Raw genomic sequence first — 72,089 nt, 5'->3', positions numbered from 1 at the left:
CCTGACCCGTGAACAACCCTACTTACGAAAATCGAGATTTAAAATATCTTTTGTGGTATTCGGATTCAAAACCATGGCATGCAGTAATAGTAAGGGTGTCAATGGACTGGTTTTGGATTGGACCCCGTTCAATCTAAAATCAATTTGAAAGGATTGGATGAACCGAGGACTAATCTGGTCCTAAAGATTATATTGGAAGTGTCTATAATAAATTTATATTGGATTAGCTTGGATTAAGCCCATATCTAATCCATTGATATAAGATAAAAATATAAGTATTAATGGACTAGATTTGGGTTGAAACCATTCTAGATCAAAATGAATTAGAGCAGATTGGACTGTCCAAACATTGAATTTGATCAGTCCAAAATGATCTAAAATATTTATTGGATTGGATTGACCTGGTCCATTTATAATGGATTCACATTAAACTGGATCCGATGGGACCAAATCCAGTCTAATTGACACCCGTAATTAATAGAAAGTACAATGATCCAGCTCATCTGATGGCCAATATGGCTAAAACTTTATACCAAGATTTTTGTTATTTCCCAAATTACCTCTGGGCATACCCGACTATGATATTACTTTTCCTTTTAAAAGAAAAATGGAAATCCATTGACTGTCCTAGTGTAATATAATTATTTGTCTTTGTCCTAAAATGCAGAATTTAATGGCTAAAAATTCGAATTATATAAAATACTAAAACATGTTCAACAAATGCCATTTTAAAGTGAAAGTGAAACTTAAATCTCTAATTAAGGCATTTGAAGCTTATCATAAGCTCCATTGGATGAATTTCACAAACAATAAGTCAATAACCATATGAATTACATATTATTTTCCGTTCATTTTGGCTACGGATTGGTAGCTTCTCAAGTGTTAAGAGATATTAAAACTTCACTTAACAAAGGTGTGGATAGTTTTGATTGGTCAAATGTACAGTGGGCTAACCTAAACTCCACTTGATCATTTAGAGGCTGTTGTCCAATGTGTATGATTCTGTCTTCGGGACAAAATAATAAAACATGTTCTTGTTTTGAAAAGCAAAAATTGAAAATTATGTTGGATCTGTTTCAAGAAGCAATACTTGTTTCTGAAAGCATCAAATTTATGGTTTTTAAAACAAAAAAGTTTTTTGGAAATTATGTAATTAATCAAATATGACACTAAATAACCAAATTCCAGTTTTGAAAACAAAAAACACATATATATATAATCAAAAACATGTTTTCTATGTTTTTGTTTTAGGAACCAATTTGATTTCAAACCAGCCAGTTTATGGAAAATACACCCCGTAAATCTGCTATGCTCTTTTGAAGTTTGAACCTACTACTACTACCCAGTCTCAGAGAATAGATTATAACCTTAGGCTACAATTTTTTTTTCTCTATAAATGTTATATAATATAAGATTAAAAAAAAACTCATTTCTATCAGAGCCATTAAGTGTGCTCTTTTTTGTTGTTTATTTAATTGTGAATATTAACAAAAAGAAAAGGAAAATTCCTAGTGGCCCATCACATTGCCCCATTAGATTCAAACCCTATATCTAGGGAGTGCAACTTGGGCAGGCCCAACCCGAGCCTGGACTGACTCAGCCCACAATTTTACATGAATTGGGCTTAAACTTTTGATCTTTGGGCAGGGCCTGGGCCCAAAAGTTTGGGCTGGGCTTGGGCCTATCTCTTAGGAGTCTGAATTTGGCCCGATTATGTACATGTATACATGCATATATACACACATGTATATCAATTTTTGGTGTGGACTAATTGACCAATCGGAATATGACCCAGGCCGGAGGCATCAAATTTTAGTGTGTGCTGGGCTCAGATTGGATAATCGAGCTTGACCTCAGGCTTGGATTGGACTCAAGCTTTAAGCCAAATTCTTAAGATTGGGCTTGGGTTGAGCTAAAACCCAGCCCAGCCTGCCCGACTTGCACCCTTGCCGATATCCAGCCTTGTTACCCTATTAATTAGATGTGAATGTAGCCGTTTGTCTTAATCACTCTAGATCTGCCCAATTGCTTGCGGCATGTGGATCCAGCCCATTTAGTGCTATGTGCTATGCCTGTTTGTATTTACAAACTCTCATTTCAAGGGAATCAACAAAACGCAAACTTCCCTCATGTTATTTTAATTTTTGAAAATTTGGCCATTTTAACTAACTGGGAATTGAATCCAATTCTAGGATCTGCATATTTAAATCTAATTCCTTTTTAAGATTTAAATTCTTTAGTTTTTCTTCATATAAATCAATCTTCAACACTAGATCTACGCTGACCTAAGTTTTTGCTAGAATTTAATGCCCAATCCTTTCCAGTTTGTTTGAACTCTCCATTCTCTAAATTTTGTCAAATATAGTCAACGATAGATTGGACACACTATTGTTGGAAGAACTGAACCTTTGATTGAGCCACTATTACAGAGCTATTTTTCACCAAACATATTGTTTATCTGCTGTCTGGGTGAAGCACACTTCACAAAGTCAAAAGCTAGCACGGGAAAGCCCATTGTGTTTTGGGGCTTAAGAGTTTAATTATTAGCTTTAAAAGCATGTCTTTCCGGCAGGATAAATGTTTCCTTAGCTTTAAATTACTGTATTTGTAGTAAAACAACTTTTGTTAATCGCCTAAACACTTTCTAGCTCTATTTTATTTCCCATGGCGATGGCGGGCCAAAGATAAAAAACAATAAGCTTATCCAAAGGAAGCCTAGTTTACATTTTACAATTGTAGGCTTAGCAAACAGCTTTTGAGTTTGTGAAATTTTTAAAGCGAAGGCTTTTTTTTTTTTATGTCGAAAAGTGAAGGCATTCAATGGAATGAAATCACTACCAAGCAAACATATTTTATAATTAAGCCAGAAAAAAAAACACAGCTCTTTATATCCAAAATAAAGACAGAAATGCATAACAGCATAAAACCATACATTTTGAAAGCCCCATTAAGATGCAAACACATACTACTAACTAATATTTCAAAACATCAAAACAAAAGGCGATCAACCGTTCAGGGGTCATGGGCCAAAAAGAAATCACCATTCAACAACTTCACAGCTGCATCTTTCCAAGAAAAATGTCAGTGAGAACAGTAGTTGACTGTAGGGAAGCTTTCACAAGTGCCACACCCTGTCAAACAAGAAATTGATAGCATGTTTCAAAGAAGATAAAAGAAAAGGGAATTATGTCATCTGCTCATCTAAAACTGTGGTCTTCTGGTATAAAAAATTCATGCTGATTGCTGAACATCCACCCCAAATCCTTCTTAAGTTTTAAACAACGTAATGTTTTCATTAATTGAATTGATCAGTATTGAATCTGTGCTAGACTACATGTCTTTCACCATTCATCAATTCAATCAGCAACACCAGCTGTGCTAGATAATGATGAAATCATGAAATGAAAGCATTAGTGAAAGCTTGGTGACAGAAAGAGAAACAAAGACGAGCTAAAATCTACTTTTCTTTACCTCATTGAAGCCCACATCAACAACTCGTTCCTCAAGGTTACCAACTTCCTTGACATTGAACTTGTTGAGGAGAGTAATGCTTGAGATGGTGGACATGGGCATGACTGCCAAATCGTCCATCACCATATAAGTCACCACTCCTTTCACATATCCTCCTTTCTCTCCAGTTGTGTTATCTTCGGTCATCCTTTGGGATTCAACGTACTGCATTTTTCTTGACATTTGGCACCCACAACTAGGACAAGAAACACCAGGAGTGTTCGTTACGTAATAATGCTGATAACTATTGCCGCACATATAGTAATCTTTGGTGTCGTCTGGGACATCGTTTGGCAACAGCAGAGGAACCTGGGCCACACATGTTAGTGCTCTGGGATTCAAGAGGTACTCCTTTTTCTGGTCCGGTTGAATGTAACTTTGGCTAAGGTTTTTTACGCTCTCATACAAGTTTCCCACAGAGCCCACCATGTTTTTCTTCGTGAGAAGCTTGACAATGGTTCCGAGGGGCGTGGCCAAGAGGTTGAAGAGGAAATCTACGAAGTCCTTCCCTACTTCAGCAAAGAGGACTTTGTTGGCACTCTTGTCTACAAGCAACTTAATGCTCAGCTTTGTTTCAGCCATGGCGCGCGGGGGGTGAGGGGCTACTGGGGCGATGTAACTGAACATATTCCATAAATTAAATGGTTGCTTAAAGAGTTTTGAAGGTGGGTAATTATTACGAACAGATGGTGTGGGAGGCGGGAGCAGCTTTCCCCAGGCCCAAATGTTTCCGTTTTAGTGAATCATCATTCATCAGCAGAAGAGGTGTAAAAAGCAACTCATAAACTTGCAGGATATGGAGATTGAAAGAAACAAGGAGGATAGAAAGGTACAAATAAATCTTGCATTTGGATCAGTGAAGAGGAGTTGGAACGGGTTATTCCTCAAATGGAAAGATCGAAAAGTGAAGTCCATCGGTCGCTGCGGATGGCTTGACGCCAAATAACATAGAAATGGAAGGAAGTAATATATCGAACATGAAAAGCAGATCTCTAGGAAAAAGAGTAAGACCAATGTTGGAGTGAGAAGCGCTCTCTTTGAAGCAAATCTGATTTCAAGAGTTATCACGTTCACGTCTAATCTAATGGCTGAGCGGGACCGGATAGGAGCCCAAGACCGGTCGTTTGAAATGAACGTGGAGGGAGGAACTAGTTTACAGGTGTAAATTGGGCCGTGCCGCCGCGGCCTGGCACGAACTTGGACCAGCCCGGCATGATGGCCGGCGGGCCATGCTGGGCCTGGGGTTTTAGGTCCATAGGCCGGCATGGCCTAGCTCGCAGCCCGTGGCACGGTCCGACAGGACCCATATATATTATTTATATATATTTTATACATATTTATATAATATTATATAAATTATAATTATATAATAATATATAGTATATAATATATTAATAAAATAAATATTTTTAATTTTATTACACTGATTTATTTAATTATTTGTATATATAAGTAATTGTATATACAAAATTCATATGAAATTAATATTTTAAGTTTTTTGTCATTTTTTTTTTTAAATAAATAGCTTTGGCCCGATGCACGGCCCGACTTGGCACAAGGCTCGGCTCACAGCATGATCTCGCATGGGTCTGGGTCGTGCTGGGCCAACCCCCAAATTTTTCACCGGGGAGGGCGACACGGCCCGTAACGGCCCGCGGGCCAACACGGCATGGCCCGCACTTTGTGTGGGCCGCCTGTGGGCTGTGCCATGCTGGCCCGACATGGCCCACTTTACACCTCTAAACTAGTTCAGGGTAACTCGGTTTAGCCAAAAACAATGATGACCCAAGGGATGAAGGTAATAAGTGAACAGGAAAAAGCTCGGCCAATTCATATATCATTTTTATGGTTGAACCATCCATTTTACGTCTGTTTGGCATCGTTGTCATTGTTCCAGAAAATGGTGCTCCAGGAAAGGGGCATTTGTTTGGAATCATTTTTTCATTAAAAATGGTGCTCCAAGCCACACCTTGGAAATTGAGAAGGCATGGCTTGGAGCAATGCCGAACTTGGTGTTTCCTAGAGCAGCTACTCGTTGCTGCCAATAAGGATGTGAGGTGGCAGTTATGTGGCACTGGATAATGGGTACTAGTGTTGACAACGTTTCCTAGAGCATTGGTACCAAACAAAAAAAGTTGATGTTGCTCCAGGAAATGTCCTACTTGGCAGCAAAGATTCCAAACAAAAAAAAAAGACATCGTTTTCTCAGAAAAACAGTGCTTCCAACCTACACATCAACATCACTTTTTCTGATGATGATGAAGCATCATCGGGAGATGTTCTCAATACAAGGTTGGGATGTGTTGTGGGGCATTGTGGGGCGCAGATGTTATTATTTATATAAATGAAAATTATATAAAAACTGAATGTTTTATTTTACAAATAAATCATATGTTAAAAATGAAAATATATTTATTATTTAAAAAATAGTTATTATTTATATAAAAATGCTAAATAAATAAAATTTCCCAAAAAATTAATACAAATTAAAAATTATAAAAATAATTTACAATTATATATAAATTGTAGAATAAAACAATTATATGTTAAAAATGAAAACACATTTATTATTTGAAAAAATAGTTATTATTTATATAAAAATAATAAATAAATAAATTTCCCAAAATTTTAATAAAAATTGAAATAGAGTGATAATTATTGTATGATGTATACATGTTCTAGAGTCCTAGTAGTGTTGATTATAATGTTTCTCTTCAAGTGGGTCCAACCCAACCCAAAACAGAATTTTGCATAGGTTGAGCTTATACTTTCAAGCACTGAGTGAGGCCAGGGCTTGAAAACTTAGAGTAGACCTAAACTTGGGTTAAGCATTGGTTGAAACCTCAGGTAATCTAGGCCTGAACCAACCTAACTTCAGCTTGCTCAACTTTCCATAATTTATTTATCCCATGTATGTGTGTCCCATAATTACACTATGATGTGCACCTTTAATTTTGTTATAGAAAGTTAAGAGGGATTTAGAGAGAGTTAAGAAGAGACAAGGATAAAGATATAAGGAAGGGGACATTTCTAACCATAAATTATTGGATTGGAGAGAGAGAGAGAGGACCCATTGCTTCCCATGTCTCCTTTCTATTATAATATAGATAGAAATGGTAAAACCACTTTTGTTTTAGTACTAGTGAATGACCCCGTACTAAGTATGAGGAAGTTAATGTAATACATACATACATATGTGCATATATATATATATATACATACATACATATATATATATATATATATATTAAATAATATTAAATTATATGAATACCATAATAAATAATGTTAATTAATATAATTTGATACATTTTGTCAATAAATATTACTATTAATTATTGTTATTGGTAATTATTAGAACATTTTTGAAACATTGGAAATAAAAACTACAAACACATGTCCTTATATACTGTTAATAGATACCAATAATAAAACTATTTATAAGGTAAAGTTTTAAAATATAAACTGCTATATTAAATACTGTTAATTAATATTGCTAACATTTAAAGAATGTATTACACATGGGATGCATGGAGTGTTGGATTTGATTTTTGATATTTAATCATATTTAATTATGTAACCATTTTCCTTTTATCAATTTTTTAATTTTTAAACATTTTATTAATTGCTCAATTATTTTCTTATTGAATTAGTCAATATTAATTGCTTGATCAATTTTTTATTTGAATAAATTAAATTATTCAATATTTTTCATGTTAATTTTATTCTTAATTAGTAAATTGCATAATCATTTTATTATTTAACTATCCATTCTATAGTGAATAATCAATTATGTTTGTTTAATCATATTATAGTACTTTTCTCAATTTATTGATTATTTAATAATGTTTTGTTTAAGTAAATGTTTTGAATTGTTTAATCATTTTATTCATAATTGAATAATTTTTTTATTTCTCTTATCAATTTGTTACTTATGTAAATGAATTAATTAATTTAGTTAAATTAATTGGATTAAGGTAATTATTGATTTGCAGAGAAAGAAACATGTGCTTACTTTTTTGTTTTCCTAAAACGTGTGCTTACCCATGAATGAATTGAATTACTATTTCCGGAAAATGTGGGTAGTTGAATTTGAATTCTATTTTCTATAAAAATGGGAAAGCGGGTAGTTTAATTGAAATTCTATTTCCTATAAAAATGGGAAAGCGGGTGGTTTAATTGAAATTCTATTTCCTATAAAAATGGGAAAGCGGGTAGTTTAATTGAAATTCTATTTCCTATTAAAATGGGATGACACTAGGGGTGATCATGGGCCAGTCCCGGGCCAGGCTTTGCACTTATGATAAGGGATATAGCTTAGGCCTGGCCCCGGCCCGATCAGGGGTTTCGGGCCTGAAACATAAGCCCTAGCCTAGGTCTACATGGGGCCGGGCTGGGCCAGGCTTGAAAAAAATTACGTAAGACCAAAAGAGAAAAAAAGCTAGCTAATCTACATCATAATATAGGTATAATTAGTACTTTTTTTCTTTGTTTTCTTGCACACCAGTATTGCACAATTTGATTTTAGTTAATTAGAAGCATGTTTAATGCATACAAGGTACCCTAGTCAAATCGGAACCATACCAAGTAGGTTGATTTGTTAGACCGATGTCTGTGAGAGTTGAAACAAATTGAGATTTGAGCTCCACATCTATTCAAGTCTCCTCAATTATCACAAGTTAGGGTGTCAATGGACCGGTCCAAAATTAATTTGGACGGATTTGACAGACCAAAAAGACATAGTTAGATTGGACCTGTTCGTTCTAAAATATTTCTTAGATTGGACTGGACCTGGTATGTTTTTAATAAATTTATATTGGATTTGATTGGATTAAGCCAATATTAAATCATTGATATAAGATAAGAATATAAATGTCAATGGATCAGGTTTGGGTTGAAACCAGTTTAAATTAAAACAAATTTAAACAAATTAGACAGTCCAAACATTAAATTGGGCCAATCCAAAATGATCCAAATTATTTATTGGATTGAATTAGACCTGATCCATTTGTAATGAATTCACACTAGACTGGATCGGGTTAGACCAAATCATCCAATCGAAACCCCTGGCTACGAACACCTCTACCTCTACTTCCTGCCTACCCTTGAAAGCTCTACTATCAATCCTATATAGTGGATGAAATAAACCTAACATCCCCCTAAACAATTCTAGCTTACAGCAATGTTTAAGGGTTGAAATATACGAATCACCCAAAATAGGGCCTGATGCAGTGCGCTTCGGACACTCCTACCTGGCGGAAACCTGGCTCCTAATTGGCGACGGACGGTACCTGAGAAGAAGAGGGAGGTGAAGAATTCCCGAGGAGCTTGCCCGACGGGAACACTCCGATGCTTAAGTTAGAACTCTAAGAGAACTGTAGAGAATGCAAAGAGAGAGCTAAGAGTGCAGATGGCGCAAGTTCAGTACCTTTGTTCCTTGGGGATCGGGGTCCTTTTATATTAGAGTTCTGTCAAATCAGGCGTAACCACCTCTGCCGCAGTCGTTACTGCCAGAGCTGAGGTGGTAGGTGCAGGTAGCCGTTGCAGGGTACGGACTTGTCAGGTGTGCCACATCTTTCACAAATGGCAGGCACGACGCCGTCTAACGAGGGACGTGGGCACAACCTCCAGATTCGGCAGGTACTGTTGTCAAGCAGATCTTTCCTGCAGGTTGCCGAGCTACTTTGCACCGAACTACCCTGGGCCGAGCTACCTTACACCGAGGTGCTGGGGGTGTGCTGAGGTGCTTATGCTTGAGGCGAGCCTTAGGCGAGTATGGACAGAAGTGTTAATGGTGCTGACCCGAAGTGTTTCCACTTCAGGATACTTAGCCGTAGGTCGGGGTGTTCCCTTCTCAGGAAGGAAGAGCTCGAGGCTCATTGGGAGGAGCTCGGGTCTTAAGAGGGGCTCGGGACTCCTTGCTTGGAGGGAGCTCGGGGCGTTCCACCCTCGGAGAGAATTCGGGGTAAGCTGGGTGTTACTTCCTGGCGAGTTGCCACATCCACCGAGTTGTCTGGCCGGGCTCCGACGAGTTCGTTATGCCAAGTCATGGCCAGGCTGTCATGCTGAGTTGTCACTTATGCCAGGTCATGTCCACGTGTCCCCAGGCTACTTGGTCGGGCCAAATCACCCTCCATCAATTGCCCCCCACTCCCTGTGCTGGGGGTCCGCGGTGTGCCGGGTGGATTTGGCTCGGAGCTCAGGCCTTCTTGTCAAGTAGCTCATTGATCAGACCAGTTCACTGCTCGGCTCAATCAAGAGCAACTCGGGTCACGTACAGTTCACGCGCGGATGTCACATGATCTATGAACTCCGCGGATGTCAAAAAATGCGCTAAACCGATTTTGCCTCGGGGGTCGCGTAGTCGGTTTTCTCGAGAGCCGTCAGATTGTCTTGATCTTGATCGTTGATGCCCAAGTATAGCGGCTATAAATAGTGGGGGTCCTGGTCATTTTTCCCTTGCCATAATTTCTCAGCATTCGTTTTGAATTTGCGTCTAAGGTCTCCAACTCGGGTCAATTCTCCCCAGTTCGGTTGCTTTTCCATGGTGAGTCCCCTTAGCTTTTCTTTCAGTTTCCTTATTTCTTCCAGTTCATTTCTCTCCATCACCATGTCTAGTTTTGATAGTCAACTGGATGAGCCCAGGGTGGGTACCTCGGCTCAGGGTGGCCCTACCGAAGTCCAGTCTCACGAGGCGCGGGAGGCCTCGGGTAATCTAGTGTCCACCTTTCACCGAGGTTGGATGCCGGATAAGTTCGGTCCTTCCACCATAACCTTGGAGAGGCTCCGGTATCTTATCCAACAGTACAATCTCCCCAGGGAGTATACTTACAGCTTTCCCACGGGTAACTTCCCTTGGGAGCACGGTCCTGATGAGATCATGATCTTTAGGGAGCAGCTCATAGCCGGGCTCCGCCTTTCTCTTCACCCTCTCATTGTGGAGGTTCTGAATCACTTTAACGTCACAATAGACCAGCTTCATCCGAACTCCATTCGTAATGTGGTCGGAGCCATTTCCCTCTGCTTTGATTACGTCCTCCCTTTAGAGTTAGATATTTTTTGTTCAACTCTGTCAATAAAGAAGAGCGTTTCAAGCGTTCTCCCCGAGCACAGGTGGGCCTACTACCTGTCTCCTCGCCCGGGCTACAAGTTACTGCATAAGCTTCCTAGCAAAGTGCTAGCTTGGAAACAGGACTACTTTGTAGTCCGGAACACCGCGGGGTGGCCCTTCCCCACTCATTGGAGGGCGGTTATTCAAGACCCTGACATTATACTGGACAAGGAGACAAGGGAGACGCTCTAGTCATGGGCTGAGCTCGGGTTTGATTACAAGGATTATATCACCGAGAGCAAGCTCATACAGGCCGGCTTGAGTCCGGGTAGGTCATCTTACCTAGAGTTAAACATTTTACCTTAGTAGCTTGTACCTTTGAGTTGTTGACGCCGAGCTTTGTTGCAGGACCCATGGAGGAAGAGAAGCTTAAGGGGGAGAGGCTTTTTAGCCATATGAAGGGGAGAAAGAAGCGAGTTGCCAAGAGAGCTCGCGTCGAGTCTCCGCAGGTCCCTACCTCTGAGCCCGAGCTTCTTGATGCCTTTCTGGTCATTGACTTGGAGGAGGATTTACCACCTCGGGAGCCCGAGATGGCGGCAGAGCCTGTTTCTAAGGCAGCTATGGAGCCCGAGGTCGCTGCTGAAGCCACTGATCCAGCCGCTGAAGCCTCTGGGGAGCCCATTCGCGCAGCTGAGACGGCAATTTCCAGCTCGGGGAGCCAGGAGGGAGCCCGGAGTATCTTGATCCCACAGTGTAGCCTTCGGAAGAGTAAGGGGGCTGTCTACGCCGAAGAGGTTACCGAATGGGCCGACCTCACTCCTGCTCAGCTCGGGGCCCGAGCAGCCACCCACACTATGGTGGTAAGTTCTAAAAACTTCTTTCCTCCTCTTTTTTTTTGTCATTACCTCTTCGGTGCTAACCGACCTTCTCTTGTATGGTGAACTCTGCCATGTACGCCTTGACCCTTCAGTTCGAGAGGCACCTGAAGCAAGCTCTGGCTGTCGAGGACTCGGCTCGCGCAGTCCATACCAATCTGAGGGCAGCTCACGGCCAAATCCATCGGCTGGAGAGCGATGCTTCAGCTCAGAAAAACGTCATCGAATCACAGATGGCGGAGAAAGAAGAGTTGGCACGCGAGAGGGACGGGCTGAGGAGCGAGGTGAACACCCTCAAGGCAGACAAGGGGGCCTTAGAGCTTGAGGTGAAAGGCCTTAAGGAGGATAAGGGAGCCCTGGAGCACGAGGTGGAGTTCCTCAGGGCTGATATTGAGGAGAAAACCGAGATCTTCACCCAGGCCATAGAGGAGACTAAGGTCAAGGCCGATACAGACTATGTCAAGTCAGACAGGTTCAATGCCATGCTGGGGGAGGCCTATCGTAAGGGCTTCAAGCTTAGCAAGTGTTGATAAGGCACACATACCCCGAGCTCGACACAAGTACCATCACCACTTCATGGATCACGAATGACATAGCCCGTCAAGCTATAGAGGATCCGGATTCCGAAGAGGAGGGTGGCGACGAAGAAGAGGTAGAGGTCACCAACCTGGCTGAAGCTCCCGAGGACCCGGGTAGAAACGACGAGCCCTAAAAATAGTTGTCCTTGTACTATGAGCCTGCGAGCTCAACTTTAGTTTCCTCCTTTTTTTTTTTATATGTCGAGCTCATTGTATAGAACTCTTCATCAATGAGATTTGTTTTTTGCTAGGTGTTGTCACTTTATTCTTTTGTCGAAATGATTGCTTTCTCCGATCTATTAGAGTTAAGTGCCTGAAGTAGGGTTTCTCAACTATCGTCACCCCGAACTGTCTCCTAGTACTTTGTAGGGGTCATTTTTATAACGTACCCCGAGGTGAGCGACATAGTAAGGCATATTTCCGACCTGTCTACTCCCAGGTTACTTGGATTGATAGTTGTCCCTAGTGGGTCCAACCTGTTGTATACCGAGGTGGGCTATGCACCTAGGGTTCACACCCGAGCTGCCTGCATCCTTGGCATACTAAGCCTACGCCGATGAGGTGGCTAGGTCATGTATATTGCCGAGGCCCTTAGTTAGCTCGGCGTTTTAGCCCTTAGGCTGTGGGAGTGACTTATAGTCACACTCTCCTGGAGTTTGCCCATGCCGAAGAGGCGACTAGGTCTTATAGTGCCGAGGTCTTTTTGTTAGCTCGGCATTTTGGCCCTTAGGCTTAGAGAGCGACTTGTAGTCCACTCAGTTCGGTAATTTATAGGTAATATTGTCTTAAGTTGACAATATTCCATGCCCGAGGTACTTGTTTCCCTTCTAGGGTTTCGAGCTCGTATGTACCTTCCCCGAGCACCCACTTTACTCGGTAGGGTCCTTCCCAATTTGACCCGAGCTTACCAACACCGGGCTCAGGCACCATAACTTTTCGAAGGACTAGGTCTCTGACGCGAAAGTTCCGCTTTTTGACACTGGCATTATAGTACCGAGCTACTCTCTAATGGTAGGCTGCGGTCCTAATGTACACGAGGTCCTGTACCTCATCAAGTAGGTCGAGATTGGTGCGTAGCTCGTCTTCGTTTGCTTTGTCATCGTGCGCTTCTAGACGTAGCATGGGAACCTCGATTTCTGCTGGGATAACTGCCTTGGTGCCATAGGTGAGGTTGAAGGGAGTCTCTCCTGTGGTAGTCTTCACCGTGGTCCGATAAGCCCATAGAACACTGGGTAGCTCGTCCGCCCATAGTTCTTTAGCTCGGTCCAGTCTTGCCTTCAGTCCGCGGAGAATGACTCTGTTTGTGACTTCCGCTTGGCCGTTTTCTTGAGGGTGCGCTACCAAGGTAAAGTTTTGTTGTATACCCATGTCCTTGCACCAGGTCTGGAATTTGATGTCCTCGAACTGTTTACCATTATCGGAGATTAGTACTTGAGGTAGTCCAAAGCGACATACTATACTCTTCTAGAAGAAGTTCTGCACATTCCGAGTTGTGATCGTTGTGAGGGGTTCAGCCTCAACCCACTTATAAAATAATCGACTGCCACCGCTAGGAACCTTCTTTGCCCTGTTGATGGTGGCAATGGGCCAAGTATGTCGATCCCCCACTGTGCGAATGGCCACGGGCTGGTAAGATATTTTAGGTCGGCGGCAGGCTGGTGGTGAATGTTGGCGTGTTTCTGACACTTGTCACATTTTTTGACGAGTTCGGTCACGTTTGCCTTCATCGTTGGTCAGTAATACCCCTGTCATAGTGCTTTCTGGGCGAGAGCCTTGCACCCCGTGTCCGCCGCATAGGCTCTCCTGAGTATCGCGGAAGATGAGCTCAGCCTCAGAGGGTCGCAAGCAGCGCAGATAGGGGAGCGTGTAGGATCTTCGGTACAGCCGTCCGTCTATCATGACGCTCTACCCTTCTGGCAGCATTACGATCTGCAGGGAGGGTTCCGTGTAGCAGGAAGCTCGCGAGCGGATCGATCCAGCTCGGCTCTGCTTGAACGATGGGAGCGACCTCCTCTACCTCCCCGAGAATGCTAGGCCGAGGTAAGTTCTCTATATACATGGTTTTCATGGTGTTATCATTGGAGCTGGTTAACCGGGATAGGGCATCGGCCTCAGCGTTCTCTGATCTCGGGATCTGCCGGATGAAGTGTGACTGGAAGTTGATTAGAGCCTCTCTTACTTTGGCTAAGTAAGTGGCCATTGTTGGCTCGCGAGCTTCGTACTCACCCATAACCTGGTTGACCACGAGCTGAGAATCACTACAGACGACAATGTGTTTGGCTTTCACTTCGTTTGCTAGAGACAACCCGACTAGTAATGCTTCATACTCTGCTTCATTGTTGGATGTCGCAAACCTGAAGCGTAGTGCATACTCCAGTTTCACGCCGCTTGGTCCGTACAAAACGATCCCAGCTCCGCTGCCCTACTGGTTTGATGTGCCATCTACGTGAAGGGTCCATGGCTCCTCATCCCAGTTCACGCTTGGTCTCACTAGGAGAGATGCCGTGCTGTTTGCTACTTCACGGTGCTCAAGCTCAACCGGCCTGGGAACCTTAGGCTCGCCCGAGCTGGGGGCCTCGTGTTCGACCAGCCTGGGGACTTCGGAGCTAAAGGTGCATTCTGCGACAAAATCTGCTAAGGCTTGAGCCTTGATAGAAGTTCGCGGCTTGTACTGGAGATCGTACTCGCTGAGCTCGATGTCCCACTTCATCAACCTACCAGAGACCTCGGGCTTGAGCAAAACTTGCCTCAGAGGCTTGTTGGTGAGGATGACAATAGTATGAGCTTGGAAGTATGGACGAAGCTTCCGAGCTGCAATGACTAGCGCGTACGCCAATTTTTCAATCTTCGGGTACCTCATCTCAGCTCCCTACAACACTTTGCTAACATAGTAGATAGGTCGCTAGACCCGATCTACCTCTTTTATCAGTACCGAGCTGACCACCTCGTCACTTGCCGAGAGGTACAACTCCAAAACATCGCCCTCCTCGGGTCGGGTTAAGACCGATATACTGGTGAGGTACCTCTTGAGCTCGTCGAACGCGAGCTGGCACTCTTCGGTCCAGTTGAAGCCTTTGCTTTTAATTGCCTTAAAGAAAGGTAGGCAGCGATCTGCCGATTTGGACATGAAGCGGCTCAGAGCAGCTATACTGCCGTTCAACCTCTGAACCTCCTTCAATTTCTAGGGTGGTCTCATATCTAGGATAGCCTTAATATTATCCGGGTTAGCCTCAATGCCGCGCCGGTTAACGATGTACCCTAGGAATTTACCCGAGGTGACACCGAAGACACACTTACGCGGAATTTCAAAAACTGAATGCAAATCTTGTATTAAATCATGTGAACATTGGGTTTTGACGACCATGTCGTCTACATAACATTCTATTTTTCTGCCAATCAATGGCTCAAATAATTTACTTACAAGTCTCTGAAAGGTTACCCCGACATTTTTTAACCCAAAGGGCATGACCTTATAACAGTACAGGCCGAGCTCGATTATGAAGGCAGTCTTTTCTTCGTCTGTTGGGTCCATCCTGATCTGGTTGTAGCCCGAATAGACGTCTAAGAAACTTAGCAACTCATGCCCTGAGGTCGCGTCCACCAGGCAGTCGATCATGGGGAGTGGGAAGCAATCCTTTGGGCAAGCTCGGTTCTGGTCGGTATAATTGACGCACATGCGCCATTTACCGTTAGCCTTTTTTACTAGAACGGGGTTGGCCACCCAGCTCGAGTAATGAACTTCTCTTATAAAGTCGGTTGCGAGGAGCTTTCCGACCTCCTCGTCAACTGCTCTCCATCGTTCTGGGGCTAAGTTGCGTTTCTTTTGTCTGATAGGCCTAACTACAGGATCAATATTAAGCTTGTGAGTTATGATGCTAGGGTCTATGCCGCGGACCATGCAAAAACATCTAAATTTCAAGTAAGAAACTTACCAGTTGGGATCGCAGAGGCTCCTCAATAGAAGTGCTGATATGAAGTGTCCGAGCTGGATCCTCTGTTGATGCCGGGATGGGGACAGTCTCTTCCGTGGGTGCAGCTCGCTCCTCCCACTGCTCCGCAGGTCGCTCCAGCTCGATATCGTCTACCACCTTGGCTTTTCCTTTGAGGGCGGCGATGTAGCACTTGCGGGACTTCATTGCCAGATAGTAGGTAGAGACCACCGCATGTAAGGCATGGGTGATGGGCCGACCTACTATGGCATTGTACGGGGAGCGAGTCGCGACCACCAAGAAATCATGGTTGAGCCTTACCATGCTAGGCCAGGTGCCGACCTCCACAGGTACGGTGACTCTTCCTAGGGGCCTGACTTCCTTTCCACTGAAACCTACCAAGGGAGTGTTTGCAGGCTCGAGATCGCTCTCCTGGAGCTGAAGTTTGTCGAATGCTGCTTTGAAAAGGATATCTGCCGAGATTCCAAAGTCAACGAGGACACGCCTGACTTCAAAGTCATTAATCTTTATCTTTATGATGAGCACGTCATCGTGGGGGTAGTGGATCCCGCGCGCATCATCCTCTGTGAAGAAGATTAGGTCTTCTATCGTTGGCCGCTTCGGGGGATTCTACTCTTCTCTGGCGGCCTCGCGAGCTGATGTCCGAGCTGCAGCCCACGACGATCGAACCTCCGACGATCACATGAATAGTTCCCCGAACTGGTCTTTCTTCAGGGGGCTGCCTCTGCAGCTGCTCTGCTTGCCTGCTGGATTCGGGAGCATCTCTACTCTGCTCCCCCTACCGACCTGCTTTATTATTATTATTATTATTATTTTGTACAAAATTTCTTAAGTATCCACGACGGGTGAGCTCCTCTATCCCGTCGCGGAGGTTTTTACAATTTTCGGTGCTATGATTGTGGTCTTTATGGAAATTACAATACAAATTCTTATTTCTTACACTAGGATCCGCCTTCAGCCGAGGTGGCCACTTCACATACGGGGCGTCCTTGATTGCCATAAGGATCTTGGCCCGCTTCGCGTTCAGGGGCGTGTAGTCCGCCCTCTCTGCTATAGGAGCTTGGAAAGGCTGACATGGCCTTGCCCCCGAGCTTGGTCCTTCTTCTTGCTATCACCCTGAGTTGATGACTCTGTTTCCCTTTTTCTTTTCTCAAGGGCCTGTTCACCTTTCTGGTTGATCTCCTTCTCCGTCCTTATAAACTGATCCGCAAGCTTGAGAAACTTGGTCACAGTCTTGGGCTGATTAACAACCACATGCCACTTGAATTCTTTGTGCGTGATGCCCCTCTTGGCCACAGTGAGCTGAACTGCGGGGTCCAAGTCAGGTATCTGCAGACAAGCGTCATTGAACCGCTTGATATAACTTCGGATGGACTCTCCTTCCCTCTGGACTATGCCAAGGAGGCTCTCTTGGGTTTTGGGGCACCGCTTGCTGGTGACAAAATGAAAAGTGAAGACTTGCACGAACTACACCCAACATTTTATTGATCCGAGCGCAAGGTTCCAGTACTATGTGCGGGCCACCCCTTTGAAGGTGGTAGAGAAAGCCACGCACATGCAGGACTTGTTGGCTCTCGCTAAGTGCATCTGGGACTGGAAGGCGTCAACATGGTCATTTGGATTGAAGGTTCCATCATACTTATCCAACGGGGGAACTTTAAAGTCTTTGGGCATAGGAAAAACAAGGAGTTCTAGAGATAGGGGGGATGGAACTGAGAGAAGCGGAGTAGCTTTTACTTCACCTGAGCTTACCTCTTCCTTACCCTTGAGCTTGGGTAGGTCGTGAGTGGCAGCTCGGCGAGCTTGGCGGTGCCTTCGCTGCTTCTTTGCTGGCTCAACGTTAGTACTGCTGGCCTCTGTGTTACCGAGCTCGATGGGCCCAGGGAGGGGCTCAGACTGCTGCTGGTAGCTGCGAACTGAGGGGCCTTGCCTGAAATCCGCGGCCAGTACCTCCAACTGGTTTTTTGCGAGCAGGAGCTCGAATTGCAAATGCTGAGGCGATGCGGGCCTAACTGGATGAGAGGCCCCCGACCTGACTGCATGCTGCGAGGCAGGGGTAGCTGGTCTCTCCTTCCTGCCGTGAGATGATGCCGAGGTCTCTCCCCGACGAGAAGGACATTCGTTCTGACGACGAGGCTTGGCTTGCTGCATGGCTGGATGCTGAGAAGGAAGCGACTGCTGGGTCTGAGGCAGTGGAGGAAACTGTTGTTGATACTGATACTGGGGAACTTGATGCAGCACTTGCTGCTGATAGAGTTGAAACTGCTGGAACTGTTGCATTTGAGCTTGCATACCTTGCATGCATTGCACCAGGTCTTCAAGCTAGTTTTGGCTGGTCACCGGAGAAACGATGGAGGGTTCAGTGAAGGTTGTTCCAATTGTGGAAGGAAGTGGAGCGTGCACAGGAGCCACTGTTTGAGGCACATTCAGGTTGGGAACTCCGTCCGTAGATAGGGGGATGGTGAACTGTCCAATGCAGACAGTGGCAAGCTGAGGTCGCTCCTCAGAGGCGTTTTGGTCGGCACCTTGTCCGACATTGCTGGAGGAAGCCATGGATGTTGAGTTCTGAGAGTTGCAGAGATCGGAGAAAGGCTTCTTGAAGCGTTTCCCACAGACGACGCCAAATGATGCAGCGTGATCCGAACACTCCTAACTGGCGGAAACCTGGCTCCTAGCTGGCGTCGGATGGTACCTGAGAAGAAGAGGGAGGTGAAGAATTCCCGGGGAGCTTGCTCGGCAGGAACACTCCGATGCTTAAGTTAGAACTCTAAGAGAACTGTAGAGAATGCAAAGAGAGAGCTAAGAGTGTAGATGACGCAAGTTTAGTACCTTTGTTCCTTGGGGATCGGGGTCCTTTTATATTGGAGTTCTATCAAATCAGGTGTAACCGCCTCTGCCGCAGCCGTTACTGCTAGAGCTGAGGTGGCGGGTGCAGGCAGCTGTTGCAGGGTACGGACCTGTCAGGCGTGCCACATCTTTCAGAAATGGCAGGCACGACGCCGCCTAACGAGGGACGTGGGCACAACCTCCAAATTTGGCAGGTACTGTTGTTAGGCAGATCTTTCCTGTAGGTTGGTGAGCTACTTTGCACCGAACTACCCTGGGCCAAGCTACCTTACATCGAGGTGCTTATGCTTGAGTCGAGCCTTATGCGAGTATGGACATGAGTGCTAATGGTGCTGACCCGAAGTGTTTCCACTTCAGGGTATTTAGCTGTAGGTCGGGGTGTTCCCTTCTCAGGAAGGAAGAGCTTGAGGCTCATTGGGAGGAGCTCGGGTCTTAAGAGTGGCTCGAGGCTCCTCGCTTGGAGGGAGCTCAGGGTGCTCCACCCTCGGAGAGAATTCAGGGTAAACTGGGTGTTACTTCCTGGCGAGTTGCCACATCCACCGAGTTGTCCAGCCGGGCTCCGGCGAATTCGTTACGCTAAGTTATGGCCAGGCTGTCACGCTAAGTTATTACTTATGCCAGGTCATGTCCACGTGTCCCCAGGCTATAAGGTTGGGCCAAATCACCCTCCATTAGGGCCTACATCCCCAAGGCCTAAGGTCAAAATCTAATAGAAAAATACCAGAGATTCACCTATGAAAAATGAACAGTTAAAACAAAAGGAAGCCAGATTAGGATGGTGCCTTTGGATCAGCAATTGGAGTTTCTGCTAACATGCCACTAACAATGTATGTTTTTTACATCTCTCAAAATATGTAAACAACAATACAAGAATAGAAAAGTATGCAGTAATAATAGAGTCAAATTTCTTAAAAATCAGACATTGGAGTGTGATATATAATTATATATCAGCCAAATGTCTAATAAAAATGTTATTGAAGTCGGAACATATTTGGTAATTGAGAACATTGTTCTTGTGGTTTTGGACCAAATGTGAAGAAAATGAACACCCTGTTATGAAAATACAGACCGGACCAGGCACATCATCACCATTACAGTCGATTTTTGGGTGAGATTTGTTTGTTTTCTTTCAGGGAAAATGATGCTTCACACAACCGATGGCGGTGGAGCTACCAATGAAGGGATAATGCAATAACAGTGGACATACCTTTGATGGCGGCGAGAAATCAATAGCAACAACAAGAAAAACAACAACGGCAAGAAAAGCAAAATCGTCGGGTCATTTCCACGTTTTAGGAATGGTGAATCGTTGGGGGGAGTGAGAATTTGAATATTCCCCCAAAGATTTCATTTATGAGTTTTTTTCCTCATTTTTTGATAAACACTAAAACTAAATAGTGGTTTCATCGCAATAAATTCAAACATATATGTGGCCATTGTTTTAAAAGGCTTAAGACAAGATGCACGGATTTTGTCTTAAGGTTCACAACTTTGATGTGAGGCTTAAGCCTTTGTTAAGATGAGGCATAAGCCTCAAGCCTCAAGAAGCCTCAAGTCGTGAGGCATAGCTTGAGGCGTAAAAAGGTGTAAGTCTCAAGAATTAGTGATTAATTAGTGATTTAATGCAAAAAAATATGTATTTTTATAATTTAAAACCTATAAAAAAACACTTCAATAATTATGGGCCAAATAAAAAAAAAAAAGAAAAAACCAATAACGGAAAACAAATTCTATTAGATTTTCTTAATGTTTTATGAGAATTCAATGTAAAAATGACTAATCAGCTTCTTAGTTTCTTTTGGATAAATCAAGTGAGATTTTTGTTATTATTCTAAATGTAATGTCCCAAGTTTTTTATTTTTGTCATTTCTTCTCCTGAAGGATCTTTTTTCTTTTATTATTATTATTATTATTATTATTATTATTATTATTATTTGCATAGATCAAATACTCTAAAATGTTTCCTTTCTTTTTAACTATTGGATGGCCATAGATCTAATATCAATTATGTGCATGATTCTTCATATGTTCCTTTCTTCTCAATTGGTTTTTACATGAAATGTAAAATGCTTCTAATTGTTAGTTGATTAGTTATTACTTTATTTAATGCCTAAATTTCAAAACTTATTATTTATAAACTTTTAGTTTGTGGATATGCGTAACTTCTATTAGTATATTATATGCTATTTTTATTGATTTACAAACTTTAATTAAATTTTCCTTAAATTTTGAGGCTTACATCTCTATGCCTCAACTAGGCCTTTAACCTTTTAAAACCTTATATGTGTCGCTAATGTGGTGACATTATGAGAAAACACCCACATATCCTCAATGTTGATCCCACTTATTAGATCTTTCAAACTAGAAGCGTTTAAATCCAATAGGATAAGAACTTATATTGTTTGAAAATTCCTCTCTTCCTATTTTATGACTTTATTGTGTTTTAAATGAACGATTCAACAATGAATAAAAAAGAGGCAAAAACTAACAACATATATGATGAGGTATAATTTGGCCCGTCCAATGACGTGATGACACGTGGAGTGACACAATGACTTGGCGACACTTTAGTGTATTGGACACCTCAACAATTTTAGTCACCTCAAGCACCTCGGGTCACCCAGCTAGACCGAGGCCCAAACAGCTCACCATATTCACCGACCTATTGAGGTGCCACGTAGCCTCCTTTTAGAAGCAAGCTAGTTGTCTCCGATCTCCTCAGGATCACAGTACACGTCAACAAATCTTATCTCTACCCTACCTGAATCAGAGGGACTTGGATAAGCCTTATCAGCTTACTTGGAGTCCATCTTCAGGAGCGGAATTGACTTCGGGTTTGATGGGCCGATGATCTTGGACATACATCGTGAGACCCACAACAGCTTGCCTATATAAAGGCTTCGCGTCCAGCCTCACAAGGTACACATGATTTAGCTCTCACATTCTATTACTCTTAAGCTATCAGCTCTCTTATATCTTGATGGAGGGTGATTTGACCCGACCTCCTAACTAGGGGACACGTGGATATGACTCGACGTAAGTGACAGTTCAGCATGACAGCTTGGCCACAACTCGGCGTAATGAACTCGCTGAAACCCCAACAGAATAGCTCGCCACAAGACAACTCGCTACAGCTCACTACAGAACGGCTTGCTGTAAGGCAGCTCGCTATTGGAGCTCGCCATGAAGGAGTTCACTACAAGGGAGCTCGCTATTGAGCAACTCGGAGTCTTCGGCAAGCTTCTTATTCGACAAGATCGTGCCTGTTAGACTGCTCCCACGTCTCTTGTCGGGCGGCACAACACCTGCCAGTCCAGAGGACTGCGCCCACGTCTCTCGTCAGGCGGCATTGTGCACGGCAGCTCTGCATAACATCTCTCAGTTGACAGGACCGTACCCTAAGACGGTTACCTGCACCAATCGAATCAGCCTGGCGAGTAACGGCTGTAGCAGTGAATCAGAGGTGGTTACACCCGATTTGACAGAGCATCCGTATATAAAGGCCCTAATTTCTAAGGGGCAAGGTAACTTCTACGAAGTGCGCATCTCCACTCTTAGCTCATTTTCCTTTACTACTCTCTAAGTTTCCCACCGAGTTCTAACTTAAGCATCGGAGTGTTCCTGCCGGGCGAGCTCCCCAGGAATCCTTCACCTTTTTCTCCTTCTCAGGTGTTGTCCGCTGCCAGATAGGAGTGAGGTCCCTACCAGCTAGGAGTGACCAGATCGCACTACATCATTTGGTGCCGTCTGTGGGAATCGCTTGAAAAGGCCTTCCTACACAAAACACTGCAACTTTCAGTAAGACTTCAATGGCTTCCTCCAGCAACGCCGGACGAAGTGCCGACCAAAACACCTCCGGGGAACGATCTCAGTTCCCTACCGTCTGCATTGGCCAGTTCACTATACCCCTCTCCGCGGACGGAGTCCCTACACTGAGCGTGCCTTAGGTCATGGCGCCAGTAAATGCTCAACTCCCTTCGTCGGTAGAGGCGACCTTTGTAGAGCCATCTGTTCTCCCGGTGGTCAGACAGAACCAGCTAGAAAACCTGGTACACAGTGTGCGAGCTATGCAAGCTCAAATGCAGTAGGTCCATCAGTTCCAGCTGTACCAGCAGCAAATGCTCCCCCACGTCTACCAACAGCAGTACCAGCAACAGTTCCCACCGCTGCCTTAGCATCAACAACAAGTTCCGCCTCGACACCCCGCTGTGCAGAAGGCCCAGCCCCGTTGTCACAACGAGCGTCTCTCCCGCCGAGTCGAGACCTCCCGAACCCAAAACCCTCTCGGAAGCCAGGTCTCATCCCATGGCAGGAGGGAAAGACAAGTTACTCCCCACACCTTGCAGCCTGTAGTCAGGTCGGGGGCCTCTTAGCCAGTCAGACCCGCGTCCCCCCGACCTTCACAGTTCGAGCTTCCGCTCGCTAAGAACCAGTTCGAGGTCCTGGCCGCGGACTGTAAACAAGGCCCTTCAGTTCACAGCCATCAACAGCAATCTGAGCCCCTTCCTGGGCCCATTGAGCTCGGCAACACAGAAGCAAGCAGTACTAATGCCGAGCCAACAAAGCAGTGGAGACGCCGCCGTGCTCGCCGAACTGCCACTCACAACTTGCCCGAGCTAAAGGGTAAGGAAGAGGTGAGCTCGGACGAAGTAAAAGGCACTCCGCTCCTCTCAATTCCGTCCCCCTGTCTCTAGAACCTCTAGCCGCCCCTATGCCAAAGGACTTCAAGCTTCCCCCCTTGGACAAGTATGACGGATCGTTCGATCCAAATGACCATGTCGACGCATTCCAGTCGCAGATGCACTTGGGTAGGGCCAGTGAGTCTTGCATGTGCGTGGCCTTCTCCACCACTTTCAAAGGGGTAGCCCGCACATGGTACAAGAACCTTGTGCCCGGTTCAATAAAAAGTTGGGAACAGTTCGTGCAAGTCTTCACCTCTCATTTCGTCACCAGCAAGCGGTGCCTGAGAACTCCTCGTCTAGACCCCTTGGCTCCAGATTTACTGCTTACCTTGTATGCATACTAACTTGACCATCGGAGTCCTTGACTCAGGTTCCCACTTGAGGCCTCTGATATCTTCTTCCTTGCAGAGCTACTACCGAGAGCTCCTCTAGACCCCCCACACGTGCAAGTGAGCAGCCATATCTCGTCTCTCCTCAAACGCTCTTCTTAGTACTAGCCCTTGGTGGCCTCTATAGTATCCGAACGAACAATCCACCTCAGCCTCAGCTCATCTCCTCCAGACCCTCAAGACATTCGGCCTTCCTTCAAATCTTGGGACTTTGTTATCTTCGACCAATCATTAGCAGGCTGCATTTGGCATTCTTATTTTATGGATTTATCTCATTTTTACAATTAAAATTCCCCTATGAATGCCAAATGCAAAAGGAGACAAGTCATTAAAGTAAGGAATGCCAAATGTATGAGTTTCAATTGATTGTTTTGACATGTCGATTAAGTAAAATGATTGAATTAAATTTACTTTATAGAATTATCATGTGCACGCTTATTAATATTTTTAAAGCACACTTGACACTTGTTCACATCAATACTCTTTTTCTCTCACTCGCTCACACACAAACACATATTGCTTCTCATTCTCAATCTTTCAAAATTTTGTGATTAAAAAATAATAATAAAATCAAATACAGGTCTATTAACTCGTCTACAACTAATTCAATTTCCTTTTTATTCTAAAATTGAATATAATAATTACTCCTTTATAAAATAAGGGCATCTTTATTCAAATCATAGATAGCCAGATAGCCTTAAGGTTTTCATCTCTTCTTTTTTTTTGTTTTTTCTGTTTTCTGTGAAAAACACAGAAGGGCTCGATTTGGATATCTGAATCTTAAATGATGCTTTACCAAAAAAACAAAAGAAAAAAAAAAACTTAAACGATAAGGTGGCATTCTAACATGGCTTTCCATGTCACTTTCTTTCAAAAAAATTTTTAAATTTCCACATTACCCCTGAAATAGAAATACTAAAATGACCCCTCTATTAGCCTGTGAGATTTTTAAATTCTACTTTCCATTGACAGAGCCACGGAGGAAAGAGGAGAGGAGATGACTGCAATTCATTTTCAGCGGTCCATCCGAACTTTTCCCAGAGAAGTATGAGTTGATTAAAAGGGGTTGGGGAGAGCTGATTTTGCTTTGGCAGTTAACTTTTCCCAGAGAAATATGAATTGATTAAAAGGGGTTGGGGAGAGCTGATTTTGCTTTGGCAGTTTCAGTTACCTATTCATGGGCCGGGCTGGGCCGGGTTCGAGCCGAGTTTTCATTATGTATTAATAGATTTTTCTAAGGCCCGAGCTCGAGTCTGGTCCGACCATTAGGCCTATAACTTGGGCCCGAACCCGACCCTCATAAAAAGCCCAAAGCCTGGGCCTGGGCCTGAGCCCGAAATTTTGCCCATACTCTTACTACTGCTGAAGTGGTTGAATAGAGAGAGAGATTATAAAAAAAGAATAAAAAATGTATATATCAAATTATAAATATATATATATTTCAATAAATATTATATTATTTATATATTTTATATAATATATAAAAATTATATTATATATTTTATAAAATATATAATGCTGAGCCGGGCCGGGCTTTTTTGACAAATCCCGGTCCCGACCCGAAACACAGTCGAGCTTACTGTGTTAGGCCCGAAGTCTGGCCCGCGGGCCTAATTACATGACCAAGGCCAACCGGGGTGCGGGCTAGGCCGGGCTGAGCCATCGGGCTACCTGGCCCATGAACAGATCTAGTTTCAGTGAGCATGATATAAGGATGGATGTGTTTAATTGCTAGATAGAGTTTAGGAATAAGGAAGTGACATGTAGCCCCGAGTTTTGTGAGCGTTTTTTTATGTGTGTGTGAGAGAGAGAGAGAGTAGTTGGATGCTCATTTTAATCGCTTGTGGCTTGCCTATCAAGTCACTGTTTTCAAAACCGGACCGGATCGGACGATTGGACTAGAAAAATCGGGAACCGGTCACCCATTTCCCTCCAAAATCGCTTTTTCTCTCAAAACCGTTGATTTTGGTCAGTAAACCGCTGAACCGGCCCGTTAACTATTCGAACGGTTTTGATTATTTTCCAATTTTTTAACTTTTTTAAAATTTTTTATTTTTTCGTCAAAATGAGCCGGCCATTTGGGTCAACCAGACCCCTGACCAGTTCGGTCACCGGTTCATTTTTAAAAACCATGTACCAAGTATTGGGGATGTTAGGCATCGATATGCCGATTTCAAAAATCATTGCCATGTAGGAACTACACATCAACACTAGAGGAATCATTAGTTGACCAATTTTGATGATTTTTGAGAAATCAGCTAAAACTTGATTTTTGAAATTGATCCTCTTTTAGGGATTTTTTAGTTATTTTCTGATTTCCAACTAATTTTGATTGTTTGAGAATGACAAAGTATCTAACATGGCATTGGATATTAATTCCAGTGCAAAAATAATCAGTCCTTGAGAATTAATGCCAAGCATACTCAAAACCGATTTCTCAGAAATTGGCTTTTATGACAGAAATGATACCAAACAACAAAATTCACTAATTTATGAAAAATCACTGATTTCAAAAATCAATGATCTTTGAAAATCAGTAAGGAAGAATTCGCAGTGATACAAAACATTTCCTTCTCGTTAATCTTCTATTTTTTTTTTTTTTCAAACTAGTTTGTTTTGTTTACTTTAATGATTTGAGTGATGTTTGGTATCATTGCCCATTCCTCCGATGAGATTTGTTATAAATCACTGATGTCAGAAATTAGAGAAATTGTTTGTTTGGTATTATTGATATTTCATATCTTCCTATGTCTGAGAAATTGGCAATGAATTTGTTTGATAGTGTTTTATTTTATGGGAACTATCTCTCCCATCAAAATTAGATGCCATGTCATCCAAAAAAATTGGATTCAGCTTGAATAGAGGAATCATAAAAAATGGTGATTACACTTTTAGCCCTGATTTTAATAATCATTTTCTAAAAAAATTGTCAATTTCTCAAAAATCAACCAACCAAACAACAAATTTGTTAGCCAGTTTTGAATCACTGATATGGCTTTTGGCATGGTCACATGGCACTAATTTCTGAGATATCGACAATGGTACACAAACATCACCTTCAGCTCTACGTTGGTTTTAAATTTTACTAGTTTTGAGGTGGTGAAGAATTTATTCCTATTGTTATTTAATTATTTATTTTTTGCAATGTTCAGAGAACAGAGTTGTGGAAAGAACCAGAAAAGGGAGAAGTCCATGATAATGTGATATAGACATATATATATCCATGATAAGTAATATATATATATATATATATATATATATATATATATAAAATATTTTATAAAGTGGATGGATGATAAATTCCTTATTTTTTAAAGATAAGAGGTCGTGGGTTTAATTCTTGTGATGCGCTTTGAAATTTTAATTATTTAATAACCCAAACGATTTCACCAAATCAGAACTGATTCATAAGTTTTCTAATTAAACTTGTCTGTCAATCAGTTTTCACCATGTTTTTAGCAATTCCGATTCTTAAGGTGTGACCAAATGGCTATGGCCCTGGTTCGATTCAACTGGTCCAATTGGCCGATCCAGTCCATTTTCTGAAACATTGGTTTTTTGTTCAGAGTTTTACAATCTGAACAAACTGGGCATGTGTTGTTTCATCTGTTACATGTGATTGATGTAAATTCATTAACGTCGTTGGCCATGTGCGAATTTTATCTTACACTGTTGCAAATAGCCATTCTCATTTGTCTCCTCATGTTGTAACATGATTCGATGAACATAATATAATAGTTTTAGTTACTATGAACTCATCCAATCAAATTAGGCTTCGATGCTCAAATTGCCAACATGCTAAAGTTTTATCAGATGGATAAATACAAAAGTAAGATGTATTTATACTTATTTGAATTTAATGTTAAAATTGTATGAATGAAACCACAACATGATTCCCATCGACTTTGGTCACTTTCCAATTGGATTTGATTTCCCTAGCTAATTTGATATATATTCAGAAAATGTTGCATAGGATGGGAAGTCCTTATAATTTGTAAATCATATTAACGACCAGAAGTAATTGAAACCACTGCAAAGAGAAGAACTATCAAGAATCAACACCGACCATCATTGTCTTCTCTTTCATCTCACCAGAAAATTGAGATAAATAGCATGGTTTTTAAAATCGATCTAGAGATCAAATCGATCAGGGGTCCGGTTATCGGGTCGAATGGTCGGATCATTCGATTTTAATGGTCGGTTCTTTTTAACAAAAAATTAAAAAAATAAAAAATGGTTAAAATCGTTCGAACGGTTAACCGTTCAGGTCAATAATTTGTTGACCAAAATCAACGGTTTTTTGAAAAATCCCGATTTTGAAGAATAACGAAACCGATCACTTGACCAGTTCCCATTTTTCTGGTCCGACTATCCGGTTCGATTTTGAAAACACTGATAAATAGAGTTGGACTCGACAGAAGAAAGTTTGGCATCACCATCCAATTGATCGCAATCATCATCGACAGTAGTGTGGGTAAATTTGTTATCGCTCTTGATGGTGGCCCATAGAAGTGATCGCATGCGAGAATTATGTCACATGGGTTGAGACCAATGTTTTCAAAACCAGACTGGATCGGATGATCGGATAAAAAAACCGAGAACCGATCAGATCTCCAATTCTGGTTTTAACCATTGAAAAGGTTAGAGAACCGTTAACTTGCGTAGTCGAATTGCTAAACCATTTGATTCGGGCAGCAATTCACGGGTTCTACTTTTATTTTTTTCTGCATTTACAAAAATAAAAACAAAAAAAAAGAAATTCCACCCGTGTCCTAACTCCCAATTGAATTGTTAATTGGGGCTAGGGTTCAAACAAAAGTTATTTTTTTCATTCTTCCCTTCCCAGTTCTCAGCTTCTCGCTAACCTCTGACAACCTGCGGCAACGGCAACCTATGGTGAAGTACGGGACCGATGGTTAATGCTTCATCTATGGCCACCTATGGTTAGGGGTGGCAAATGGGTGGATTGGGTGAGGGTTGTGTATCAATCCACCAAATTAACCCTTTAACTCATTTGCCACCCTATTTATTGGGTCTTAGTGGGTCATAATCCACCTTGACCCTGATCCACCCTAACTGATCCATATGATCCGCTAATCCAAGACAAGTATTAATAAAATACAAATATTTTAGCTACACAGAAATATAAGTATTAAGAAAAAATGATGAAAAATGAAAATACCAATATTAATAAAACACAAAATTGTAAAAAAATATTAAAAAACATAAAATTGATATAAATTTGCAAGAAAAAAAATGAAAATGATAAGATTAAAAAAACATATATTGTTTTAAAAAGTAGAAATTGCATAAAATACCTAAATTGACAAAAATTCAAAATAATTATATATTTCAACCCAAAACTTGTGGAAAAATAAAAAATGATAAAACTCAAATAATAAAATAAAATGTATAAAAACAGAAAAAACAGGAAAAATTAAAAAATTAAAAAAAAGAAAAGTACATAAGTTGCAAAAAATTATAAAAAGCAAAAAAACATAAGTTACAAGAAAATACATGAATTTCAGCAAATGTAAGAATACAAAAGAAAAATAGAAATTGCAGAAAAAAAGAATAGCAATTATAAAAAACAACAAAAATTGCACATAAAAATATAGAGAATTATAAAAACATTGAAAATGCAGATTGTGTTCTGCAATGGTGGGAAGACTTGAGAGATCTGGTCCAATTTTGGAAAGGTTTGGGAGGGCATAGATTTGGGTTCGCACCAGATCTTGAATCCCTGTTTCCGGCTATTGCTGCAATTGCAACAAAAAAAAAAAAATCCTCTGGCCTTGCTCTGTAGTGGTGAAAAGACCAGAGTCAGTGCAAATCCAATCTCAGTTGCCGGCTATCGTTGCAGCGGCAAAAACACAACCCTCGGTCGCCTGCTCTGTCTTCCATTAGAGGTGAGACATCAATGGAGCTATTCAAACCATTGTTCGTCAATCGCTGACCGCTGCTGCATCTCCCTACACTCTCCTTCTATTCGGTGGTGAAGAAGAAAAATACTAAACTCATGGAGCTATTCGATCCTTAGTTAATCACCGACCACCGCTCATCTCCATTCTCACTCCTTCCGTCAGTGGTGGAGAATAAAACCTCAGCGTCATGGAGGTATTTGAACCTCAGTTCGCCAGTCATCGGCCGCCGCTGCATCTTCATTCTTTCCTTTCACCATTCGATTATGAAGTTGCAAACCCCAAAGGCCTAAACCCTTATTCGATCATTTACTTGTGATCCAATGGGTACCCTTGACCCAACCCCACCCTAACCCTTTTCTCTTGATCCCAATGAATCACTTGACCCATATTGACCCACATAAGAGATGGGTGGGTATTGGTGGGTTTCAATGAGGTTGGGTTGGGTGGGTCAACCTTTGACCCAACCCCACCCTACCTATGGTGGACACAAGTTTTTGTATTTCTCAATCCGAGCCTGAGCCGTGAAGTGCAAGGATTTACAGCGGCGACCGGCGGTTACAGACCAAAATTTGTAGTTTCATCACTGATCTATAGCAGTTTGCAGCGGTAGTTTCTACTCTTCCACCGGAGTTTCAGCGGAGATTTTAATCACCGTTGACCAAATTATACAGCGATTTTAATCACTGGCAACCAGACTACAATCACCGGCGACCAAACTACAATCACTGGTGGCGATTTTAATCACCGGCGACCACACTACAATCCATCGATCAAACTATTATTTATAAAATATTTTTATTTTAATATATTTATGATATTACGGGCCAAACCGTTCAACCCGGATGGTTGAACAGTCGAACAAGAAAACAGTCCCCTGACTGATTCTATTTCCTGGTGGGTTTTCCAAACCTTGGTTGAGACAGATGTAACCTAATTAATAAATAGATAACTAGCCAGAGGCCTATCTTAAAAGGTAATGGGATCTCCTGAAAGCAAAACTTGTATGAATAATCTAAAAGCAGGCATCCAACTGCACATTGGGAACATCTTTTCCCATGAATTTGAAACACATGTTTGGAAGATATTCCCCATGTGCGGCTGGATGCCATGCACTCAGAGTTTTTTTGCTCTCAGGCTCAGCTAAAAAGAATTGACATTTTCTTATTCAGTCATCTCACAACCCACCAGCAATAGTTCAATTTGCGCGAATAGATGGGCCTATCTTTGGAGTTTTGGTTTAAAGAGTGGAGTTAAACAGAGGGGCATCTTTGTTATCTTACAAATACTATTAGTTTTTTAACAGTAAGTGTTGGGCTGGGCTTGGGTTGGGTCAAGCTCAAGCAACGTAAGGGTTAGAGCTGGGCCCAGCCCAAAAATAATAGACTTGGTCCAATCTGTAAAATTGTAGGCTGGGTCGGTCTGGGCTCAGGTTGAGTCCATCCAAATTGCATGGATCCATCCAATTGCACCCCTTAAGTAGTACAAGTTATGGAGCCATTGTGCAATATCTGATTCACAAAAGTAGAGAAGAATTTGGGATGTTATGCCAGATATTACTCTAGTACAACTTAAATCAAAATGATACATGAAGTATGAAATCAAACAACTTCATTTCTTTCAGACATATCAACACAAGCGCAGTTGAAATTGGACATATGTCTGTAAGATAATTCTTGCATTGGCAACCAAAGTGGTAGACATAAAGCAAAAGCACAAGATCATTACCTAATTCCACAACAAGCCTATTAAACCAAAAAGGAACCTAGATTGGGTCAACTTTTATTTACTGTATAATTTGAGAATGATAATTAATCTACTAAAAGCTGCTCTTGAAGATGATCATTCAACTCGGCCCTAAGATGGAAAATGTCTTGACTAATGCCTTGGCTAAAACAGAGGCAACAAGGAAGAGTATTGTTTGGGGAATATGGGTTAGAATGGGATGAGTAATAATCTATGATCCAGAAAGACATGATAAATACAAATAAACCCAAAATCGTACATACATACATTGTAGACAAGTTTAAATTTGTACATACATACAAACCCAATTGTGGGTTTGAGAGAAAATACCCAAAATGCCCCATTCATTTGATCAACCCGAGACAACCTTCACAAAGCCCCTTCTCTTCTGAACGCCAAGCCAATATGCATCCTCATCACAGACCAAAGTACAGCCATTGCCTGAGAAGAAGCAAAACAGCCATCTCCTGAGGCAATACTGCCGCCATTGCTGAAAATAAAACACAGCATCACAATCATTTTTTAGTTAGGCTGTGTTTGGTTTGAAAGAAAAAGTAAAGAAAGGAAGAGAAAAATAGGGAAACTTTTATAAATCTTGTATAGGTTTCCTTACTTTTTTTTTCCTTTCTCTACCTTTTCCTTCAAACCAAACATAACTTTAATGTTTTATTCATTTTCTTAGTTGTTGTGAAAAAGTATGCATGATCTGTTTGAATATTCTTTAAATTTATCTTTCCTTAAGCAAACATCGATACACCTGATACCTAGGGTGTTAATGGACCAGTTTTGGGTTGGACCCCATTCAAATCAAAATCAATGTGGATGAATTGGATGGACCAATAAGACATATTAAATTGGACCAGTCCAATTCAAAATAGTTATTGGATTGGATTGCAAGCTGGTCCATCCACAATGGGTTTATATTGGATTGGGTCAGATTGACCCAATATTCAGTCCATTGATAGAACATAAGAATAGAGGTTTCAATGGACCAAGTTTGGTTTGGAACCAATCAAAATTAAAATCAATTTGAACAAACTGAACGGTCCAGACATTGAGTTGAACTGGTCCAAAATGATCCAAAATGTTCATTAGATTGGATTGAACCTGGTCCATCTGTAATAGACTCATATTGGGCCAAATCAGATTGGACCAAATTTGGTCCAATTGATACCCGTACTGATACCCACAAGTGAGTATTTGAGTGTGTCAATATGGCCAATACCCATCATTTTTTTATTTTATTTTATAAACATTAGAAGGATGTTTGTAAACCACCAAACTATTATTGTATTGGTGTATTCGTGTGTTTCAAGGTCCACTAATACAGATACGATACATATCGATATTTTGATCCGTCTTCTTGAGTGGGTATATTCTATTATACTGATCACTGGGAGCTTGAGTTTGTTGGTTTGAGTTTCTCGTGTAGGCCAAAAGAAAACAAAAGAGATGGAAGAGATTTTGTTGCTATTTTGTCTATGCTTTCTGTTGTGGCGTTCTTACTCCTTTATTTATGGAAATGCGGTCAGATTTCTAGATCTTCCAATGGTCGCAGAGAAGAAGATCAAGTTTCACGGAGAGAATTTGTAGTTTGTTCTGGAGCTCGTCGAATGTGGCATAGACTAGCTGCTACCAATACATCCGCAGCCCCATGGAAACTACAGAGGATATTGTTTACGGAAGTGATGAGAATGCTCCTTAAGGTGAGTACTATGTTGCTAAAGCATTCAAGAAATAGGAAAAGAAATGGAAAGAAGGAGAAGCTCAACGATAGAACGAGGAATCAATATGTGAGTTTTGGAAAACAAAACAAAACTGTTACAAAGAAATGTAGGGGAGGAAAGACGAGGAGTGTGAAGCATAGGAGCATTTACTGGAAGATGAAGCTAGGGCTCAAAATGACAAGGAAGAGGAAACTGCTATATTAGAGTATGAGAAATGAAAATGGGAGTTCTTTGTTGATATTATCTCAGAAACTGAAGTGCAAGATGGGATTCCGGGCTTAATTTTTGAATTCGTGGAATACGTATAAATCAAAATAGTATCTGATTACATAAAGCATGAGGGAAGAGTTAGCATTTCACATCTAGCCAGCAAGTCTGACCAACAATGCAGAAGGAATTACTGTTTCATAATTAAGTCCAAACCCAGTGTACATCTGTGTTCGACTAGAGGGAAGGAATATCTCATTGTCATGGGATGTAGGTTCCATTGTGAATTTGGAGCACTTTGGATTGGTGGGAGTTCAGTTGATGTTTCAGACTTACAGATGTACACATTGGATTAAAGGCACTTTGGAGAGGTATTTCAGGATTTGATTGAGAATTAGGGCAAATCTTGGGCCTGCTATCTTTGATTGAGAATCAGAATTGCAATGTTTTGTAGAGGTATTTCAGGATTTGGAAATGGTACAGGCTACAGCTCTGGTAAGTTTTTAGTAAATTCTTTCTATAAGAAGCTATCTGAAGGAGACTTAGGAACTTCCCTTGTAAGGAAATTTGGGGGCAGTGTGGCACCCTTGGAGGTCAAGTCAAGTTTTGTACTTCGTTGGAGGTGCTGGACAAAAACACTTGTTCATCCACTCTAAATTCACTAGCAGATTATGGACTCATTTTCAGAATGCAATTCATTGGCAAGGTTGCCATCCTAATTTTGTTGGCTAACTACCGAGTGGGTGGCATAAAACATGAGAAGGAGAGGCAGTTCAGCTTGGGCAGTGATTCCTCTAACCATTTTTTGCACTACATGGATGGAAACAAATGCTCAACTTTTTTTTTTCCTTTTTATCAGAAACGGTAACTTTCATTAGAAAAATTAATAAAGTACAGTGACCACCCAAGATAAGGGTGTTGACTTTTAGAAGAGAGATTTCAAATTACAGAACAGCCCAAAACAAGTTCTCCCTGAAAGTTCCTTGTTTTGCAAGGGTGTCGGCTAATCCATTAACTGATCTCCTTGTCCATCTGAATCGTACCCCAACCTCCCTTGCTAAGCAAGTTACTTCCTTCATGAGTTGACGATATACTCAGACCCCCAAGTTGTGTGATTGCATCCACCCAATTAATAATTTAGAGTCCCCTTCTGCGGTTCTGCCTCAATCTGGTTTAGGCCCCATTGCTTAGCCAATCTTAATCCTTGGAGTAGGGCCAAGATCTCTGCTCTTAGAGAGTCTCCAACACCTATTGGACCAGAGTACAATGCAGTCTGCCTTCCCTATCTCTGAAAGCTCCTCCCACTCCTGAGGGACCTGGGTTGCCTAAAGAGCTTCCATCAAAGTTTAGCTTCACCCATTGTTGTGCAAGAGGGATCCATTGTTCTTTTATTACAGACCTTGCTGAAGAAGAGCTTGCCACAATGTTCCATCCTCTATATAAGTCCTTAGATGAATAGTCTTTAAATAACGGAGAAGATTTGAGGATAACCTTGGTAGTAACGCAATCAATGACCTGTTCCTTAGATCTTTCATCTCCTTAAAAGATCCTATTGTTTCTTTCTTCCCAAATTAACCATAAAACAATTGCTCTTGTCGCTCTCCACGTTGCTCTTCCTTTCTTTTTTGGGAGTCTAAAGAAGTTTGGATCAAAGAGTATTGCTACATTTGAAGGAGGAGTCCATCTACACTCAAAAGAGAAGAAAACCAATTCCAAACAAAAGAAGCAAAAGGACAAGATATTAGTAAGTGTGCAATTGTCTCACCACATGTCAAGCAGAGGCTGCACACATGGGGTGAGAGGCAACAATCCGTTCTTCTTTTTTGAAGCATGTTTAAGGTATTGATTTTTTGGAGCACCACCTCCCAGCAAAAGGCCCTTATCTTTGGGGATACAAGGCTGCACCAAACCTCCTTTGTTGGAAAGAAACCTGCCATTTTAGGTGCTTGAAGAAGAGCAGTGTAGAAAGAAGCACTAGTAAAAAGTCCAGAATGGGAAGCTGACCAAATTCTGCTATGCAGGCAGGACAGATCTAGGAACACACGGTTAAGAAGGGCAATCAGATCATCAACCATTCCCATCTCAGATTCCCTCAACCCCTTCCTCAATCCCAAACCCCAAGAATTACCATTTAGGTAGACAGAGGAAATTAATTGTTTTTTCTTTATTCAATACTCAACTTTTTGAGAGTAAGAAAAGCTCAATGGAATCTGTAATTAATTCAGCTTTTGGTTTGATCACTGGCTATCTGCTAGCCTGATTACCAGTGGGGAGTTCAACCAATCTTTTTTGTCTATAGACCTATTTTATTCTTACCCTATGAACAAAATGTAGAAAAGCTCATTCTACAAGGGGTTATGGTGATAATTAATACAATACTTCACCTTTTTCAAAAAAATAAAAAAGAGAAATACAGTATTTTTTGCTCCTTGGTCTTCTACTTGGACTTTTTCCCTTTGAAATATGTTGGTTGGACCTAAGGTTATTCACCCATCAAGCATGATTTTGTCTGTTTCTCCATTGTGAACAAACAGTCTGTTTTGTTTAGTATTCTTTTAGATGGTAGTTTTGCGTTGTTTATTGTTAATAATTTGGATAGGGGTGTTTTTGTCATACAAAAAATAGTTATTAGGGTTGACTGGCTGACCATGGTCGGTTTGGTTTTGTCATGGTCAGTAGTAGAGACCTGATGGAAGGTAATCTTCTGATAAAAAGAAAGTATCTGATGGGGGGGGGTTGGAGGTATATCAAAAAGCAAAGGTTAGTTTAACAGAACGGGCCAAATGTGAGTGGGAATTTCAGATGTTAACCCAATTGAGCAATGGTTTTGACTACCACTGTTTGCTTAAAGTCTTTGGTAGATGTCATGACCAACAGTTATGACAGCCAACAAAAATAAATTTAACATTTCAGAATTAGACCCTGGCTTAGGCATAGAGGGCCCCCATCTTCTTTGCTTTTACAGAATTTACCTCTCTAAACTAATGCATAGTATAAGCTTCAATAAGAAAAGAGCATTGGGTGAAGATGTGTATATAGACATAGATGAACATGCACACACAAAAAGGGATAACCTTTTTAAGTTAATCTTTAAGTAATAACTGATTTAATACATACAACGACATTCTGCCACTAGGTGGTAATCTGAGGAAAAAATGTTTTCGGAAGCCAGTGACGGAAAGGTTTGCTAAGAAGTTGGCCTTGTGGAAAAGAAACTATATCTAGGTTGGGGGCAGGATAATTTTGATTAAATCCATGATGGCCAGCTTACCCATCTATGTCCTCTCCACTTTTCTGATACCAGTCAAGGTGGCTAAGAAGTTAGAAAAATACATGAGGGAATTTCAACGGGAACGGGGGATGAAAATAAAAACCACCTAGTCAAATGTGAAGTGGCATGTAGGGCCATAAAGAAAGGAGGTTTGGGAATAGGAAATCTACTACTTAAAAATACTTCCTTGCTTGGTAAATGGTCGTGGCGCTTGCCTCTACAAAAAGAAAAGCTCTGGCATAAGGTTAGTATGAGTATTGATGGTGTTTCAGACAATGGCTTAGATGCTAAACTGTCTCTTAATTCTTCAGCTTGCTCTTCTTGGAAAGCCACCAATGAGGTTTGGTCCTACTTCCATAGATTTATCAGCAATGGCATTGGGGGTGGACTTAGGGTTATGTTTTTTGGGAAGATTTATGGTTGGGGGTGGAATCTGTCTCCAAATTTTGGTCAGTCTCCTCACTTGAATTGAATTGGGATTTTGGCTTTAGAAGGGATCTTAAAGAAAATGAATGTATTCCTTAGTCGTCCGTTTGGCCAAGCTTGAAGCTGTGTTTTTTGATAGGCAAATTGATGACAATAGGATTTGGTTCATTTCTTCCTCCATTTTGTTTTCTTGTGCTTCTTTCTTCAATTCTCCTTGTGAAAGAATTATGGAGTAGACCTGTCTCCCTAGGATTCAGGCCTTGTTTTGGGAAGCGGTTTTGGGCAAGGTTAACTTCTACGTGAAAATATAATTAATAATTATTTATTATTTATTTCTAAAAATTATAAAAAATAAATACATTATATAATATATTAAAAAAATAGTTATTAAAGAAGAAATTTCAATTGCTTTGTAGATATGATAGATAAATCCATAGATCTAAAACATATTTAATCTTTATAGGTAGAGAAAAAATTACATTTTCAAATTTTTTGTTAATTTATATTTTCCCCAAATATCTTCATGAATTTTTCATAAATCTATTGATAATACAAAAAAAAAATTGTGATTTTGAATGTAAGAAATGTAGGTCAACATAAATTTAAACATTCAAGAAAAAAGAAGAAATCACGAGATATTATAAAAGATTGAAAAAATTACCTATTTTTGCCATATTTTTTCAAAATTTAAAAAATCATTAAAAAAATTAACGATTCACACTTGTTTCTTGCAAACTTTTGCAAATCTAGCACTTTAGGAATGAAGTTAGGTGTTTTAGAGTCATTTGGGGGTGAAAGAAGGCTTATTTCGAGAAAAAGAAGCTTGCTTTTCCCCATTTAATTCTCTTTTTAATTTTTGGCCATATCTTTTTCGTTAATATGCCCCGATATACCCCCAATACAGGTCCGATACACATGAAAGAAAACAAAACGTCCGATTTTCATATATATCCTATATCAGTTATTAAAAAATACAATACGATACACCCCATCAGATCGAAATTTTATACTTACACACATAAAGGGATATTTGGAATCAGCTTGATGAGATGGTTCTAAATCATACTTTCTTTTTCTACCGAAAACAAAAAGGTCCTAATTGAATGGGCTTTGCATTGGCTGAAGTCGGTCTCGTGAGATGATACCTTGGTGAAAACTATTCGTCTGTTACGCGGATTACGGTGTTGTTGATTTTTTATCAATTTATGATGCCTGTTGGTTGAGTATTGGGATCTGCTACTTATAGAGCGCGACTCACCAATCTCACCTTCACATTATTGGCGCGCTCTGTAAAAACAGAAAAAAAAAAGTAGATTCAAAGGGGGCGAGATCACATCAGTGCCCCACACGGACAATCCTAGGCACATCCACCGTGCCTGTAAAAAGCAGGAGAGCAAATCAGCCCCCATTGCCCCCACAACGTCCTACAGCACATTTAAGCCGTGTGCTGGGAATATCTCCCGATGATGACACTAGAATTAATAATGTGATCGTCAGGAGATATTCATAATACACGGCAGAGATGTGCTGTAGGAGGTTGTAGAGGGATATCTGGTGGGGGGCTGATTTGAACTAAAAAAACAGATCCTAACAGGTTGGCTGATTCATCTCGGAACGGGATCTGCTCCTCACAATTTAAATCTCACAGAGGGGCCAGTAAAAGTATTACACAAGCATTAAATCTCAGAGACACACACACGAGTTCTGATCAGGTCCAACAAAAATTCCAATAATCGATCCCAACTGAATACAACGTCTCACCAATGACAAGGGAGATGCTCCCAATACACGGTTGCAAACCCTGTTGTAACCGTTTTCCAGGACCCTCATTGAGACTAGATCCGGTGAGTCTCTATTATTCTCACCACTAGCCTTAATTATACATTTATTGATTTATACCATGTCTGGTCCATCCGAAACAGGTACAGGATTGCTCAAAGGACGCTTCATCATAAGCCTATACAGAATTTGCAAAGCATGATCCACGGCCGTTAAAATTCTCCGACAAACCCACTGTTGCACCTGATCAATTATAAATCGCAGCAGAGGCAAGAGGAGGAAAATATAAAAGAGGGAGATGATCCACCTTATAATGGCGTGCGGCATAAATATCAAAACCAGAGAACCCACCATTAGAGCTGCAGACAAATTGCGGATATGATACAGGATGAACTTCAGGGCCCGTCGATCACTGCCATTTGAATAATAGAAGTGTGCAACACAGTAAACTAGAATAGCAAGAACGGAAATGATCAAGTTGGAAGAGTATGTCGTACCGGTCTGAGACTTGAATTGGAGCAATTCCACAATGATAAAAACAAGAAACTTCAGTATAGAATGAAGGCTGACCATGGTGCCGAATGTAGCCCGGGCTTTAAGCTCCGGTGGGGGTTGTGCAGACGTGAAAGGGGCTCACGCATTGGGATGATTGAGATTTGAGAGGGAATTTGAAAGTGGTCTATATAAAAACCACTATGGACCGTCTGTAATACTGAAATCGGTTTGTGAGCGATACCGGTGATACCGTTGAGGCGTTGAGTGGTGAAAGGGCCGTTTGCATACCAGATAAGGGAGGATTTGGCGAGAAACAAAACTCAATTCGTGACATCTTCCATCTCTTTTGTTTTCTTTTGGCGGAGAAACTCAAACCAACAAACTTAATTATAATAGAATATTTTCTTTTGGGCCGAGAATCTAGAACCAAGAAACTCAATTAGAATATTTTCTTTTGGGCCGAGAATCTAGAACCAACAAACTTAATTATAACAGAATATACTTGGTAAGAATGGATTTGGCCCTCCATTAAAATTGGGACACCTGATACCTCATGCAAATCAAGTGCAGCCTCTTTGAATACTGTCAAAGCAAAATCAGCTCTCCTCAACCCCTTTTAATCAATTCATATTTCTCTGAGAAAAGTTAACTGCCAAAGCAAAATCAGTTCTCCCCAGCCCCTTTTAATCAACTCATACTTCTCTGGGAAAAGTTCGGATGGACCGCTGAAAATGAATTGCAGGCATCTCCTCTCCTCTTTCCTCTGTGGCTCTGTCAATGGAAAGTAGAATTTAAAAATCTCACAGGCTATTAGAGGGGTCATTTTAGTATTTCTATTTCAGGGGTAATGTGGAAAAATTTTTATGAAAGAAAGTGACATGGAAAGCCATGTTAGAATGCCACCTTATCGTTTAAGTTTTTTTGTAAAGCATCATCTAAGATTCAGATTTCCAAATCGAGCCCTTTTGTGTTTTTCACAGAAAACAGAAAAAAAAAAAAAAAGAAGAGATGAAAACCTTAAGGCTATCTGGCTATCTATGATTTGAATAAAGATGCCCTTATTTTATAAAGGAGTAATTGTTATATTCAATTTTAGAATAAAAAGGAAATCGAATTAGTTGTAGATGAGTTAATAGCCCTATATTTGATTTTATTATTATTTTTTAATCACAAAATTTTGAAAGATTGAGAATGAGACGCAATGTGTGTTTGTGTGTGAGCGGGTGAGAGAAAATGAGTGTTGATGTGAACAAGTGTCAAGTGTGCTTTAAAAATATTAATAAGCGTGCACATGATAATTCTATAAAGTAAATTTAATTCAATCATTTTACTTAATCGACATTTCAAAACAATCAATTGAAACTCATGCATTTGGCATTCATTAGTTTAATGACTTGTCTCCTTTTGCATTTGGCATTCATAGAGGAATTTTAATTGCAAAAATGAGATAAATCCTTAAAATAAGAATGTCAAATGTAGCCTATTAATGTTCGGATTGATCGAGGATAACAAAGTAAATTCACTCTTAAACTTTGAAGGAAGGCCGAAGGCCTTGAGGGTCCGGAGGAGATGAGCCGAGGCCGAGAGTTGGAGGTTGAGGTGGATTGCTCCTTTGGATACTATAGAGACCAAAGGCTAGTACTGAGAAGGGCGTTCAAGGAGAGACGAGATATGGCTGCTCACTTGCATGTGCGAGGGGTCTAGAGGAGCTTTTGGTAGTGGCTCTACAAGCAAGAAGGCATCAGATGCCTCAGGTGGGAACCTGAGGCAAGGACTTTGATGGTCAAGTTAGTATGCACACAAGGTAAGCAGTAAGTCTAGAGCCGAGGGGTCCAGACGAGGTCTCAAGTAGCACTAAGTCCTAAGAGGAGAGAGATCTAGAGATTACTAAGTTTCGAATCCTTTACCTTGTGAGGGGTAACTTGTATTTATAGTCAGAGTTGCCATGGGGTAGTTGGGCTCGGATGGTCCAGATGCGAGCCGTACGAGGGCCTGGTAAGATGTTCTGCCAAAGTCATGCGGCGCCTTGCAATTGGGTCCGCCTGGTTTGCATCAGGTAACCCCGAGTGTCCTCATGGCGAGCCTATGGTGGCGCCCTCTAGTCCACACGTGTCAGCCCTATCAGGCTAGCCGAATGTGCCTGCATCACTTGCCCCCCACTCCCGAGGCCGAGGTGGGGGTTCGGAAGGGGCTCCGACTTCGGCCAATGGGAGTGTCGATATTGGTAGGTGCCATCGGGCTTATTTAGCGAAAAGTACCCTATAGTGGAATCGCATTTGTCTTGCTTCTGCTTCGACCTGATCTTAGTTCGTGGAAGAAGGGTGAAGCTGCGGATGCCTCGGCATCGGCTGGGGAGCCCGAGGTGGAGGGGGCCCGATAGAGTTGAGCCTATGCCTTGTACTCACGCGGCGACGGTTTGGGGCCATTCGCGACATAGGATTCGTGGACTGACACGCTGGGGTCATGCCCAACATGGGTCTGGCGCAAGGAGAACCTTCCGTAGGGGGAGCAAGCGCTCCAGGGGAACTGGTCTACACATTCGCCGAGTCTGTGCGCCTGAACCGGTGGGTTGCAGTGAATGGGCCTGTCGGTTTGCTCGGCGTCATTTCATCTCTCTGAGGATGAGTGCCGAGTGTCACACCATGGATGGGTAGCGAAGGTGGAGGGCTCATGGTCGTTGGATCCGGTGGGATCTGGGTCATCCATTCTTCTATAAATAGGGGCCTTAGCCGCGATTTTTCTTTGTCATTTGTTTCTAGGAGCCCTTTGCTGTCGAGTGAACACTGCTCCTAGACCTTCAACTCTTCAACACACCTCGTGTTCCTCTTTTTCTTCTTCATCTTTAGGTAACACTTCGAACCATGTCTCATTTCGACTCTGGTCCTGAGTGCTATGAAATTCCAGCTTATTTAGAAGGGAGCTCTCCTCAGACTCCTACTACCCTTTCTTCCTTAGGTCCGCTGGCCATCATCCCCCCTCAGCGAGAGGTGATGGTGTTGAGGGAGAGGGTAGCTTTCGGGGGTGCCGAAGGCGGTTGTCGAGGCAATGGCCCTCCCTATGAGAGTGCCACGTATGTGACGCCGAAGGAGCCCGAGGGGTCCCCCCAAGCCAAGGGGGAGTGGACCCCAGAGCCCATTTCGAGGACGATGGCCGAAAGCACTGCCCGAGGGGTGGCCATAGCTGACCTGCCACGCTTGGAGTTCGATAGCAATCTGGATGTGGACCAAGTGAAGGCCTTAGCTAGGAGGTTTCATATACTTCGGTCCTACAAACTTAGGGTTCCCAATGTCAGTGACCAGCCGTGGAGCCCTGAAGAGGGGGAAGTTTGTGTCTACCAACACTTTCTAGAGTTCGGCCTTAGGTTCCCTCTTCATCCCTTAATCTCGGAGTTGTTGTAGTGGTACAGGTTCACGATTAGCCAGCTCATCCCCAATGCCATTAGGACCCTAGTAGCTATGTTGGTGTGGGCTCGGCTTCGGGATGTAGAGTTGACCCCGAAGCTATTCCGTGCCATGTTTGTGCCAAGGAAGAACTCTTTCGAGGCCAACATGTATTATCTTCAGCCACAGAGGGGGAGACCCGTTGATAACCCCATGCCCGTTTACAACTGGAAGGGTAAATTCTTTTACATCACTCATCCTAAAGGTTGGTCGTTTAGGTCAAGGTGGGGAGAGGCTTGCATGATAGTCGAGAGGTGTCCCCCTTTGCTTTGGGATGAGGAGGCCGCTGTAGTAGCTCACCTACTCGTGTTGGGGACAATCAAGGCCAAGCCTTTGGTGGAGGAGGAGTTTCCCTTGGTGTTCACGGGGCTTAGCGTTGCCCCCATCGGTAAGAGAGGTCTTGTAGTCTCTTAACACGTTCCCTTTGTTCTTTTCTAATGATACTGACTCATCTTTTTTTCATTTGCAGAGGTGCCGATGGATGCTAAGAGGCTGTTGCTAGAGAGTGCCCGTGCCAGGCAAAAGGCCTAGGCAAACAAGAAACCGGGAGGGCCGACGCTGAGGAGGCTTGTCGAGGAGGTGCCCACGTGGGACGAGTGGGTGCCTGCCCCCACCAAGGGGGCTGACCGACAACAAGTCCCCATCGGCCGAGGGATGCAAGAAGCCGGCCGAGGTGAAAAAGAGGCCCGTCGAGGTGGCCAAGGCGGGTAGGAAGAGGCCCGCCTAGGAGGCCCCCAGAGAGCAGCCGCCGAAGAAGGTGGCCCACAAGGAGTGTCCTGCTGGGGCACCACAATAAAAAAACCTCCCACCAAGGGGTATCTGGAGGGGCCTTCGTCTGCCCCCGCTTCTGTACAATAGCCAGTCGAGGGGTCGAGCAGCTCACCAAGATCTTTCGCCCTCGGTGGAAGATCCACGAGGGGGATTTCATCATTGAGTAGGGGGTCGACAAGGCCTTAGTGAGCGGAGCGATCCCTCCAAGGGATCTTTTCGAGATGATGTAGAGTGACCCCCAGACCATCCGCGACGAGGGTCTCTATCACTTGGCTAAGGTGAACTTTTGTCCTCATACTTCGTCTTTTCCTCCACAATTCTCCTTTTCTCATTGTTGAGACTCTTATTGGTGATACCTGATGTAGGTCTGCTACCACTTCTCGGTCTAGGAGATTGGATGGGCCTCACCCTGAAGCGCTTGGATAGGCTCAAAAAGATCAATGAGAAGCTCCAGGTAGTGGTTGCCATGGCCAAGAGCAAGCCGGACAAGTTCAGGGCAGTCCATAGGGACGAGCAACAACTTCTGAAGACTCTAGAGGATGACTTGAAGACCACAAAAGCTCACCTTGACCAGGTGTAAGAGGCGTTGAAGAAGTTCGAGGAGGACATGGCTCACCTCAGCAGCATTGTCATGGAGGCTTAGCTGCGGGCAACCAAGGCTGAGAAGCAGGCAGTCAAGGCCGAGAAGCAAGCGACTATGGCTGTAGAGTCCTTCAAGCAGTCGCTCGAGTATCAGCGAGCCCTCATGGACTATGCATTTGCGATGTACTTGGACGGAATCGAGGACACTAAGAAGGCTGCCCTACAGGTGATGCCCTACATTGACGTTGATGGGATGAAGGTGATCCTAGACTCCCCTGAAGAGTCTATCGCGGTCCTCAACTGGGCTGCTGATGGTGCTGAGGACTCTGCCCTCCCCCGGTTAGCGGCGAAGCTTAGTGGGGTTCTTCTTCTTGTTTTCTGTCTTTCTGTTTGTTTTTTGCTTTTCTTATTGATGTAAGTGTGCTTGGCCGCTAGGACCATAATTTTTTTGTAAATGCTTTATACGAGATGAATGAAAAATCCAAGTGTTTTTTGTACAGTGTGTTCTTTCCTTCTCTTCTCTCCCTTTTTTTCATTGTCGAGGGGTCCCTCGAAAAGATCACAGGGCACAAAAAATAGCTCGCACTATCTCGTTATACGCTGACCTTAGATAGCTAGGAGGGAGAGGCCAAGGTGGAGCCGTGCGACCAAAGTGCAGCTCGCCTAGCCTAATTCCTTCCAAGTGTTTACTTAGGCAAGGCCGAGGTGGCCTATTGAAGTGTTGGGGAGAGGACGAGGCAGAGGTGTGGTTCGCCTCGCTCCCTTCCTCCCAAGTGTTTTTTTAGGCAAGCCCGAGGTGGCCTATCAAAGTGTGGGGGAGGGCGAGGTGTAGCTCACCTGGCTCCCTTCCTCCAAATTGGTTACTTCGGCGAGGCTGAGGTAACACTCCAAGGAGGTCGGGGTCTCAGTCCAAGGCGAACCGCCGAGTTAGTCGGGGTTGTCGCTTTTACTTAATCGCGCTAAGTGTATAAGACCAAGAGGCCATCCTCCACCGAGGCGGGTAGTGAGGCATGTGAGGCCTCGACAGTCCTGGTGTATTTCCGTTTGGAGAGGTGTTACGTTGGGGTGTTCACCACTGGCCATGTGCCCTGGAGATGGTCCGGCATGAGCGTATGGTCCTTGGGGGAGGCTGCGCACTTTGGCCAGTCATGAAGCCGAGGAGTCCTAGGGACTTAGTGAGAACACATGCTAAGCATTGAGTCAAAGAGGAACTTTGCTTTATTCATTCATCATTTTTCCATCAAAATTTACATTTACTGGTAGTACATTTGGAGGTTCTCCGAGTTACATGTCCGAGGGACGGGTCTTCCATCTAAGTGTTCCAGACGGAAGGTGCCAAGGTTGAGGACTTGCTTGACCTTGTAGAGCCCTTCTAGATGGAGCCCAACTTTCCTACTCCGGGTTCGGGGACCATGACCTTCTTGAGGACGAGGTCCCCCTCTCGATAGTGTCTTTCTTTCACCTTCAAGTTGTAGTATGGGCCACTCATTGTTGGTAGGCGGCCACCCGGATTTGTGCCTGCTCCCGGGCTTCTTCCAGTAGATCTAAGCTTTCCCTCAGTGCTTTACTGTTCTCGGCTTCACTATACACTTCGATTCAGAGCGTCAGCTGTCCGATCTTTGATGGGAGAACTGCTTTTGTACTATAGGTCAAGCCAAACGAGGTCTTTCCCGTGGCCGTCTGAGGTGCGATTCGGTATGCCTAGAGGACATTGCTCAGCTCATCAGCCCATAGACCTTTGGCTCGGTCTAATTTGGTCTTCAGTCCATCCAAGATGGTTCTATTGGTGACCTCGGCTAGGCCATTTGTTTGGGGATAGCCTACCGAGGTGTATTGCTACTTGATGCTAAGGGAGGCGCACCCCTCTCAAAACTTGGCATCGTCAAATTGCTTCCCGTTGTCGGTGACCAGCATGTGGGGGAGGCCGAAGCGGTAGATGATGTTCTTCCAAAAGAAGATCTAGATTGCTTAAGCTGTGATGGTGGCTAGGGGTTCGGCTTTGACCCACTTGGTGAAGTAGTCGATAGCGATGATGAGGTATTTCCTGCCCCCCATTGCCTGAGGGAAGGGGCCGAGGAGGTCCATTCTCCACTTGACGAAGGGCCAGGGGCTGCTGAGAGCTGAGAGAGTCATGGATGGCTAATGGCAAAGGTTAGCATGTCTTTGGCATTTATCGCATCTCCGTACCAGCTCGGTTATGTCCTTTTGGAGCATCAGCCAAAAATACCTATGCTTTAGTGCTTTCTAAGCTAGGGCTCGGCTACCGAGGTGGTTGCCGCAGATGCCTTCATGAATTTCGTGAAGCACATACTCGCCCTCCTCTTGGTGGAGGCATTGGAGGTAAGGCAAGGTGAATGACCTTCTATATAAATTTCCTTCTAGCAAGGTGTAGTGGGCTGCCTGATGTCAAAGTCGCCTGACTTTGTTCCTGTCGTCGTGCAGTCGCTCTGTCAGTAGGAAGTTGATGATGGAGTCCATCCATGATGGTTCGGCCTCCATTGGGAGTATTTGGGCCTCTTCTATAGAGGGCCGAGGGAGTTTCTCCACGCAGACAGCGCGACTGAGTGTTGCATCCGAGGTGTTTGCCAATTTAGAAAGGGCATCAACTCTTGTGTTCTCGGCTCGCGGGACTTGCTGCAGGGAGAAGTGCTGGAATTGACGGGCTAGCTCTTGAACTTTGGCAAAGTAGTTGGACATTCTTTGCTCTCTGGCCTCGCACTCACTGTTGACTTGGTTTACCACCAGTTGTGAGTCGTTGAAGGCTTTGACGTGTAGGGAGCCGATGTCCTTGGCAAGCTGCAATCCAGCGAGGAGGGCCTCATACTCTATTTCGTTGTTAGATGCCGGGAAGTCAAACTTTAGCGCATATTCTATGACTGCATTGTCTGGGGTGAGGAGGATAAGGCTTGCTCCACTTCCTTTGGCGTTGGAGAACCATCAACCAACATTTGGGGTGAGCCTCCTCGGCCGGGCGGTCCCCTTCAGCATCCTCGGGGGCTCGACGAAGGGCTTGGCTAAAGGTGCACTTGCTACGAAGTCTGGTAGGGATTGTGCTTTGATTGTAGGCCTCGCTGGTATTGTATGTCAAGTTCAGAAAGCTCGTTGGCCCACTTGGTCAAGCGCCCCGAGCTCTTGAGTTTGGCGATGACAGCCCTAAGGGGCTGGTTCTTCAGGACCACTATAGTATGAGCTTGAAAATACGGCTTGAGCTTTCTAGCCAAAACCATGAGGGTGAATACCCGTTTCTCCACCTCAGGATACCTGGTTTCGATGTCATAGAGGACCTTACTGATGTAGTATATCGGCTTCTGCGTTCCGTCTTCTTTTATCATAACTGAGCTGATTGCCTCATCTCTGACCGACAGGTATAGATACAGGGTTTCTCCTGGGACTGGCTGAGCGAGGAGGGGAGGCGAGGCGAGGTATGCCTTGAGTTCGTCAAAAGCACGCTGACACTCCTCCGTCCACTGAAAGTTTTTCAGCTTCTTGATGGTGTAGAAGAAGGGTAGATAGTGGTTGGCTAACTTTGACATGAAGCGATTGAGGGCTGCTATCCGGCTATTGAGTCTCTGAGTTTCCTTTACCGACTGAGGGGGTGCCATGTTAAGTATGGCTTGTATCTTGTTTGGGTTGGCCTCAATGCCTCTTTGTGTAACGACGAAGCCTAAGAACTTGCTTGAGGTGACGCCGAAAGCACACTTGCGGGGATTAAGCTTCATGTTGAACTTTCGCAAGGTGTTAAAGGTCTTGGCCATGTCCGAGGTGTGTGCTTCAGCTTTTAGGCTCTTCACCACCATATCGTCCACATAGGCTTCGACGTTCCTCCCCATCTGATTTTTGAACACCTTGTTGACGAGGCATTGCTAGGTGGCCCCTGCATTCTTAAGGCCAAAATGCATCACTTTGTAGCAGTAAGTACCATGCTCGGTGATGAATGAGGTCTTCTCCTCGTCCTCGGGGTGCATCTTTATCTGATTGTATCTGGAGAAGGAATCCATAAAACTAAGTAGTTCATACCTTGTAGTGGCGTCGACGAGGTGGTCTATACTTGGCAAAGGAAAACTGTCCTTAGGCAGGCTCGGTTAAGGTCTGTGAAATCAATACAGATCTGCTACTTCCCATTAGCTTTCTTTACAAAAACAACGTTTGACAACCAGTTAGGGTAGTATACCTCTTAGACGAAGCCAACGTCAAGTAGCTTGCCAACTTCCTCTCCTATGGCCTTCCATCGCTTGGGTCCACGCTCAGCTAGTTCGGATAAGTTCTCTGGGGGAAGGTTGGACCCTACATGGACTATTTTCTCGGGCTCGGCCTCGTCTAGGGTAACTGAAGTGAGGTCCTCGGCTAGTTGGCCTCGGCTCGCTAGTTCCTCCCTAAGGTCGATGCCCTCTAGTGGCAATGCTTCCTTGTTCTTGCCCTTTAGTGCCGCCATATAACATTGGCGGGCTGCTTGCTGGTCCCCACGAACGACTCCGACGTCGTGCTCGGTGGGGAACATGAGGGCGAGGTGGTATGAGGAGATAACTGCCCTGAGCGCGTGAAGGGTCATCCTTCCCATGATTGCATTGTAGGGCAAGCCGACCTTCACGACCAAGAACTCGTTCATCCTCGTCACTTGCCGAGGCTCGGTCCCTACCGTGACAGTTAGGGTAATTTTTCCCTCCGGTCTGACCATGTTACTAGAGAAGCTGACTAGTGGGACATTGGTTGGCTGGAGGCGCTCATGTGCTATCTTCATCTTCTAGAAGGCTTCATAGAAGAGGATGTCGGCCGAAGAGCCACTATCGACAAAAATCCTCTTGACTACGAAGTTTGCAATGATGGCCGAGATCACCAAAGCATCATCATGGGGGACTGTGACCCCCTTCAGGTCGTCGTCCATGAAGGAGAGGATCTCCTACTGTTTCGGCTTCTTGGGGGAGGCCCTTGGATGTTTAGTTGCCTGGCGTAGGCCTTGCGGGCTGAAGCCGAGGCCCCACCTGAGGTCGTGTCCCCGGCGATGATGTCGATGACTCTGGCTATCTACTGGTGGTGGTGGTGGTGCTGCTGCTGCTGGGAGGACGAGGTGCTAGCCTCACCTTCGATGTACTGCTTGTGGTGCCCACGGCGGATGAGGGACTCTATCTCATTCTTCAAATCATAGAAGTCCTTCGTGTCGTGGCTAGTGCCGTGGTGGTACTTGCAGTACTTCTTTGTGTTCCCCCTCTTGGGGTTCCTCTTCATCTTCTTAGGCCACTTCATGAATTTCTCCTCCGCGACCTGCATCAAGATCTGGGTCCTGGTGGAGTTGAGTGGCGTGTGTGAACTATAGGCTAGGGCTGAGGATGGTGGCTTCTTGTTGTCCTTGCTGTTGTTGCTATTGTGGTGTTGGTGGTCCCCGCTCTTCCTCTTCTTCTTCTCGAGGGCCCGGTTGTGGTGCTCAGCTTCCCTCTCCTGGTTATCCCTAGCCGAAGCCTCTTTGGCCGCAATGTACTTCTGGGCCTTCTTGGGGAACTCTAGCTTCATCTTAGGTAGGGTCTTAGCAACCGAACACTTGAGGGCCAAGCTGGGGAGGAGCCCGTTGATGGCGGCATGCATGGAGACCATAGGGTCAAGGTCTCGAACATCAATCTCTTCTTTCTTGAAGCAGTCGGTGTAGGATCACAGACTCTCACCCCACTTCGGTTTGATGGACATCAGCGAGACTACGCTCTTCTGGCATCGTCTACTGTTGATGAAACGAGCAAGTAATAGGTTGGCAAATTGCTCCCACGGGCTGATTGACCGAGGTGGGAGACTGGAGAACCCACGACGGTGCCCCCCCTAAAGGTGGCCTAGAAAGTCCAGCACATCAAGGCGTCAAAATACCCATAAAGTATCATGAGCGCTCTAAAACTTTCCAGGTGGTTGTCGGGGTCTAAGTTCCTGTCGTACATCTCCAACGTGGGAGCTTTGAAGTGCTGGGGAAGAAGCTCAGAGATGATATCCGGGTGAAGGCATCCATTTTCCCCATTGGATTGCTTTGATCGGCCGAGGCGTCAGCTCAGCTCTCTCAGACTTGGCGGAGCTCGTCCTTGATGACCCCGAGATCGGCTTGCTGTTCGGTAATCCGAGGGCAGATGGGGCTTGCCACCCATCTTTGTCTTCACGGGCATGATGAGAGTCGGCACGAACTTCGGAATGCTCTGAGGCAGGATTATGCGCCTCTTGTCTAGCACGGCGTTTGTTCAGGACGTCATAGAGGTCCGAGACCAGTGTGGGAGAGGCGTGACGTTGGTCCTCAACCCTTAAGTGGGCTCTATGATGGCCGAGGTGCCCACCTTCATCTCTGGGGTTCTCCCTCTTGCGGTGATGGTGCTATTCAGAGGGCTGGTGGCTGTCTTCGGACCGCGCTGGCTCTTCCTCCCTTCTGCTAGGAGGTCTCATATTTTTTTGTGTTGGGCTAGCGGGTTGGCTACTGCCAGACTCGGCAGGCTTAGCCCGTTAGGGGTCGGCTAGGCCGAGTGCTGGGGGCTCGACATGCTCACGTCGGCCCTAGTGATCTGACACCCCGGCGGGGCAGTCGCCTCTAGAGGGACCTCCTACATGGGGCAGACTTGTTCCACGTGCTGCATGAGGTATTCTAGATGATCGAGGACCACCTGAAACTGTTCATTGGTGACCAGGTTCTGGGGGTTCCTGGCTCTTTGTACCATGGTGATCAATGCTCAGGAGTTTCAAAGTTTAAGTTAGATTGGAGTGTCTTAGCGACGTATCCCACAGACAACGCCAATTGTTGATGCTCGGATTGGCCGAGGACAACAAAATAAATTTGCTCCCAAGCTTTGAAGGAAGGCTGAAGGCCTTAAGGGTTTGGAGGAGATGATCTAATGCTGAGGTGGATTGCTCCTTCTAGTACTGTAGAGGCCAAGGGCTAATACTGAGAAGGGTGTTCAAGGAGAGACAAGATATGGCTGCTCACTTGCGCGTGCAGGGGGGTCTGGAGGAGCTCTCAATAGTGGCTCTACAAGGAAGAAGGCGTCAGAGGCCTCGGGTGGGAACCCGACGCAAGGACTCTGACGGTCAAGTTAGTATGTGCACAAGATAAGCAGTAAGTCTAGAGCCAAGGGGTCCAGACGAGGTCTCAGGTAGCACTAAGTCCTTAGAAGAGAGAGCACTAGAGATTACTGAAGTTCCAAATCCTTTACCGTGTGGGGGGTGCCTTGTATTTATAGTCGGAGTTGCCAAGGGGTAGTTGGGCTTGGATGGTCTAGATGCGAGCTATACGAGGGCCTGGAAAGATGTTCTACTAGAGCCGACGCCCTGTGATTAAATCCGCCTGATCCACATCGGGTAACCCCGAGCGTCCTAATGGTGAGCCTATACTGGCGCCCTCTAGTCCACATGCGTGAGCCCTGTACAGGCCAGCCGAATGCGCTTACATCACAGCCTATGATTCATTTGCTTACAAAAAGATGTATGCAATATCTACCATACCTTCTGAGATGAAGGCTTGGGTTTTCCGAGAATATAGAAATGTTGTAAAATTTGATTCAGAAGTGACAGTGCCAACTATCTATAAAAGTATTGACTTAGAAATGTTCTAAGTCAATACTTTTATACATTGCATAATATTATAGGCAAATGTTCATGTCTGATATTTTTTAACATAAATCAATTCAATGTGACATCTTGTATCGTCTTTTAAGTTATCTATCTGTACTAAGCTATCTATAAAAATGTAAATAGATGTCCCTGGTTTCTAGCTACAATTTTCATTAGATAACAAATGATTATTTTTTAAAGTTTGAGTTGAAAATAAGGAAAAACAAAATTATTATATCATTTTACATTTTTTAAAGTTTGGTGTAAATATCATTTTACATTTTTCATTCAATGTTTATTTATATTATTATTAAAAGTGTGAATAATGGTGTAAAACTTGTACTTGATTAAATTACCCCAAATTTTGAATTTGGTCATTTTCTAATTTTAATGATGGAAATGTAATTTGAAAAACCACTTTTCTTTCCGTTCAAATCCCTCTCATTAAGTCTCATACTTGAAGTATTAAGGCTATGTTTAGTGAAAAAGTGGTTTGAGAAATAAGTTGAATAAGTACTTGTTGTTGTTTGGCAACTCCTTTCCCAAATCACCTATGCTTACTTATTTTAACTACTTATTAGGGTAAGGTTGTTTGGCGAGCCACTTGACCAATAAGTACTTATTTTTGTAGAAATGATATTTTTAGCCCCTACTTCACAAATACATATAAATGTTGGTTTTTGAATATTATATTAAATTATTTCGATAGAAATTAATACAAATACCAATAATAAAAAATAACGGTGTTAAATAAATAATTAATACTTTACAAAAACACTCTTACAAAGATACTTCCAAAAGAAAAAGTTCACAAAAGTACTTTTTAAATAGCACATCTATGAAATTTCTTTCAAGAAATACTTTTACATTGAGCATTACAAATTTTTCAAGAATAGGAAGAGGGCCTCCTCAAGGATAATTTGAGGGGGAGTCAAATTATTTTTGAAAACCTTCATGTTTTTGTTTTTCCAGATTAACCATAGAATGAAGGCACATTTCTCTTGAATGTTATCTTTTTTTCTAATTATAAGAAATAATTTTATAAATAATAAAAATGTATCCAAGAAGGAATCATATCATTCAGCACATCACTCATTCCACTGTTGCGTGACAACACTAGAGTCATTAGTTAAGCTAAGGAGACCAGGGCCCACATGAAGTTAAAACACATTAAGAGGAAGTATCACATCCTATGAGAGCTTGTTGGTAGAGTAGAGATCTACATTTAGAAGGTAGCATCAACAATTAATGTAGTGGGCCCATTGACGAAGCTGCTAACATAGAAAGTGTTAAAGAGACACGTGGACAATATGGGATTGAGGGTTATGCTTGATTAGACCCATTGATGTACATAGGCATTTATAGATAATAAAGTACATAATTCTTTTATGTTCAAAATTGGGGTGTTTCTGTGAATTACTCCTTAAACTGGACACTTATGAGACTCGTATTAATTTAAAATGTTTTCAGCCAATGGATAGACTTGGGAGTTTATCCTAATAAGGCTGACATTGGTATGCTTTCGGATTGGTGAAGTAGCTTATCTTGACTACTATGGTTAAACCCCAATTGGATGTACAATCACCAAATTAGTCCAACCTTGATCATGTACAACTCCAATTAGATTCCTATTGCTGCTTTGACATCACCTCTGGTGGACCATGCACTACCGAATCTAAATCACAAAAAGATGGCTCGTCTAAAAATGAAGCATCTATGCACTAATGAATCTATTGCTCTTCATTTGGATGTTCTAGAGACTGAAATGGTTGTGGTGGCAAACCATAACTTGCCACCAAAAGCATCATGATCATCCTGTCTTGGAATTGCCGAGGTGGGGGGAGCAATTCGACCTTTTCAACACCTCCTCCAACAAGTGAAGCCTTCATTGTTTTTTTTTTTTTTTTTTTTTTTTTAATTTCAGAAACTTGGTGTGATATGCAAAAATCGAATAGAATTCTACAGAGACTCTTTCATTATCAGTACTTTATTGTGCCATCTCAAGGTCAATCTGGTGGTATGTGGCTTGGATTGGTCAAGAATATTCAACTCTATATTCGTTATTCTTCTTCTCATGTTATCCATGCTTCTATACATAATCTGCCTCATCATTTTGTGTGGGATTTAGTTGGTGTGTATGGACATCCATAGAAGGCACAATGACAAGAAGTTTGAGTGAAGTTTTTTACTTTGGATTCCAACATTAGTAATCCTTGGTGTTTAATAGCAGACCTTAATGCCATTAATAACCCAAATGAAAAGCAAGGTGGCTAGAAAGTTGATTACAGACAAATCCAATTATTCAATTCCATGGCAGAAGATTATGGTCTGCTAGACTTGGGTTACAAAGGCCCTCCTTTTACATGGTCTAACAGACACCACATAGGCTTGGTTCTTGAGAGGCTTGACAGAGCCTTATGTTCGACTACTTGGCTTGAAAAGTTCCCCTCATCCTATGTTCAGCATCTAACAATGGGCCATAGTGACCACCACCCTATATCTCTCTATACTCATCAACGTAGGAGATATGGAAAACGCCCCCTTTATTTTGAGGCGCTATGAACCAAATTACCAGATTTTCCATCCAAGGTGAGGGATTTCTGGCATAATTCTCATGGTTCTTTGCACGCAAAGTGGACCTCTTGCATTTCAAATCTAGCCACATAGAGTAAGAGCCAATTGGGAAATTTCTATAGGAGAATTAAGGTGCTCGAAAGTCAAACTGTTGTTGCTCAATGTAATGTTGGGGAGGAAACAAGGCCGAGACAAGAGTTGGATCAACTTTTAGAATTACGGGAGATTTAATGGAAACAACGGGCTCGTTTGGATTAGTTAAAAGTAGGAGATAGACAAACCCGTTTCTTTTAGATTGCTGCATCTAATAAACGCCACACAAATGGAGTGTCTTGGATAAAAAATTCTACTGGTTCTTGGACTTCGGATGAAACTGAAATCTCTACCATTATTTGAGATTTTTACATTGACCTATTCACTTCAAGGCAATCGAATTTTGATAATTTCGATTGGAATCTTGTTCCAACTCAGATAACGGATGAGATAAACCACATGCTTTTCACTATACCAACAATGGATGAAGTCAAACATGCTTTATTCTCTATTGGTCCTTTTAAAGCATTTGGGCCGGATGGAGTGCATGCTCTTTTCTATCAACAATATTGGTCTGAGGTCAGTTCTGATTTAGTTGAGTTTGTGCAACAAGTTTTCCTTTCTCCATAAAGAATTGCTAAGGTAAATGATACTACTCTTGTCTCAATCCCAAAAGAAGAGGGTGTTGAAACTGTGAATGGTCTCCGACCTATATGCTTAACAAATGTTTCTTACAAAGTAGTGGCCAAAATAAAAGTGTTTCAGCTAAAAAGCATATTGTATTCCCTCATTGCACCTTTTAAAAATGCTTTTTTACCAAAGCGTCAAATTCATGATAATAAGATCATTGCTATTGAGATAGTCCACGCAATGAAATGACTACAAGGGCATCATGGAAGCCTTATGTTGAAATTGGACCTATCCATGGCTTATGATCGAGTGGATTGGGCTTTTCTTCTAAGTAGCTTGCAGTGTTGGGGATTTTCTTCTCATTTTTGCTCATTACTATGGGCTTGTCGTTCCACTGCCTCCTTTTCTATACTTCTTCATGGTGATCTTGGAGATCATTTCAAACCGATGAGGGGCCTTAGACAAGGTTGTCCACTATCCCCTTATCTGTTTGTCTTATATATGGATATTTTCTCTCGTATGCTTTAATGTAAATTAGAAGATGGATTTCTATGTGATTTCAGGATCTCTAGAAGCTGCCCAAAAGTAAATCACTTGCTTTTTGATGATGACATTTTACTATTTGGGAGAGCAAATGAAAATGAAGTGTTGCAGATGCAGACTATCCTGACCCAATTTGGAGAGTTCTCAGGCCAAGAGATTAATTTCTCTAAATCATCCATGTACTTCAGCTACAACGTTCTTGGCAGAACATGAGCACACTAATGACAGGTAAGGAGCTCTACCTTGGCTCTCCTCTACTATTGTCGAGTAGCAAAACTACCACTTGGGAATTTCTTGTTGATAAATGCCAAAGCAAACTAAAAAGTTGGAAGACTAATTTTCTCTGTCATGTTGGACGGGAAATATTAGTTAAAAGCACCCTTACCTCCATTCCCAATTATTTCATGGCCACCCAACATTTGCCAAAAACTATTTGTAACCAAATTAGTTTGGTGGCAGGAGACATTTGGTGGGGATATAAATTAGGACAACCTCATATCTACCTTCAAAGTTGGAATAAATTCCTGGTGAGTGAGAAGTTTGGAGGCCTAGGGATTCATGATGTTTTCTTGAGAAATAGAGCTTTACTGATGGAACTTTCTTGGTGTTTCCTAACTGAACCTGGTACACTACAGGTACAAATTTTATCAGCCAAGTACCTGAATTATTCCCATAGTTTTTGGAATGATAAAAAAGAAAAAATCTGACTCCCATATTTGGCATAAGTATGTTGGAGTCCAGGACAGATCTATTGAAAGGTGCAAAAAATCTGATTGCAAATGGTTGGGAAACAAATATATATGGTGATCCGTGGCTCTCTATGGTGCTACCAGTTCCATCTGCTGAATATGTTAATAGTAAAGTGGATGAACTCATTGACTTTGACAATAAGACATGGAATAAATATATCATTTCCATCCGTTTTGACTCTCTAGTTACTCATCAGATACTTGCACTTGAACTGCCACAAAACATGTCCAATACAAATGACAAATTAGTATGGACGTTTTACATGTGCTTCTGCTATGAAGTTATTCCAATCTGAAACTGCTATGACTTCCAATCAACATTTTGCCTTCATGGATGTCTTGTGGAAGGATTTTTGGAATCTTACCTTATGTTTGGTTTGAAGGAAAAGGTAGGGAAACCTATACAAGGTTTGTAAAGGTTTTCTTAACTTTCCCTTCCTTTCCCTACCTTTTCCTTCAAACCAAACATAGCATTAAAGAATTACCACCTTGGGTTCATTGTTTCATATAGAGATGCTTGCAATTAGCTTTACGGGTTCATGGTTAGCTTGCTGCTTTTTCAACTAATGAATGACTTGTGAATTTCTCAAACCTGTACTTATGAATGACTTGTTGCAATGAATCAGCCTAACAAAAGCCTGTTCATTATTACTCAATACGATAATTAACCTGGCCCGCACCGGAAAACTGCGGTTGAAGCCGAGATTTCAAAACTGATGAGCACGAGTCTGAAATCAAATTTGAATTTGAAACTGATCCAGCAGAACATGCAAGAAAACTGATGAGCACGAGTCTGCATTTCTACAAACCCACGCATGCCTTGCATCGAAGTTCATCATCATTCATCAGGAATTCCCAGCCCGACGTCGTCCGTTCCAACTTCCTACCCATGGAAATGACTATTTATATGTATATAATGCAAAGCTAGAGCCAAAAGCTACCAGGCCAGACATGGCAACGTCAAAGTTGAGCTTGAAGCTTATGGTGCACTGGAAGTCTAATAAAGTCGTTTATGCTGAAATAGGAAAGGATGTTGTAGACTTCCTCTTCAACCTGTTGGGACTACCCCTCGCAACCGTGGTAAGGCTTCTCAAGAAGGAGAACATGGTGGGTTGCATAGCAAACTTGTATGGCAGTGCAGAAAACCTTAGCGATGATTATATTCTACCAAATCAAAGCAAGGATTCCATCTTAAATCCCAACTCAACAGATTGTATTGCCAAAGTTCCCCTCCTCTTGCCTAAACCAACTGTCGCAGTAAACCGCAACGCATTGGAAGGCCGATATGCAGCAAAAGATGGTCGTGTTGGATTTCCGAAACAATCTTTTCGTGCTATTGAGACGTCATGTGTTTCTTATCAAACTAGAGAAGAAGGCTATGTGAAAGGGATGGTGAGTTACATGCTGTTGGACGACTTGACTGTGATGCCAATGACCACTGTCTCCATTATTAGTGCTCTCAAGAAGTTCAACATTAAAGACGTCAGTGCACTTGTGGAGGAGGATGTTGATCTGGGTTTCAACGAGGTAAATTATTGCTTCTCTCCTATCCTTGCCTTCTGTGTTATATATATATATATACATACACTACATCTACATGCATGGCTGCTGCGTTTGGCAAGAGCTTTCAGAGATTTAATTCTAATGAGTTTAAATTGTGATCATTTTGTATAGAAATCATTGGAGCTAATTCTTTTTTCTAGGCTCAGAGCATTCTGAGAATTGATTCTTTGTAATCTCATTAGAATTTCCTTTCATTTTGCTATTTTACAGGGTGTGGAACTCCTGGGGGCTTCGATGCAATCAACTACTGTGCTATCTGACGTTTTCTTGTAAGGCCCTACTGAGGCGCGCGCATATGGTGACTGATGTCTGTTTTCTGCATTGTTCGTATTCTGTTTTGGGTTTTGATGGATCAGTTGCATCTATTTATCTAGAACGGCGATGCTGTCATCTATATAATCTGTTTTCCGCCCACTTTTGCTCTACTAATATAAATTTGAAGCTAGCTTAATTATTTTTCTTTCTTAATTGATCTTCCTTTTATGTGTCAAAACGTCTTCTCCCATGGACTAAAATCTCCATAAGCTTATTCCGCAGTTTCTTAACAAATAACAAGAGCTCTCTTCAAATTTCACGGGCCACTATAATTGTGTATCCGACTACTCAGTGTTCTCCAATCTCCAACTAATATAATTAAATGAAAACAATATCATCGATATATAAAATTGGAGCTTCAATAACAATGTTTTAAAAGTGTGTGGGAGGCTGAATCGTTTTTTGCCTTCAGGTTGAAGGTTATTGGTTTGATTGTTCGTGTTTTTTTTTTTTTGACGAAGCCTGTAGACAATTCATTCATTCATATCTTCAACTAGTACAGGCAAAAGGAAATCAGGTGGATTAGACCAAGTTAAGGTCCTGGAGAGATTACAAGCAAATTTTGCAATTAAATGCGCTGCTTTATTGCCTGAAGGAGATTACAGTAGACCGAAAATCTTTCAAAAGGTCCCTGTAATCAGAAACAATGGGGAATAACCGCCAAGGGATTTCAAACCGGTAATCCAATAGGGATTGGACTATCTTTTGAGCATGACCCTCGATCCGAACATGAAATAATTTATAAGTCTTTGGCCATTTGAATACCATCTCAGAAAGCGTGAGCCTCTCTGAGATATCCGGACCAAATAAAGGAATGTTAACCACTCTACCATGCAAATAAGAACTCACCTTTGTGATCCCTCTAAATAATCTCAATCCAGAGTGAGAGTGGTGCACAAATCTGAAGTGGTTCACACCTATGAAAAGGCATAGGGATTTATATTTAATTCAGGCTCAACGTCGGTTTGAGGCGTTGGTTGAGCGCGAATCACCATTCACATCTTGAGAGAATTTCCCTATGAATAATAAATACAAGGAGTTCAGAAGATACGTCGGTTTGAGGCGTTGCCTGGCACTAATCTTATAGGGCGGACGATTTTGAAGGCGGACTCATTAAAGGAATATTTTAAAATCCCAGTTTGACGGTCCATCATAAGCCTATACAGAATTTGCAAAGCATGATCCACGGCCGTTAAAATTCTCGGACAAACCCACTGTTGCACCTGATCAATTATAAATCGCAGCAGAGGCAAGAGGAGGAAAAATATAGAAGAGGGAGATGATCCACCTTATTATGGCGTGGGGCATAAATATCAAAAGCAGAGGACCCACCACTGGAGCTGCAGACAAGTTGCGGACCTCAAAATTTATACCAATTCATACGTGGAATGAGTGTTATAAGTAATTCAATTCAGAACTCTGACGTGGAGTGCGGTCAACTTATCCAAAAAGAAATTGTCCAATTCCAAGAAATTGGAATTCTAACGTGGAATGAGTGTAAGATGGAATAGCGAAAGGTGGGGTACCGGAGTATTACGGGATTGCGGGAGGAAAGAGAAGAGAAGAAAAATTGGATTGCATTTCAGGTGTAATCGTTTCATTTTATTTTTAATTTACTTTTTTTTTTTGAACTCGTTTTTTGGTTGAATAGTGATTTTTAAAATTTTAATTAATTTTTTTAGATCCGATTTATTTTTTTTAGTATTATTTTTCTTCCATTTTGTTTCTAGATCTATTTTCTCTCTTTATTTTAATTTCTTATTCGAATTTCCGTCTTATTAGGTTTGTGTTTTTCTTTTATTTAAGATAAAAAAGGAAGAAAAACTTTTGTTTTATTTTATTTTTTTATTGCTGCATATTTTTCTTTTGTTTATTCTATTTTTGGTTTAATTTTGAGAATAGCAATTTTATTGTTAGAATTTATTTTGGTAGTTGTTAATCTTTTTAGCATAATTATTTCTTTTAATTTCTGTTTGTTATAATTATTTGTTGCCCCATTTAATTCTGTTTCTTTTAGTTATTTAATTGAATACTTAATCATAAATAGGAAATTGTTAAAATTTTTCAATTTGAGTTTAAATTTCGAATTTGAATTTAAATTTAAATTTTAAATCAAATCTGAATTTGAATTTCAAAATTTGAATTTAAAAATAAGTAAATAAATATATCAAAAAAATTAATTAATATTTTAAAAGTTTTGCTTTTGCATCCCAACATTTAGGGTTTCATATTCTAGAGCATGCATCATATAGGTTTATATAATTGCTAAAATTATTTTGTTAGTTGTGAATGTGTTAGGTTTTCTTTTTTATTTTAATTGTTTCTTGTGCTTAGTTTATTTTATTCTTTTATATTTTCTTGCTGAATTGCATTTTAGAAATAATTGTTCATGCATTGTAATTAGTTGCATTTATTTTGTTTGATTGTTTTTGATTCGTTAATCCATTTAAGGGACCCAACTCAAATAAGATAAGGTGGGGATTTCATCACCCTACCTTGGTCCAAAAATCACCACCCTTCACATGCGGTTCACCCTAAACCCTAATTTAAAATTTGGCTAGTAAGATCCTTTAGGGAAGCCTCACGTTTAGTTCAAAGGTGTGCTGAATTATAGGAAAACTTGTAATTACTTTTCCATAACTGGCGGTTGGACGGCTACGCCAAAGCGGGTATTGTGATTACTTAATTAGATCCTTACGAGAGCAAGGGGAGCCTCCCACATCCCCACCTCTGACCTGTCTAACCAAAGGAAGTGGTATGATTCCAAGTGAACCTAAGAGGATTCACATTGGTTGAACCACTAGTTTAGGAAACCTTAGGTCAGCCCTAGGTCATGTGATTGATTTGTTTGCATTTTTTTTTAAATTTAAAAATTCAAATATGAATTTAAATATCAAAATCCGAATTTGAATTTAAATTTCAAATTTCAAAGATAAAATATATAAAAAGTAAAAAATAAAAACAAAAATTCAAATTTGAGTTTAAATTACAGAATTTAAATTTCAAAATCTAAATTTGAAATTAAAATTCAAAATTTAAATTTCAAATCTCAAATAAAGAGAAAGAAGAAGGGGGTTAAAACAAAGATAAAATGAATTCAATGGTTAGAGTGTACGGAATGAGAAACTACTTCCAACCTAAGCCATAGATAGATTGGAATCATGTGTCTTAACAACTAGACAAGATTAATGGAATGGCCCACAGAATTGACCAAGTCCTTGCACATTATCAACAAAGTGGCCCATACCCAACCATGTCATCCTATCAATCATGTTCCATCTCTACAAGCCCGACCCATCATGTTAGCTAGTGCCCTATGGCAGGCCCATGTCAACCAGTCATTCTAGACAAAATACATGCTGCTAACAGATTTTTCTAACCCAATGTTAACCCCTTTTTTCACTCATATAACCTTGGGTGAGAAAATCAACACACTCACTAGGAGTACAATGATTACCTTGGGACTCAACCGGTTCAACCATGTCAAACCTACACAGTCCCAACAACAGTATCATCCATCTAACTCCATGGCGCAAAAATTTTAGAGGCCACAAGGGAAGAACCAATTCTAGCAAATGTATCGTAGGAACCAACCAGCCCAATCTTATCTTGCTCAACCACAACCTCCTCAAGCCCGTTTAGTAGATGATCAATTCTTGCAGCTTCAACAGCTTCAACAACTATCTAATGCCAAGAAGAGGGGAGAAGTAGGGTACCAAGTCAACCACCGGTTGTGAATCATAGAAATCAGCCACTAGGTTTTCCTCCACAACAAATTCAATCACCTCCTAAGAACCCTCAACTTGAAAATACCTTAAGGAATGGGCGAATTTTAGAGTACTCGAGAGTTAGTGAAAAAGAAAAGGAGAAGGAAGATCATAAGTTGGGGGGGGGGGGGGAAGGAAAGGAGAATTTAGAAGAAGATCCTATAGTGAATCAACTTGTAGTTCCCTTCCCAACTACACTTACAATTGGGCTGGTGCGAAAGAACAAAGGGACTTGCAACGAGAAGAGCCAATAAGTCTATATTAACTTCCCTTCCTCAACATGATCCAACATGTACTAGCCTATGCCAAGTTCTTGAAAGAGCTATGTACTCAAATGATGGAGCCATGATCAATTCCACAAAAAATTATGCTCTCGGAAAATGTTTGTGCAGCTCTCCTAAACCAACTCCCCCAAAAAATGAAAGAGCCCGGTGCTCCTCTCATAAGTTGTGTCATCTCTAGAATCACATTTGATTGGGCCTTATTGGATCTAGGGACTAGTACAAATCTGCTTCTGTCCATTATTTATAATTGGTTCAGGATCGACAAGTTAAAACCTACCTTGATAATTCTATAACTCACTGATTGGTGAGTCAAGATTCCTTGAGATATTATTGAGGATGTCATTATCAGCGTAGAGGGTTGTCACTTCTCATTGGATTTTATCCTAGATATAACCCCAGTTGAGGAACTGAACTATATCCCGATAATCTTAAGATGCCTATTTCTAGCAACGACGAATACAAACATCAATTGTAATTCAAGAGAAATGGACATTTCATGTGGGAAGCAAAAAGTCCAGTTAAATGATTTTAGTGGCTCTAAGTATCCAAATCTAGGGGAAGATGAGTGCAAGATAGATTTAGTTGATGATATTTTAGATGCCCTGAGCCCTACTTGTATGAAGATGAAAGTAAGTTAGAGAGTTAAGATGAAGAAAGTTCGTGAATGTGTCCAACTAAGGATGTTAAACTTAGTGCTGGTTGGGAGGCAACCCAACATAATTTTCAATTACTTTTAAGATTTGAGTTCTTTTTCTTTTCTTGATTCAAGATCAAGTGGCAGACCTTGAACCCCTCAGGAAAACCCTATTGATTGTAGTCATGCCATTGGGGACAATGGCAATTATGTTGGGGGTGGGGAAAGAGAGAGAAATTTTGAAAAAAAAATGAGAAGCAAAGCCTTTAAATATGTAGAATTAAAATTTCACTGAAAATTTAAAAACAATTCCATTAAAAGAGATTCTCAAATAGAAAATGTTGAGGAAACTGATAAAAGTATTGAATTTTGTAGAAATTGATAGTAAGTGATAAAAGTAAAAATTGGTCTTATTTGAATATTGTCAAAATCGTTTAGAAATTAGAAAATACTCCTAAGTTTGCCCCTACCAAGATAAGAAGAGAAAAATGGAGAAATTAGATAAAAATTCTACAAATTGTTAGAAATAGTAGACTGCCCTGAACAATGTTACAAAAAATAAAAAAAGAATAAAAGGTCAATGGAAACCCTAGATTTAGTAATCTGGTCTCTTCACCTATGTCAAGTGTCATGATTCACATCAAATGGAAAAGGGAATGCCAAAGACACTTACCTAATACTTAGTAACTGGGTCTTTTCGCTTAAGGCAAGTGTCGAGATTTGTATAAAATGGTGGAAGGTAACAATAAAAACAAATGTGCATATTATGTTTTGGCATAGGAATCTGCTATCAGAAATGATAAGAAGAATACATGTATGATTTTAATTATCTATCTCAAATTATTAAAATAGTCTACAAATGGAAGGGTAAATGAGATTTTTAAGCCAAGTTTGTGTAATATTCAAAGTAAAACGGTTTTACCCCTAAATCCTAATACCAATCTATACAAAGTTTGAAAATTTTGGAAGAATACTTGGCTAATATTGTGAGGGATGATTTTGAGATGGAAAGAATCTCTATGCTTAGTGTAATTTTAAGGCTGCATTGCTAAGGGACTAGCAATGGTTAAGTTGGGGGATATGTGATAATTTTTCATTTTGATGCCTTAAGGGCATCAATTCAGGGGTATTTTCGGCCTTAGAGTAGTCAAATTGTGTACTTTTCCCAATTAATTTCAATGTTGTGACCTTTGAGGGTTTCTGTGCAAAACTAGGAAGGTTTCATGGAAGAAATGCAGTTTTTGGGAAGCTAGTGTGAAGTCCAGCAAAGAGGGGTGTTTTTATGAAAAATTGAGAACAGGGGGGCACTACCCAGAATGACGCCCCTCCTACTGTATTAGCATGCTCTCCTCTCCTTAGCAAACCCTATGGGATCTTTGAACTTATTCTTTTCATCCTTACAAAACCCTAGCCACCCCTAGTTGTTTAATCTCCACCCTCCACTTCTTCTAATCTCCTCCACTCATTGTTGGGCACTTTCTTTTGTAGCTTTTAAACCCTAGGGCACCACCTAACTGCCAATCCTCACCATTCATCCCCTAACCACTAGATCTTAGCCCTCCATTCCATCTTCTATCCCAGCCATCTGCTATAGGGCGCTACCCACCTCTTTTAATCTCCACTTTTCAGCTCTAGGCGCCTCAATCTCCATCACCTCTTTCTAGGTGCCCAAATTTCAGCTCTACATAATATTGGGCACCCTCTCATTCTATTCTCAGCCTTAGGATCACCCAAAAATCATCCTAACCCTCCATTAGAAGCCATAGGGTGCCCATATCTTTGCTAAAACCTAGTTGTTGACCCCCTCTTTCTCTCTAATCCTAATTGTATCCACCCTTCTCTTTAAAAAGGATCCAAGGGCTCCTAAAAAAGGATTGGGTTCTACCCCAAGGTAAGGCGGAAGGCTGATGTTGAGAATTTCAAGGGTAGAGGAAGAGGAGGATGCCCAGGCAAAAAGAGGGATTCCTACTTGCAATTCGCCAACATCACTACTACCACCTCTACAATCGGATCCCAACCACTTTTACTTTATTTTAGTTCTTTAATTCCAATTTCGTTATTTTCTTTATGCAATTTATTTTCATTCTGTTTGATCTTCATTTTCTTTTCTATAGATCTAGAATTCAGCCAGGTAAGATGGAAGGTCTAGCTCGAGAAGTTCAAGGGTCAAAGGAGGGTTCCGGAGACTGTTACCTCTGATCGGATTATAGACATTTTAATTCATTTCTTTTATTTATTTATTGCTGTATTTATTTATTTTTCCACACTTTTATTTTCTACAATGTTCGAATTCTATCTTTTTTAGTTTAATTAATTATTTTTTGTATTTGTGCACTTCCATCTTGTGTTCTCTTATCCAAATTTGCGTATGTATTAAATTTTCCCTCGCTTCCATGTGGATATGACATGTTCTCATCAATTTACTGCATTTGTAATTGTTATGAGAAATAGAGAAATTTATAAATATTAAAACTGGAGTTCCGAATTAGTTAACGACACACTTTCGGACACACCACTCATCCCCAATGCCCTTAGGACCATTATAGCCATGCTAGTTTGGGCTTGGCTTCAGGATGTGTAGTTGACTTCAAAGAAGTTCTGTGCCATGTTTGTGCTGAGGAAACACGCTTCCGAGGCCAGCATGTACTACTTCCATCCTTGGAGGGGAAGACCACTTTACAACCCTTCGTCTGTCCATGACTGAAAGGGCAAGTTTTTTTATGTCTCTTGCCCTGAAGGATGGAGGTTCAGGTAGGGGTGGAGAGAGGCTAGTGTATTAGTCGACGGGTGTCCCTCTTTAGTTTGGGACAAGGAGGCCGCTGATGTAGCCCACCTACTTGTGATGGGAACAATCCAATCCAAGCCAAGCCATTGGTGAAGGAGGAGGCTCCATTAGTGTTCGCGGGGCTCAACCCTGCGCCCCAATAGAAGAGGTCTTATAGTTCCTTAACACGTTGCCCGTCGTCCTTGTTCTATGATACTAATTTGTTTTCTTTTGCTTGAAGAGGTGCTGATGAACGCCAAGAAAATGTTTATTGATCGCACTCGTGCCAAGTAGAAGGAGCGAGCGAACCAAAAGGTAGGCTCACAGATGCCGTAGAGGACTGCTAAGGGCATGCCCGGGAGGAACAAGCGAGTGCCTGCCCCACCAAGGGGGCAGCTTCATAATAGGTCCCTCCCAAGGGAGCAACTCCAAAGGTCCCTGCCAAGGGGACATCTACCCAATTCCCTGGCATAGAGGCAACTCCATAGGTTCCAGCCAAAGGGAAGGGGCTGGTTGAGGTCACAAAGAAGCTGACCGAGGCTACGGAGGATCCTTCCAAGGGGGCTGAGGCAGGTAGGAAGAGGCCCTACGAGAACAACTATCAAAGAAGGTGGCCCACAGTGAGCATCTGTCTAGGGATGCCATGATGAAGGGTCCTCCTGCCAAGGAGCATCACGTGGGGCCCTCATTTGCCCCTACATTTGCCCAAGAGCTCACTAAAGGGTCTTAACACTCTTCCAAGGACTTTTTCCCCCAATGGTCAGTTTGCGAGGGGAATCTATCACCATGGAAGAGGTCTGCCAGACGTTGGTGAGCGAGGCAATTCTCTCAAAGGATCGCTTCCAGATGATGCAGAGCTCGCCACGAGCTATCTATGACAAGGGGCTACACCACTTGGCCGAGGTAAGTTTTTTGCATTCATTGTGGCGTTCTTTTGTTTTTCTTTGTTGTAGCTTTTGCTGATGGTTCTCGCTACAGGCCTGTCTCTACTTTGCCTGTCTAGGGGACCGGATGAGCCTCAACTTGGCCCACTTGTATAGGCTTGAAAAGGAAAAGGAGAAGCTCTAGAAGACTGTTGCTGCTACCGAGGAGAAGCTCGCCAAGTTTAGGGCAGGCCACAAGGACGAGCGGGTGCATCGACTAAAAGCCGAGGAGAAGCTGAAGGAGGTGCAGAAGGATCTCTCCAAGGAGCAAGAGGATAGGGTTCACCTCAAGAGCATCATCTCCGAGGCCTAGCGGCGGGCAGCCGAGGTGGATAGAAAGGAAACCAAAGCAGCAAAGCGGGAGGCTAAAGTTGAAGGAAAGACTGTTGAGATGTTGAAACGGGTAGATGAGGCCGAAAAGAAGGTGGTTGAGGCTGAAGGGAAAACTATTGAGGCATTGACGCAGGCAGCTGAAGCGGCGAAGCGAGCCAAGTAGTCGGAGAAGCGAGTAGAGGACCTTGCAGGCTATGGATTTGTGATGTACCTAGATGGGATCGAGGACACCAAGAAAGTTCTTAAGGAGATGTTTGTGGAGTTTGACATCGAGGGCTTGAAGGTGATTCCAAACCCTCCCAAGGTTGCCGATGGTCGCGTAGACTTTACCCTTCCTCTGACTGGTGGTGAGGCCTAGCGGGAGCCTTCTTCCTTTTTCTTTTTCCTTTTTTTGTTGCTTAATTTAAATGTGCTTAGCCTAAGAGGCCACAAACCTTTTTGTAAAGACTCAAAATTTGATGAAGTGTAATGATAAAATCAAGCATTCCTTTTGTACACTATGCTCCTTTTGTTCTGTGCAATGTGTTCTTCCTTTCTTTCTTCTTTTGTTTTTTTTAGGGTTTCTTGCCCCTCCCAGTGACGAGACCATAGTGCATACATGAAAAATAACTTGTATTGGATTGTTACATGCACACCTTAGGTTGTTAGAAAGGAGAGGCCGAGGTAGATCTACGCGACCAAAGTGTGGCTTACTTGCCCTAGTTCCTACTAAGTTTCCACTTAGGCAAGGCCGAGGTGGCCTACTAAATGTGGAGAAGAGGCCGAGGTAGAGCTGAAGCTCGCCTAGCTCCCTTCCTCCTGTGGTTGCTTAGGCAAAGACGAGATGACCTATCAAACTGTAAGGGAGGGGCCGAGGCAGAGCTGAGGCTTGGCTCCCATTTCTCAAAGTGGCTACTTCGACGAGGCCAAGGTGACTCTTCAAGGTGGTTTGGGTCTTGGTTTGAGGCGAACCACCAAGCTGGTTAGGGTTGCCATCTTTAGCTAATGGCAATAAGTGTAGAAGACCATGGGGCCAACTACCGCTGAGGCGTGCAAGGCCTCGGCCATCCTGGTATAGTCTGGTGAGGCATTTCGTTAGGGTGTTACTATTAGCACTATGACCTAGCGACGGTCTGGCAAGAGGGCACGATCCTAAGGAGAGGCCATGCACCTCGGCTAGCGTGAAGCTGAGGGGTCTTAGAGACCTGGTGGGAACACACGCTAAGCATTGAGACAAAGAGGAACTTTGCTTCATTCATTCCTTCATCAAAAAATTACATCAATTTGTAGTACATCTAGAGATTCTCTAAGTTCCACATCCGAGGGCAGGTCTTCCATCTAAATTTTCCAAACGAAAGGCAATGAGCTTTCCTACTCCAAGTTTGGGGACCATGACCTTCTTGAGGATGAGGTCTCCCTCTTGGTAATGTCTTTCTTTCTCCTTGGAATTGTAGTAGCAGGCCACTCGTTGCTAGTAGGTAGCCACCCTGATTTGTGCTTTCTTTAGGCCTCTTCCAGTAGGTTTAATTTTACTCTAAGTGCTTCACTATTCTCAGCCTCATCGTACGCTTCGATCCGAAGTGTTGGTTGGCCGATTTCTACTGGAATTATTGCTTTCATACCATAGGTTAGGCCGAATGGGGTCTCTCCCATGGCCATCTGAGGTGTGGTTCAGTATGCCTAGAGAATGTTGTGTAGTTCGTCAGCCCACAGGCCTTTGGCTCGGTCCAACTTGGTCTCTAGTCCATCTAGAATGGTTCTGTTTGTGACCTTGGCTAGGCCATTTGTCTAAGGGGGGCCAAAGCAACAAATGATGTTTTTCCAAAAGAAGCTCTAGATTGCTTGAGTTGTAATGGTGGCTAAGAGTTTAGCCTCTACCCCCTTGGTGAAGTAGTCCACAGCGACAACGGGGCATTTCTTGCCCCCTATTGCTTGAGGGAAACGGCCAAGGAGGTCCATTCCCCACTTGGCGAAGGGCTAGGGACTGTTGAGAGCCGAAAAGGTTGTGGCTTGTTGATGGCAAAGGTTAGCATGTCTCTAACATTGATCACACCTTCATACCAGCTTGGCTGTATCCTTGTTAAGAGTTGGCCAAAAGTACCCTTGCCTTAGTGTTTTTTGGGCTAGGGTTGGACTGCCAAGGTGATTACTATAGATGTCTTCGTGAATTTCTTGGAGCACGTATTTGCCCTCCTCCTGATAGAGGCAATGGAGTTAGGCAAGATGAAGGATCTCCTATATAACTTTCCCTCCAGCAAAGTGTAGTGTACTGCTTGATGTTGGAATCATCTAGCTTCCTTCCTGTCGTTGGGTAGTCGTCCTATCAGTAGGAAGTCAATGATGGAGTCCATCCAAGATGGTTTGGCCTCTAGTGGGAGTAATAAGGCTTCTTCTATAGAGGGCCATGGTAGCTTCTCCATGTAGACAGTGCAGTTGAGGGTTGCATCCGAAGTACTTGCCAGCTTAGAGAGAGCGTCGGCTCTTGTTTTCTCAGCTCCCGGTACTTGTTGCTGGGAGAAGCGCTAGAAGTGGTGGGCTAGCTCTTGAACTTTGGTGAGGTACTTGGCTATGCTTTGTTCTCTGGCCTGATACTCACTATTGACTTGATTCACCAACAACTATGAATCGATGAATACTTGGAGCCGAGGTCCCTGGCGAGCTATAACCTCGTGAGGAGAGCCTCGTACTCAACTTTGTTGTTTGATGTTGGAAAGTCGATCTCAACGCATATTCTATGACAATGTCATCTGGGTTGAGTAGGATGAGGACTTCTCCACTTCCCTTGGTGTTGGATGAACCATCAACAAAGAGTCTCCATGCTGGATGAGCTTCCTCAACCGAGCATGCCTCTTTTGGTTCATCTTCGAGGGGTTGGCCGAGGGGTCTATTGAAGGTGCATTCTGTTATAAAATTAGCTAAGGCTTGCGCTTTAATTGCGGCCCTTGGCTGGTACTAGATGTCGAACTCAAACACTTTGACTGCCCACTTGAGCAAGCGTCCCAAGGTCTTAGGCTTGGCAAGGACAACCTTAAGGGGCTAGTTTGTTAGAACCACAATGGTGTGTGCTTGAAAATATGGCCTGAGCTTTCTGGCCGAGAAAACGAGGGTGAAGGCTAACTTCTACACCTCAGGGTACCTAGTCTCAGCGTTGCAGAGGATATTGTTGACATAGTATATAGGTCTCTAGACTTCATTATCTTTTATCAGGACTGATCTAAGGCTTCTTCCCCACTGATAAATATAATTACAGAGTTTCTCCTAATGCCGGCTGGGCAAGGAGGGGAGGTGAGTTGAGGTATAACTTTAGCTCGTTGAAGGAACACTAGCATTCCTCCGTCCTTTGGAAATCTTTCATCTTCTTGATGGCGTAGAAGGAGGGAAGGCAGTGGTCAGCCGACTTTGACATGAAGTGGTTGATAGCAACTATTTTGTCAATAAGCCTCTGAGTCTCCTTCTACAATCGATGGGGTGCCATGTCTAGTATGGCATGTGTCTTGTCTGGGTTGGCTTCAATGCCTCTTTGGTGATGATGAAGCCCTAGAATTTGCCCGAGGTGACGTCGAAGGCACACTTGCTTGGGTTAAACTTCATGTTGAACCTTCACAAAGTGCCAAAGATCTCGGCCAGGTCTGAGGTGTATGCTTCATCGTTCAGGCTCTTCACTATATATCCTTTGACGCTCCTCTCCATCTGGTTCTTAAACACCTTGTTGACAAGACGTTGGTAGGTGGCCCCTGTATTCTTGAGTCTGAATGACATCACTTTGTAGTACTATGTGCCATGCTCGATGATGAACGAGGTCTTCTCCTCATCCTTAGGGTGCATCTTTATTTAGTTGTATCTGGAGAAGATATCCATGAAGCTGAGTAGCTCATACCCTACAGTGGCATCGACATGGTGGTCTATCCTTGGTAAAGGAAAACTACCCTTTAGGAAAGCTCGGTTAAGGTTTGTGAAGTCAATACAGATCTGTCATTTCCCATTAGCTTTCTTCACCAAAACCACATTTGACAACCAATTAAGGAAGTGTAGATCTCCGATGAAGTCAATGTCAAGTAGCTTGTCAACTTTCTCTCCTATACCCTTCTTTCGCTCCGGTGCAAAGTTCCTCTTCTTTTGCTAAATTGGCTTAGAGCTCGGGTCTATGCTCATCCTATGAGTAATGACCAAAGGGTCAATTCTGGTTATATCAGTGGTAGACCAAGGAAAGACATCAGTGTTAGTTCTGAGGAAACTTACTAGTTCGGATAGGCATTCAAGGAGAAGGTTGGACCCAATGCGGACTATTTTCTTAGGGTTTGCCTCATCCAGGGGAACTAAGACGAGATCCTCATTCGGCTAGCCTCGGCTTGCTGGCTCCTCCTTGAGGTTGAGGCCCTCCAATGGTAGGGCCTCCTTGTTCTTTCCCTTTAGTGCTGCCACATAACAATGGCGGGTGATCTGCTGGTTCCCATGAACAATTCTAACACCATGCTCGATGGGGAATTTGAGGGGTAGGTGGTAGGAAAATTTGGCTGCCCTCAGCATGTGAAAGGTAGGCCTCCCCATTATTGCACTATGGGGGGAGCCAACCTTCACTACCAGGAACTCATGCATCCAAGTCACTTGGTCCGGTTCAGTCCCTACCATGATGGGTAGGGTGATCTTTCCCTTCGGTCTGATAACACTACCAGAGAAGACAACAAGGGGAATGTTAACTAACTAGAGTCATTTGGGCATGAGCTTCATCCTTTTGAAGGTGTCATAGAAGAGGATGTCATCATGGGAGACTATGACCCCTTCAGGTCCTCGTCCATGAAGATGAGGGCCTTTTGACAACTCGGTTCCTTCAGATTGTCCAGGTACTTTTGCTTCTTCAGGGCTGGCCGCTATATGTTCAGCTGCCTGGCGTAGGCCTTGCAGGCCAAGGCCGAGGCTCCACTCAAAGCCATGCCCCCGGAATTGACATCAATGATGCCTACCACTTGCTGGTGCTATTGCTATTGTTGCTGGGAGGACAAGACGCTAGCCTCTCCTCCTGCAAACCGCTTAAGGTGCCTATGGCGGATGAGGGACTCTATCTCATTCTTGAAATTGTAGTAGTTCTCTATATCATACCCGGTGCCATGCTGGTTCTTGTAGTACTTTTTGGGAGTTCCCCTCCTAGGGTTCCTCTTCATATTCTCAAGCAGCTTCACATCTCCTCCTC

General features: G+C 42.6%; 1 protein-coding gene and 1 pseudogene across 1 annotated transcript; one reads left to right on the top strand and one right to left on the bottom strand.

Moving 5' to 3' along the window:
• Positions 1 to 2,827: 2,827 nt before the first annotated feature.
• LOC104609039 (uncharacterized) lies at positions 2,828 to 4,630 on the bottom strand. Its single transcript, XM_010275226.3, has 2 exons — positions 3,472 to 4,630; positions 2,828 to 3,131 (listed from the first exon to the last, which is right to left on the bottom strand). The coding sequence occupies exons 1-2, from the start codon at positions 4,135 to 4,137 to the stop codon at positions 3,054 to 3,056; spliced, it is 744 nt and encodes a 247-aa protein (XP_010273528.2). The 5' UTR covers positions 4,138 to 4,630; the 3' UTR covers positions 2,828 to 3,053.
• A 24,910-nt stretch (positions 4,631 to 29,540) lies between these two features.
• Positions 29,541 to 33,839, top strand: LOC148789979 (uncharacterized; annotated as a pseudogene).
• Positions 33,840 to 72,089: the final 38,250 nt, after the last annotated feature.

Source organism: Nelumbo nucifera, chromosome 8 (assembly GCF_055504915.1).
Source record: "Nelumbo nucifera cultivar China Antique chromosome 8, China Antique-T2T, whole genome shotgun sequence".
Classification (NCBI taxonomy): domain Eukaryota; kingdom Viridiplantae; phylum Streptophyta; class Magnoliopsida; order Proteales; family Nelumbonaceae; genus Nelumbo; species Nelumbo nucifera.
The sequence above is the reverse complement of the archived record's forward strand: the minus strand, read 5'-3'. Positions and strand labels throughout refer to the sequence as shown.

What these genes read in the sequence shown, in the direction of transcription:
- LOC104609039 (XM_010275226.3), bottom strand. Translation starts at nt 4,137, where the DNA reads ATGTTCAGTTACATCGCCCCAGTAGCCCCTCACCCCCCGCGCGCCATG. An exon ending in TTGATGTGGGCTTCAATGAG is followed by an intron (nt 3,132 to 3,471) that starts GTAAAGAAAAGT and finishes CTTGTTTGACAG; the next exon opens with GGTGTGGCACTTGTGAAAGC.